Raw genomic sequence first — 72,089 nt, forward strand, 5'->3', positions numbered from 1 at the left:
CCTTCATCCCCATCCACGAAAAAACTGTCTTCCATGAAACTGGTCCCTGGTGCCAAAAAGTTTGGGGAGTGCTCCTCTAGGGGTTCACCTTAAGAGAGCTGCGTTGATCCTTACCTTGGGGCAGGCTGACTCTCTGCATGGTCTGGTAGGCTTGGGTGGCCCCTGGCCCAGTAGGTTGCCAGTTGCTACCTTGTGGGGGTTGCTGCTGGCTGTATGTGGTTAGTAGGGCCTGGTCATGAGGTGCCTGACTGCCAAATGTCAGGAGTGCCTGGGCTAATGCTGGCTCACTGGTAAGTGGAGTCAGGGTCCGGAAGACTCTGAGGCTGCTGCCTGATCACTGGTGGGCGGAGCTGGAACTTGGCCCTCTGATAGGCTGGGCTGTGTCTAGGGGCATGTCCTGAGGTGGCTGGTTGTGAGTTTCTGAAGTCTTTAAACAGTACCTTTACTGACAGCTGGTAATGTGTTCCAGCAGAGTTAGCTGTTTGGCCTAAGCTGTCCCACCACTGGTAACCAGGCTGTTGCGTGGGGCAGGTCCTGGTTCTACTATGCTGGAAAGAGGAGCCCACCAAAGCACAGCCAACACGTTTTCATGTGGTAGACTGTTTCCAAATCTGGCTGCCGTCAATGCCTGTGTCGCCACCAGGAGCCCCCCTTCTTCTGGAAGTCATCCCCGAAAGCAGCAGGTAGGTCCGCTCCAGGTTCCTATCAAATTACCTCTTTTGCCTTGGATCCCAGTGCATATGAGCTTTGGTGTATGCCCTTTAAGAGTGAAGTGTCTTTTTTTCTATCTTTTGAAACTTCTGAAATTAAGCCCTTCTGGCCCTTAAAGCCAAATGCCCTGGGGGTTTTTCGTCCTGGTGCTGGACCCTGGGCTGGGGAGCCCGACTCGGGGCTCAGAATGACTCACTCCTGTGGGAGAACCTCTACTGTACGATTAGTCTCCAGTTTGCGAGTTGCCCACCCAGGGGTTTGTACCCAGTCGCTCAGTCATGTCTGACTCTTTGCAACCGCATGGACTGTAGCCTGCCAAGCTCCTCTGCCCATGGAATTTTCCAGGCAAGAATACTGGAGTAGGTTGCCATTTGCTACTTCAGGGGATCTTCCCCATCCAGGGATCTGACTCGGGTCAAATCCGTGTCTCTTGCTTCTATTATAAGGCAATTGTTTACCACGAGCGCCACCTGGGAAGCCCCACTCTGGGATATGAGACTCGATTATATCTGGAGTATATTATATGTGGATTTTATCTGGCACCCCTCTTGCTAGTCTCCTTGTGGGTCTTTTGTGTCTTTAGTTATAGAAGATCTTTTCAGGTAGATTCTGGTCTGTTTCATCGATAACTGTTTTGCAGATAGTTGTGGTTATGTTGGGGCCTCCCAGGTGGCACAGTTGTAAAGAATCTGCCTGCCAATGCAAGAGACACAGGAGTTTTCAAGTTAGATCCCTGGGTTGGGAAGATCACCTGGAGTAGGAAATGGCAACCCAATTCAGTATGTTTGCCTTGAAAATTCCATGGACAGAGGAGCCTAGCGGGCTACAGTCCATGGGATCACAAAGAGTCGGACACAACTAAGTGGCTGAGCAGGCCCACAGGCACACATGCGGTCATGTTACAGGGCCCTTTACAGATTCTTGGAAGGCAATAGCATAGAAATAATACCGCTTCTATAAGATTCGTGAACAAGCAAAGCTTTGTACTAAAAGAGATTGCTTGTGCACAAGGGAGAAGGCAGAACAAAGCGGCAGCTCCCTGCATAGAAGGGATACGTTGCTTTTGTAACTAGAGCGAGGGTTTGTATCATGATCACTGATAATCTGCCGAAATCCTCAAACTTCTTTGATCAGCAGCAGGTGGCTCCATGGTGGCTATCAGGAATTGGGAGCACTCCTGTGAGGGGAAAGAAATGCGCGAGAATTTCCTGTAAGAAAGCCCAGGAACAAAGTTAAAATTTATAGCTGAGCTTCCTGGCTTGTGGCAACTAGGAATACTTGTTAGTGTAACGTAATAAAGTTAGTCTTTTATTCCTGCAAGCCTGGTTTTTGTCTCTGGGACTTTGGCTCTCAAGGCCTTTGTTCTTTAGCTTGCAAGACATGTTTTGCTCAAAACTGGTCCCCGTTTCCAAAATGGTTGTGCTCTTGTCTTCCTGTCTCAATTTTGGTGTGTTCCTGAGAAAAGGTGAGCTAGGGTCTTTCTACCATCTCGACCAATCTCCTTCCTGAGTACTTTTGTCATGGGTATTGAATTTAATCAAATGTTTTTTCTGCATTGACTGATATGATTACTTTTTTTTCCCCTTTAATTTTTTAAGGTGATTGATTATATTGATTAATTTTCAAATATTGATCTTTCCTTACATTCCAGGAATAAACCTCACTTGGTAACAGTATAATTCTATTGAAAATTCTTGCTGAATTTTGTCTACTAAAATATTTTTAAGGATTTTACATCTATATTTAAAGGATAAATATGTCTAGGTTTTGGAGTTGTTTTTGGTTCTTTGTCTTGGTATCAGATGACAGTAGCTTCATAAAATTAATTATTATTGTTTTCTTGGAGTGATTTGTACAATGAGTATTAGTTCATCTTGAATGTTTGATAGAATTCATCAGTGAAATCTTCCTGGTCTGCATTTTGTTGGCGGGGTGGGGGGGGGGGGGGGGGGTGATAGTTAAATGAAAAATTCAGTTTCATTATTAGTCCATCTTGTATTGGATGAATTATAATAATTTTTTGCTTTTTGGGGAATTGGTTCTGTTTCACCAAGGTTGTCAAGTACTTTTTGTAGAGTTTATATTATTTTCTTTTTATCCTTTTGAAGTCTACAGAGTCTGTAGTGATATTTTTGGTTTTATTCCTGACATTGGTAATTTGTATCTTTTCATATTCATCAGTATTGCTAGAGGTTTGTCAGTTTTATTGATCCTCTTAAAGAAGCAGATCCTGGTTTCATTGATTATCTCTGTTTTTTCTGTATGCAATGTTATTTATTTCTATTCTTTTCTTTGTTGTTTTCTTCCTGTTGATTGTTGTTGATTTATTTTATTCCTCTAGGGTCTTGAGGTGAAAGCCTATATTATTGTTTTGAGACTTTTCCTTTTTCTAATGTATGTATTTGGTGTTAATTTTTTTTTCTTTTAGCACTGTTTTTTTCTGTGTCCCATAATTTTGATTTTTTAATTGAACAAATTTTTTTTATTCTGCTAGAGATTTTCTGTTTGATCTTTGGATTATTTAGAAGTATATTCTTTAGTTTTAAGTGTTTGGAGATTTTCTTGTTATATTTACATTATCAATTTCTAGTTCAACTCCTTTATCATCAAAGAACACATTCTGTACAATTTCAATTTTAAAATGTGTTGAAGACTATTTTATGGTGCAAGATATTTTCATGGTCATATCAATGTTGATATATGTTTTGCATGAACTTGAAAATAATATGCATTCTACTGTTGTTGGGGGAGGTGTTCTATACATGTCCATTAAATCTTGTTGATTAATGTTGTTAGGCTCTTGCATTTTTCGTCTATTTGTCATAGTGATTGTGGTGAGGGGCATAGTAGCTTCTACAACTGTAACTGTGGATTTGTCTATTTTCCTTTTCAATTCTATAGGTTTTTCTTCATAGTTGCAGTTCTATTGTTTTGTAAATACATGTATATATTTAGGATGTCTATGTGTTCCTGATCATTGATCCTTTCTAAATCAGATTATGTCCCTGTCTGTTTCTGTGATACGTTTCTTTGCTTTGAAGGCTATAATGCTTTATCTGATAGTAGCATATGTACTCCTACTTTCCTTTCTTTAATGTATACATAATATAACCTTTCCATTATTTTATCCTCAACTTGCCTGTATCATTATTTTTGTAGAGTAAAAAATAAACAGTATATAATGGGGTCACATTTTTAAATCCACTCTGCAAATATTTGTCCTTTATGATAATTATTGCTTTGATGGGGCTGAAGTCTCTCATTTCTTTTTCTTCTCAGTCCCTTTTCCATTTCTTCGTTTCCTTCTCCTTTTTCCTTTGGATTGTGTGAACCTTTTTTCAAATTACCTTTCCGTTTCTATAAAGCATTCTTTTTTTTTTTAATGTAAAGTAATGGGACTATTTTATTTATTTATTTAATTTTTTTTATGTTCATGTGTTTATTTTTTATTTTATTTTATTTTATTTATTTTTTATTTTACTTTACAATTCTGTATTGGTTTTGCCGTATATAAAGCATTCTTGAGTGTATCTCTTTGCATAGTTTTCTTAAGGGTTTCTGTAGATATTACACTGTTGCTGTTGTTTAGTCACTAAGTTTTGTCCAGCTCTTTTGCAACCCTTAGACTGTAGCACTCCAGGCTCCTCTGTCCATGGGACTTCCCAAGCAAGAAGGGGAAGGGGGAGTTGCCATTTTCTTCAGGGGCTCTCACTGACCCAGGCATGGAAACCACGTCTCCTGCATTGACAGGTGGGTTCTTTACCATTGAGCCATGAGGGAAGCTTACAGATGTAATATGTACATAGTATCACTGTCCCTGAGTTGCAAAGAATCAGACATGACTTAGCAACTAAACAACAACAATATCACTGTCTACTGATTTTGTCCTTTTATCCACTAGAATGATATGTTATAACCTTACATCTATTTTCATTCCTTTACTTTTCTTGTTTATACTATAATTACCTTAGATATTTTCTTTCCATACATTTAGAAGCACATCAGACCATTATAACTTTGCTTCCTCCATTAGTAAACTCAAGGAAGAAAGGAAGTCTATTGCCGGTATTTATGCTCACATGAGCTTCCTTCTTCCTCATGTCCCAGGAGTCCTCCTTTTATTATCTTCTTTCTGTTTTGAGAACTGCCTTATTCATTCTTTTAGGGTACATCTGTCAATGACAAATTCTCTTAGTGTTACTTTATCTGAAACTGTCTCAATTTTGTCTCCTTTCCTGAATGATATTTTTGCTGAATATAAGATGATGCTAGGTTGACTCTTCTTTCCTTTAAGCTCTTTAAAAATGTTGCATCCTTCCTTTTGGCCTCAGTGGTTTTTAAATAAGAACTTCACTGTCTTTCAAATTGGTTTTCCTTTCTAGGTGAGGTAATGTTGATCTCTTGCTAATTTCAGGATGTTTTCTTTGCCTTTAGTTTTCATACATATGACTGTGGTGTTTCTTTATGTGGATTTCTTTGATTTATCCTATTTGAAAGTCAGTCACCTTCTTGAATCGATAGGTTTATGTCTTTTGTAAAATTTGGAAAATTCTTAGCCAGTATGTCTTCAAGTACTTTTACAATCCTGTCCTCTCTTGTGGGACTCCAGTGAAATGAATGTCAGATGTTTTTATGACGCTCCACTGTTACTTAAGGTTCTATTCATTTTTATTGCTGTTTATTTTCTTTCTTTTGTTCAGATTGGGTAATTGTTTTATCTTTATGTCCACTGATTTCCTCTGATCTCTCTGTTCTGCTGTTTAGCTTACCATTTTTAGCTTTGTATTATATTTTTCAGCTCTAAAATTTTAAATTTTAAGTTACTTATTCTTCTTTGTTGAAACTTCCTATTTGTTGGCTGAGACATTCTTTCTTTTGGTCATTTTTAAAATTTTATTTTAAGCTCAGTTCTAACATCAATAGCTCATTGAACCTTTTTTTTAAATTATAGTAACTTTAAAATATTTGACAGCTAATTCTAACATCTCTGTCTTCTCAGTGTTGGCATCTGTTGATCATCTTATTTCCTAGTTTCATAACTTCCTGGTCTCAATGAATAAGGCCTCAATAATGAATGCTTTTCAATGGAAATCTGGACATTCGTGATATTATAAAGCTGTGGATTTTCTTTAAACCTTCTGCTTTAGCTTGCTTCCTTTTACTGACACTGCTCTGGTAAGAGTACAGTGCTCTGTAGCCCTGCCCGGTTACTTTCATAAGGGGTAGAAATTCAAGTTCAGCACTTGGCTTCCAATGGCATCCAACATTGGAGGACTGTTACTTTTAGATAGAGGTGGGAGTTTCGGCCTCACTGACACCATGGTCGGGGTTGCCTCGTTACTGCTGAGCAGCCAAGAAAGTCCTGGCTTTCTACCAGGTCTCCTTGAATACCTTGCAGTTATATAACACCCCGGTTGGAGGAAAGCGCTTTGTTACAGCCTGACCCAGGCAGAAGTCTAGATACCCCACTTTGTCTTTGTCGGCAGGGATAGAGGTGGGGCCGTGATTTCTTCTGTCATGTTTCAAGTAGTGGAGAAGTTATTGTCTGTAGCTTTCTGTCTTCATCAGCTATCCACTTCCTGGTCCTTTGTTAGAGAGAGTAGGGCCTTAGTGACGGGTTTATTTTTGGTTGTGCCTATTAGTGTTCCCTTGTGGCTCAGCTGGTAAAGAATCCAGCTGCAATGCAGGAGACCTGGGTTCGATACCTGGATTGGGAAGATCTCCTGGAGAAGGGAACAGCTGCCCACTCCAGTATTCTGGCCTGGAGTATTCCATGGACTGTATAGTCCCTGGGGTCACAAAGAGTCGGACACAACTGAGTGACTTTCACTTTCATTAGTGTTCCCAGACTTCCCAGGTGGCTCCAGTGGTAAAGAACCTGCCTGCCAATGCAAGAGACATAAGAGACACGGGTTTGATCCCTGGGCTGGGAAGATCCCCTGGAGCAGGGCATGGCAACCCACTCCAGTATTCTGGCCTGGAGAATCCCAGGGACAGAGGAGCCTGGAGGGCTGCAGTCCATGAGATCACAAAGAGCTGGACACGACTGAAGGAACTTAGCCTGCATGTATGCCTTAGTGTCCCTAGGTTGCTTGCTCCTTGAGCTCTGTGTCTGGGATATATGAGACAAAACAGAAAACCCAAGGAACCCACTGCCTCCAATCTTATCCCTCTGTTTTCTTGCTATAAAAGAGAAGCTTTCCCATCTGGGAGTTAAGGCCAAACCTCGTGTTAAACACTAGATCTCATCCACTCCTTCTTCCCCAGGACAGTTGAAACATAGATTCCCTTTTCCTTACACACAGATGCCTCCCACGACTAGATTTTTCTATTTGCTTTTAACTGTGTTCAAGCCCTTTCCATTAAATACAAGTCTGTCTTGGCCTTACACTCCCTCTGGCTCCTTTCTTTTATCTTTGAATTTCTTGAAAGGAAATGTCCTTATTTACTTAATATTTAATTTTTTCTACATTCGAATGGAATGTTCAACCATTCCAGTGCGATGCTGGTTTCCATAATTGCACCTCCAGGTGGCCCTGCTGCATTTCTGTATGTTATGTTTCTTGGACTCTTAGCCTCTTCTGGCTCTGAAGATCACTTCCTGATTCTTGAACCCCTCTGCTTTTAGTTTCAATGAAGCATCACTCCCCTGGTTTTTCTATTCTCTTGCCATTTGTCTGTTTTCTGAGCTCTTTCTCTTCTACTTTACTGCTAATTCTGTTCTCAGAGCTGACTCACATGCTCTCTTCTCATATCTTTCAAGTTTTCTCCCTGGATAGTCTACCAAGACAGAAAACTACCCTGGACATTTTAATTTATACCATGGCTTAAGTTATTATCTATATAGATGGCTCACACTTTTATATCCAATCTCATCTCTCCTCTGAGTTTTATACTTGTAATGTATAATCTCTCTTGGAAGGCTGAAAGTCTCTGCAAACCAATATGTCCTGAACTGAAATCAAGATTTCCTAACCAATTCCCTGTCTTCTTAATCCTCTTCCCCTGTTCTCTGCATCAGTGAGTGGCACCATGATCCATCCAGTTATAAAAGTCAGGAAGCCATATGGGCGTCTTCTTCTTTATCTTCTATATTTTGTACATCTCCGTGTTCTGTCAATTTTGCCTCCCAAGTAATTCACAGGGGTATCTTGTCTCCAGTCCCACTGCCCTCATGCTGATCTGTTGCCATAGCTGCCTTGGTATATCTACTCTTGCCACACTGTAGCCAGAGTAGTTTTTTTATTTCAAAATTCAAATTAGATTCCTTGACTCTCGGTCCCTCTGTTTCTCTCCAGGTGTCTCTGATTCTCTCCTGACATACCACACCATACCACACTATACACACACACACACACACACAGACACACAGACACACACACACTTGCTCAAAATCTGTAGATATCTCCATTGACTTGTCAATACTTTTAGAACAGAAACGTGACTTGATTATGTAGACTGAACTTCTATTTGATCAGCTTTTCCCCTAACCTTCAGTCTTATTTGGTACTATTTTCTCCCAGTTTCTGCTTCAGCCACCTTGGCCTTTCAGTAGCACGGATGCTCCCTGGTGCTTCCGCCTGAGGGGATTTGCCTGTGTGTCTCTACCTGAACCCACTTGTCCTCCTCTATTCAATTCATTATCTCTTCCTTCAATTCCTGGCTCTATTATCATTTCCTGAATGATCTAAGCACTGTTTTATTTATCTGATGCTTAAAGTATTTAGATTTTCAGATCCATGAAGACAGAGGGTGTCATTTACTGCTTGTTGTTGTATCCCCCTGTGTACCGCCCAGTACCTCACAGAGCCACTGTGTTGCATGGAATGCAGGATATCCCTGGATCATGCATTGCTATAGCTGGAATTATTTACATCACACCCAAAGGATTTATGATAAATACTGTAGGTGAATGAATGAATCAGAGGGACAATCTTGAATTGAGTGTATGCATAGGAATAGGAGTAATGCATTTTTCATGCAAAAATGGGCAAAATAAAGGACAGAGATGGCCGGGACCCAACAGAAGCAGAAGATGTTAAGAAGAGGTGGCAAGAACACACAGAAGAACTATACACAAAAGACCTTAATGACCCAGATAATCACGATGGTGTGTTCACTCACCTAGAGCCAGACATCCTGGAATGCGAGGTCAAGTGGGCCTTAGGAAGCATCACTATGAACAAAGCTAGTGGAGGTGATGGAATTCCAGTGGAGCTATTTCAAATCCTAAAGATGATGCTGTGAAAGTGCTGCACTCAATATGCCAACAAATTTGGAAAACTCAGCAATGGCCACAGGACTGGAAATGGTCAGTTTTCCTTCCAGTCCCAAAGAAGGGCAATGCCAAAGAATGCTCAAACTACCACGCAATTGCACTCATCTCATACGCTAGCAAAGTAATGCTCAAAATTCTCCAAGCCAGGCTTCAACAGTACATGAATAGCGAACTTCCAGATGTTCAAGCTGGATTTAGAAAAGGCACAGGAACCAGAGTTCAAATTGCCAACATCTGTTGGATCATCAAAAAAGCAAGAGAGTCCCAGAAAAACACCTATTTCTGCTTTATTGACTATGCCAAAGCCTTTGACTGTGTGGATCACAACAAACTGTGGAAAATTTTCAAAGAGATGAGAATACCAGACCACCTGACCTGCCTTCTGAGAAATCTGTTTGCAGGTCAAGAAGCAACAGTTAGAACTGGACATGGAACAACAGACTGGTTCCAAATCACAAAAGGAGTACATCAAGGCTGTATATTGTCACCCTGCTTATTTAACTTATATGCAGAGTATATCATGTGAAATGCCAGGCTGGATGAAGCACAAGCTGCAATCAAGATTGTGGGGATAAATATCAATCACCTCAGATATGCAGATGATACCACCCTTATGGCAGAAAGTGAAGAGGAACTAAAAAGCCTCTTGATGAAAGTGAAAGAGGAGAGTGAAAAAGTTGGCTTAAAACTCACCATTCAAAAAATGAAGATCATGGCATCCAGTCCCATCACTTCATTGCAGATAGATGGGGAAACAATGGAAACAGTGAAAGACTTTAGTTTTTTGGGCTCCAAAATCACTGCAGATGTTGACTGCAACCATGAAATTAAAAGATACTTGATCCTTGGAAGAAAAGCTATGACCAACCTAGACAGCATATTAAAAAGCAGAGACATTACTTTGCCAACAAGGGTCCATCTAGTCAAAGCTATGGTTTTTCCAGTAGTTATGTATGGATGTGAGAGTTGGGCAATAAAGAAAGCTGAGCACTGAAGAATTGATGTTTTTGAGCTGTGGTGTTGGAGAAGACTCTTGAGAGTCCCTTGGACTGCAAGGAGATCAAACCAGACAATCTTAAAGGAAATTAGTCCTGAATATTCATTGGAAGGACTGATGCTGAAACTGAAACTTCAGTACTTTGGCCACCTGATGTGAAGAACTGACTCACTGGAAAAGACCTTGATGCTGGGAAAGATTGAAGGCAGGAGGAGAAGGGGATGACAGAGGATGAGATGGTTGGATGGCATCACTGACATGATGGACATGAGTTTGAACAAACTCCAGGAGATGGCGATGGACAGGGAAGCCTGGCATGCTGCAGTCCATGGGGTTGCAAAGATTGGACACAACTGAGGGACTGAACTGAACAGGAGTAATTGATTTAAAAAAAACAAAGTATTGTTCTTAAGTTTTGACTCTGGGCAATATGATTGATGTTAATGCCAATTACAAAAACAGAAGTCACAAAAGCAATTTTAGGGGGAGGAGGTTGGGTTTACTCTTTGACATATGATTTTTTTCTATGTACGTACAGATCTCCAGCATTCGGTTCAGGTCTAGCCTTGGGAAATTGATTTTGGAATCATTAGCTCTTAGATGGTATTTGTAGTCAAGTGAAGGACAGGGTAGCCTGATGCACTGTACTCCATGGGGTCACAAAGAATCGAACATGACTTAGGGACTGAACTACGACAAATGTGCATAAAATCTATTTCGCGGAGGGGGGAACTGATCCGCCCTAAGATTATGAATGTGTTGTCACAGACGTCACAAAGGAAAGAGGTTTCAAAAGGAGGGTATGATAAACACTACTATAAGCTGCAAGTTTCCGTTAAGATGAAGAATGGCATGGAGACTGCAGTCTTTCTAGAGTGGCCATGGGAAGATGGCAGTGCACTGGAGAGTGAATGACTGATAATAAACATAAAGACACAGCAGACACGTAGGGTCAAGGTATGATCCTTGGAACTTTTTGACAAAGTGGGGTCCTGCTGAAAACCAGGATATTTGAAATCTAAGGGACAGGTGGGGGGCAGAAACAGGGTAGGTATGGGATTTCAGAAAAAAAAAAAAAGATGAACGAGTTTATGCTTAATGAGCTCAGTTTTCTCAGTGACACGGACCACTTACCCACAGGGGAGAGAAAGAGGGCAGGAGCCTGATGGGGTGCCTGACAATGAAGACAAGACTGAGAGTCATCTCTATGGGGAACAGGAGAGGGAGCCAGCTTGAGCAGGATAAAGAATTTGGAGTGAAACAGAAAGCTCAGAGACAGGTGAGTTCATACATGTGTAGTCCACTTAAGCCAGTGACACTCCACATCCCCAGGCCAGCCAAGGGAAAAATAGGTGGTTGTATTAATCCAGGTGTGGACATCATCAGAGTCAGTACTAACAAAGATTAAGGGATCAAAGGAGTGGAGGAAGTCGGTAAACATGTAGCTGAAATGACTGACAACAGCAAGGAGGTTGATAAGCAAGGAAGTGAAGCTGGGCTAAGGTTGATGGGTTGGAAAGATAAAGCAGGACTCTGAGACTGGAATTCTCCATGAAACTTAGCTTAGAGCAGTTCTATTGAGTCAGTGGAAGAGAGAAACTATAGTCAGGCACTGAAATGTTTAAACCAGAGGCTAGAAAAGAAGCAATGTGAAACCGATAAAAATACGTACTTGGACGTTAGACACACCTGTTATAAATCTTGTCTCTTAGATATTAACTGTGTGAACCTGGAACCCAATTGCTTAATCTGTAAAGTAGAGGTAATAGTAGTTCTATGTCAAAAGCTTCTAGTGGAAATTAAATGTGATAATGCATGTGAAGCACTCAGCACAGTGTAGACTATGGTAAGCCTGCTAGGAGTAGGTGGGTATTTATATTCTTAATTTTATGTGATCCTGATGTGACCTCAGGATGTACCTGTGACTATAAAAAGCTGAAGATGTGCAGAGAGGCAGAATTTCAGAGTGGAGAAGACTTGAGACCAGGGTATAGGAAGGGTGATTCAATGGCTGTTTGGGTGAATAATAGTATTTTTGCTTTGTTTCCATAACTGACATGGGCGCCACAGCTGTAGGCTGGAGATGGTGCTCTTGGCTTCCTTTGCTTTACACAAGGCATGTAACAAAGGCAGTCTGAGACTCAACCCAGTTGGGACCCTCTTGCAACAAGAGTACATGTGCAGCGAAGTTCAGCTTTGTTTGCTTGTAGTCATCCCATGTATACCACGGTGCTTCATCGGCATAAAAGGATGCCCAGGTTTTAACAATGAGATCTTTTTAATTGTTTGGTTTCTGCACGTGAAATTGGTTCTGAGTCCGCCAAATATGCTCATAATTAGGAGATAAACAGCAGAGGCCAGTCGGTAGCATTTTCTTTTGCTTATTTAAATAGCCTACTTGGAGTCAAGCCATATTGATTCTGAGAAAGCTTTATTCAATTAGTGCCCATGTGTGCATTCAACACTGTGTAGTCAATGAGGACTCAGGTGGGCTTGAGGGTGACCCTGGGTACTCTCCAGGGGTGTTTGGTGATTGTGTGCCCTGCATAGAAGATGGAGAGAATCTGGCTCCTGCAAGATGGCACTTACATGCTGCCTCTGCAGACACCAACCATGTTAGCACCTTCAGGGTCCTATAGTCCTGACCCATTAAAGCCCATAGTTGGTGACTCATTAAAGCCCATAAATCTGGATGTTCAACACAGGCTGAAAGACCCGAGGGAAGATCAGTTATGATTCCTAGCTTAAGAGAAGAAAGGAAGCCATCAGTTAATAACAGCCTTCTGTGTCCCAGGTATAGTTTTAAGTGCCATTAGTGATAGCAAATCAGTTAATTATTTTTAAACAACATGTATTTATTTGGCTGCATTGGGTCTTAGTTGCTGCATAAGGAATCTTTGCTGCATCATATGGGCTCTTTCAGAGATGTTAAATGTTGTGGCACATGAACTCTGTAGTTGTGGGGAGTGGGCTTACCTGCTCCACAGCATGTGGGATCTTAGCTCCCTGACCAGGGATCGAACCTTCGTTCCCTGTGTTGCATAGCAGATTCTTATCCACTGGACTACCAGGGAAGTCCCAATCGTATAATTATTACCCCATCTTACAGCCTCAGAGAACTAAACAGCTTGTCTAAGTTCACACAAAGTGGTGAAGCTGAGATATAAAGCCAGGTGTGAGGAAGTCTAGCATCCCTGGCAGCTCAGTTGGTAAAGAATCTGCCTGCAATGCAGGAGACCAAAGCTTGATCTCTGGGTGGGGAAGATCTCCTGGAGAAAGAAATGCAGCCCACTCCAGTATTCTTGCCTGGAAAATCCCATGAACAGAGGAGCCTGGAGGGCTATAGTCCATGGGGTCACAAAGAGTTGGACGTCACTGAGCAACTAACCATTCTTGAACAAATGAAACCTAAGGCTTTGAAGAAAAGCTATGACAAACATACACAGAGCATTAAAAAGCAGACATTGCTTTGCCAACAAAGGTCTGTCTAGTCAAGGCTATGGTTTTTCCAGTAGTCATGTATGGATGTGAGAGTTAGACTATAAAGCTGAGCACCAAAGAATTGATGCTTTTTGAACTGTTGTGTTGGAGAAGCTTCTTGAGAGTCCCTTGGACTGCAAGGAGATCAAACCAGTCAATCCTAAAGGAAATCATTCATTGCAAGAACTGATGCTGAAGCTGAAGCTCCAATACTTTGGCCACCCGATGCAAAAAGTCGACTCATTAGAAAAGACCCTGATGCTGGGAAAGATTGAAGGCAGGAGGAGAAGGGGATGACAGAGGATGAGATGGTTGGATGGCATCACTGACTCAATAGACATGAATTTGAGCAAGCTCCTGGAGTTGGTGATGGACAGGGCAGCCTGGCATTCTTCAGTCCGTGGGGTCGCAAAGAGTCAGACACGACTGAGCAACTGAACAACAAAGGTCCAGATGCTTAGAGAACTGTTAGTGGTTTTTTGTTGTTTGTTTGTTTGCTTGTTTTTTCCTCTGTGTGTATCTATGTGTATAGGTATTTCAGAAATTTTTTTCAGGTTTTGCTGGAAATGTAAGCAAATTATATGAAGGACTATGTACTTATAGCTTGCAAGACCACCTATGTGGGGAACATCCAGGACCAAGGTGAGATATTTTGGTAGGTTAGAGCACAGCACTGGGTGTCCAGGGCTCAAGGCTCATTAGGAAGGTGATACTGAGAATTACTGGGGCTGATGGGTTCCTATTATTAAGAAAACTCCAGGCAAAGATTCAAGAAGATCAGAGATTAAGGTCTGTTAGTCTTGAATCTAACTGGAGATTGCCACAATGCAGGAGTGACATCTATCTTTTTCTTTGGCTTAAACAACCTGAAATTAAGTAAGATATGAGGGCAAAGAAGACACAGGGGTGATTTCAGAATGTAGGGTAGAGGGTCACAGAAGTTCCAGCAAAGAATTTCATTAGGATAACTCGCAGAGTCAGCATGATAATCCCTCAGCAGGAAAAACCTAAATACAACAGAAATGGCAGTTAAGTCCAGGAGTGGGGATTTTGGGTGCTTAACCAACCAGCTTCCCTACTGTCTTGGCTTTTCACTGAAAGCCCTACTTCTAGAAAATCCCTGTGTCTGGAGTGCATGGAGAAAGAGTCATCAAGGCAGGTTCCAGGAGAGTCTCAGGAAAGGCATCAAGAGGGATGGTAGGGCGGCTAAGTTCTTGCCACTGAAATCAATTCTCTCTCAACCTCAGCGTCCTTACACATAAAGAAGGGAGGAGGGATTCCTCTTGTGTGTGGTCACTGTGAGGTCTGGGCTATAATTGCGCTGAGTTGCGCAGTTGTATCTTTCGACCCATGGACTCTTTCGACCCCATGGACTGTAGTTCGCCAGGCTATAATTAGTATTGGAGAAAAAGGGACAAAGAACTAAAATCACGGAGCGTTCTCTCTGAACCCATGCTGGGACTACATCTCCTGTAATGCTTGTTTGTAATATTATTATTGTTTTCCTTGTTTTTTAAGAAAAAAATGAGTTAATGAGGCACTGTCACTTGTCCCAAATTATATGACTAGAATGTAGTAGACTTACCTTTGAGAACCAGATGGTAGGGATAAGGGGTTTGATGCAGCTGAAAGAATTGCCTTGAAAAATATAGGCTTGGGAGCCCCGGTGCCCCAATGAGGCACTTCTGCTGAGAAGAATGGCTAGGGATAACATTAGTTTGAAGTGTCTGAGCTACAGGGTGGTGACTGTTTCTCAAAAGAGGTGACCTTTTCAACCTGAAGTTTTATTTTTTTTTTTAAGAAGAAAAAGAAGCACTCCTCTGAATTTCTGTTAAGGAGAGAGTTGGCCATTTCAAGCGAATAAGGCAGAGGTAAAATGAAATAGGATCTGCTGCAGTCTTTGCCCAAGAGTGCTTGTCAGGGATTGTTTCTTCTTGGCTTGAAAGAGGATAATCAGCTCAGAAAAGAGAGTATGCCTTTGGGTATGAAATCTTTTTTTATAGAAGTTGGCTGGTAGGCATTTAATCAGGTTGAGATACCCACACCTTAATCCCCTGCAACCCAGATGCCCACATGTCTCCACTGGGAAATTAATCATTTCTGACTACATTATTAAGGAAAGACCCTTTCCAGAATCAGCTCCATGGGAACTGTGTGCTCCATGGGGGACCCCTGGGTAATGGTTCCTGAAACTTCATGGAGTCCTGGAGCTGCCATCCTGCTCTGAAAAAGGAAAGTGCTCACACCCTGCACTCCAGAATTACAGAGGACATTTCCAAAGGGGAAGTGACCTGCAGATGTTGATCTTTGAAATGATAATTTTCTAATTCTTGTTCATTAGCTTTCCGTTTCTGTAGAGATGTTTCATAAAGGGAGAGGCAAAAATGAGAGTTAATCAATGTAGAATTTGAAAGTCACATATTTGCAACCTCTAATGTAAAATTTTATCCTAGCAAATATTACCAATTGATGCAAAAAAACTTTGGGTGAGTTTTCTTTTTTTTTGGATGAGGGGGAGAAATTCAGATAGTAACAAATATCACTGCCCAGTCACTTACCAATTATTAAAGGTGTAGGTGTATAAAGCAGGGCAAATGGCTGACAGTTTTTCCAAGAGAACCCAATGGTCATAGCAGACACCCTCTGCCAGAAAAGACTCTACACATGGACATCACCAGGTGGTCAATACTGAAATCAGATTGATTATATTCTTTGCAGTCGAAGATGGACAAGCTCTATACAGTCAGCAAAAACAAGACCAGGAGCTGACTGTGGCTCAGATCATGAACTCCTTATTGCCAAACTCAGACATAAATTGAAGAAAGCAGGGAAAACCACTAGACCGTTCAGGTATGGCCTAAATCAAATCCCTTACAATTATATGGTGGAAGTGACAAATAGATCCAAAGGATTAGATCTGATAGAGTGACTGAAGAACTATGGAGGAGGTTCCTGACATTGTACATGAGTCAGTGACCAAGACCATCCCTAAGAAAAAGAAATGCAAAAATGCAAAATGGTTGTCTGAGGAGGCCTTACAAATAGCCTAGAAAAGAAGACAAGCAAAAGGCATAGGAGAAAAGGAGGTTCAGTTCAGCTTAGTCACTCAGTCGTGTCCGACTCTTTGCAACCCCATGGACTGCAGCGCACCAGGCCTCCCTGTCCATCACCAACTCCTGGAAATTTACCCAAACTCATGTCCGTTGAGTCAGTGATGCCATCAAGCCATCTCATCCTCTGTCATCCCCTTCTCCTCCCACCCTCAATCTTTCCCAGCAGCAGGGTCTTTTCCAATGAGTCGGCTCTTTGCATCAGGTGGCCAAAGTACTGGAGTTTCAGCTTCAACATCAGTACTTCCAGTGAACACCCAGGACTAATCTTCTTTAGGATGGACTGGTTGGATCTCCTTGCAGTCCAAGGGACTCTCAAGAGTCTTCTCCAACACCACTGTTCAAAAGCATCAGTTCTTTGGTGCTCAGCTTTCTTTACAGTCCAAAAAGGAGAAAAGGAAAGATATACCTATTTGAATGCAGAGTTTCAAAGAATAGCAAGGAAAGATAAGAAAGCCTTCCTCAGTGCTTAATGCAAAGAAATAGAGGGGAAAAAAGAATGGGAAAGACTAGAGATCTCTTCAAAAGAATCAGAGATACCAAGGGAGCATTTCATGCAAAGTTGGGCAAAATAAAGGACAGAAATGTTATGGACCTAACAGAAGCAGAAGATATTAAGCAGAGATGACAAGAATACACAGAAGAACTATACACAAAAGATCTTAATGACCCAGATAACCATGATGGTGTGATCACTCACCTAGAGCCAGACATCCTGGAATGTGAAGTCAAGTGGGCCTTAGGAAGCATCACTATGAACAAACCTAGTGGAAGTGATGGAGTTCCAGCTGAGCTATTTCAGATCCTAAACAATGATGCTGTGAAAGTGCTGCACTCAATATGGCAGCAAATTTGGAAAACTCAGCAGTGGCCACAGAACTGGAAAAGGTCAGTTTTCTTTCCAATCCCAAAGAAGGGCAATGCCAAAGAATGCTCAAACTACCCACAGTTGTACTCATCTCACATGCTAGCAAAGTAATGCTCAAAATTCTCCAGGCCAGACTTCAACAGTACATGAATAGTGAACTTCCAGATGTTCAAGCTGGATTAGAAAAGGCAGAGGAACCAGAGGTCAAATTGCCAAGAGAGTTCCAGAAAAACATCTGCTTTATTGGTTACGCCAAAGCCTTTGATCACAACAAACTGTGGAAAATTCTTAAAGAGATGAGACTACCAAACCAACTTACCTGCCTCTTGAGAAATCTGTTTGCAGGTCAAGAAGCAACAGTTAGAACTGGAGACAGAACAACAGACTGGTTCCAAATCTGGAAATGAGTACATCAAGGCTGTATATTGTCACCCTGCTTATTTAACTTCTGTACAGAGTACATCATGCTAAATGCTGGGGTGGATGAAGCAGAAGCTAGAATCAAGATTTCCAGGAGAAATATGAATAACCACAGATATGCAGATGATATCACCCTTATGGCATAAAGTGAAGAGAAACTACAGAGCCTCTTGATAAAAGTGAAAGAAGAGAGTGAAAAAGCTGGCTTAAAGCTCGACATTCAGAAAACTAAGATCATGGTATCTGGTCCCATCACTTCATGCAAATAGATGGGGAGACAGTGGAAATAGTGAGACACTTTAGTTTCTTGGGTTTCAAAATCACTGCAGACAGTGACTGCAGCCATGAAATTAAAAGATGCTTACTCCTTGGAAGAAAAGCTATGACCAACCTAGACACCATATTAAAAAGCAGAGACATTAATTTGCCATCAAAGGTCCATCTAGTCAAAGCTATGGTTTTTCCAGTAGTCATGTATGGATGTGAGAATTGGGCAATGAAGAAAGCTGAGCACTGAAGAATTGATGCTTTTGAACTGTGGTTTTGGAGAAGACTCTTGAGAGTCCCTTGGACTGCAAGGAGATCCACCCAGTCCATCCGAAAGGAAATCAGTCCCGACTATTGATTGGAAGGACTGATGCTGAATTGAAACTTCAACACTTTGGCCACCTGATGCGAGGAGCTGACTCATTTGAAAAGACCCTGATTTTGGGAAAGATTGAAGGCAGGAGAAGGGGATAACAGAGAATGAGATGTTTGGATGACATTACTGACTCTATGGACATGAGTTTGAGCAAGCTCCAGGAGTTGGTGATGAACAGGGAAGCCTGGCATGCTGCAGTCCATGGTGTTGCAAAGAGTTGGACATGACTAAGGGATTGAACTGAACTGAATGAGGTCTATAAAGCAGTATTATGTTACATAGATACGAGCAAAAAAGTTGCAAATGATAAGGAAAAAAATGAAACTGCACTATGGGAAAATCCCTACATTTATGGTATAGGGATTTTTATACCATAAAAATCATATAAAAGATTCTTAATATAATTCCTAAAGCAACACTAAATGTAACACAAAGAACTATATCTAAAAAACTAATGGACACGTTGAATCAATTACTGAAAAAAATGTAAACAAAAAGAAAACAATACAAGAGTAATAGAAGATGAAAAACAGGATAAATGGAAACAAAGTAATACACTGTGTCCCTAAATATATTGAAAGAAGAGAATAAAACACTGCAGTTAAATGGGATAGCCTGTAAACTTAGATTATCTAAAAATGGCAGTACTTAGTTATATTCTATAAAGAGCTGAGCTTTATACTTAAATGGTTGAATAAAAATTGATAAAATAATACCATGAAACCCATAGCCAAATAAAACTGAGTGCAGTATTAATATACCAAGTTGCACTGCAACTCACGGAAACTACCAGGGAGAAAGAATATTTCATAAAGATAAATGTGTCAGTTTTTTAGGAACATATATCAGTAATAATATATGTAATTTACAAAGTTGCAGAATGAATATATGTAATTTACAAAGTTGCAGAATGAATCAAAAACTTACAGAAATAAAAAGCAAAACAGACAAATCGCAATCATAGTTGGAATTTTGACATTTATTTCTCAGTAATTGACAGAACAACTGGACACAAAACCAGAGAGGATATAGAATTTCTAAATATCTATAGGCTATTTAAACAACTTCAAATTAAACATTCCTTTCAACTATATATAAAAAGTTCATTAAGAGTAATAATGTAAATCTCAAGCCATTTAAAAATATTTAAAGCTAACAAATATTTGGCCATATAAAGTTAAATTATGAAAATAAATACCAAATACTAACTTATGGTTCAAAGAGTAAGTAATGAGAAGTTGGGAACTATTTGAAAGTACATATTAATAAAATATAATGTATCAAGATTTGTAGAATAAAACTAAACCAGTGGTTAGAGAGAATTTAGAGGTATCTGTTGTCATATGAGAAAAGATTTAGAATAACTTGTTTTACCTTAAAAATCTGGTAAAAGGGGACTTCCCTGTGGTTAAGACTGTGGTTAGTACGGTGGTTAAGACTCTACACCACAGCAGGGGCACAGGTTCCATCTTTTGTCTGGGAACTAAGATGCTACATGCTGCTTGGCACAGCCAAAAAATATCTAGAAACATGTAAGGAAGTTGAACACAAAGCACGTAAAGAGAAGGCCATGTTAAATATAGTAGCAGAAACCAATGATAGAAAGCAGACAAATCATAAAATCATACAGAAAATTAACAAATGCAAAAATTATCAGAAAAAATGAATAAAATATATAATCCCTGAACAAGACTTATCAAGAAAAGAGAAGACAGCTTATCTTTATTAAGACAGTAAAAGGGGACATTACTACAGGTTCTACAGTTATCAAAAGAATTTGGAACTATAATTGAATGCCAATATATAGCACCACTTAAGTGAAACAATTTCTTGAAAACTATGTTAATAGTTGTCTATTTAGGAAAATGATTTACATTAAAAAGATTTTATGTTATGTCCAAGTACTATTTACCTTCACTTATGAATTCTATCAAACACTTGGAAAAGAAATAATATCAAGCATTCATAAACTGTCAGAAAATTAAGGGGAGAGAAAGACTCTTAGCTTATTTCACAAAGCCTCCATAACTGACATTAAAATGTGACAAAGGTATTACCAAGAAAAGAAGAATTACAGGCAAATACCCTCATGAATATAGATACACATCTTAAACATAATAAATGCAAAGTCAATTCAGAGTATATAGAAAATAGATAATAATGAAATAAGATTTATTCAAGGAGTGCAAAGTTATTTTACTTTGAATATCAATGTAATTTACCAGATTTTCAGAACAAAAGTAGATAGCATATTATTGTAGTTATTGATGCCTAAAAATAATTTGATGATATTTAAAACCCATTCATGTTGAGAAATGTCAGAAGAACTAAAAATAGAAAAAAAAATTCCTCAAGATTAAAAAAGTCATACGAAAGACTACACCTAACAATACACTCAATGATAAAATATTAAACTTTGTCGTCCTGTGATTCAGATCAAGACAAAGATGCCTGATCTCATCAGTTCTATTTAGCATCATACTGGTGGTCCCAGCCAGCACAGTAAGGCAAGAATTAAAAATAAAAGAAGTAAAAAAAGTAATACTTGGTAAAATAAAAAAGTTGTGTTAATAGACATGATTTTTACATAAAAAATCTAGACAAATCTATAAAAAACTTGGATAGTAATTGAATTTAGTAAGATAGCAGGATATCTGAGTGATATACCAGATCAATCTGATTTCTACATCATGGTGGTGGGTTAGTCACTTCAGTCATGTCCAACTCTTGTGACCCCATGGACTGTTGCTGCCAGGCTCCTCTGCCCATGGGATTCTCCAGGCAAGAATACTGGGATGGAAGTATTGCCATTTCCTTCTCCAGGGGATCTTCCCAACCCAGGAATCAAACCCAGGTCTCCTGCATTGCAGGCAGATTCTTTACTGACTGAGCTATGAGGGAAGCACACTTCTATATCATAGCAGCAGATAATTAGAATATGGTTTATTGAATATAGATAAAAGATAGTTTATTTTTTGTTGAAGTTTGCCATTTAGAATACATTCTTAATAAGTGTGGTTATGTTATATATCATTTTAATGCACATTTCTCACTGTGCTGCTGTTAAGTCACTTCAGTCGTGTCTGACTCTGTGGGACCCCATAGATGGCAGCCCACCAGGGTCCCCCGTCCCTGGGATTCTCCAGGCAAGAACACTGGAGTGGGTTGCCATTTCCTTCTCCAATGCAGGCATGCATGCTAAGCTGCTTCAGTCATGTCTGACTCTGTGTGACCCTATGGACAGCAGCCCACCAGGCTCCCCTGTCCACGGGATTCTCCAGGCAAGAATACATAAGTGGGTTGCCATTTCCTTCTCCTATTATGTATTTTTAATATTTATTTTTAACTGATTGATGACTGGTTTACAATATTGGTTTGATTTCTGTCATACATCAACATGAATTTAACCATAGGTATACATATGTCTCCTCCCTCTTGTATCTCCCTCCCACCTCCTGCCCATTCCCACCCCCCTGGGTAATTACAGAGCCCCAGTTTAAGTTCCCTGAGTCATACAGCAAATTCCCATTGGCTATCTATTTACATATGTTCATGCATAGGCATCCATGCTGCTATTTCCAAAGTGATTAAAAATCAAAATGCTTAGGACTAGATATAATGAAAGCCATGAACTAAAAAATTAATACACAACTGGCTACACTGGTGGCTCAGAGTCTGCCTGCAATGTGTGAGACCCAGGTTCAATCCTTGGGTCAGGAAGATTCCCTGGAGAAGGAAATGGCAACCCACTGCAATATGCTTGCCTAGAAAATCCCATGGACAGAGGAGCCTGGAGGATTGTAGTCCATGGGCTTCCAAAGAGTCGAACACAACTGAGCAACTAACTCTCACTTTTTCACTTTAAAGAAATTAAAGAAGACCTAAATAAATGGCAAGATGTTTATGAACTAGATGTCTCCACATTTTGTGATGTCAATTTTTCCAAATTGTAAGCTTAAGGCAATTCTAATCATAATTTCATTTGGTGTTTTGTAGAAATTTAGAAGCTGATTCTACATCTACAAAAGTTTTGAAAACATGAGCAAATATAGAGGAATTAAATTTTATGCTTTCAAGACAGTAGAAAGCTATATTTATCAAGAGAGCAAGTCTTTAGTGTAAGGGTAAGCAAATGGATCAATGGAAGAGAATGGAGAGTCCAGAAATAGACCTACATTATTTCTTAGAGGTAGTGTTTTAACTTTTAACATAATTTTTATTGAAGTATAACTGACAAAATTGTAAGATATTTACAGTGTATATAATGTGATGTTTCAATATACCTACAAATTGTGAAAGGACTCCCCCTGTTGAATTCATTAATACTTCCATCACCCTCACATATTTACCTTTTGTTGTTAATATTTTTGAAATGTTGACCATTTCTAAAGTCTTTATTGAATTTGTTACAATAATACTTCTATTTTACATTTTGTTTTTTTTGGCCACGAGGCTTGTGAGATCCTAACTCCCAGACCAGAGATTGAAGCTGCAGCCCCTGCATTGCAAGGGGAGGTCCCTATTGTTAACATTTAAGTTCTGTTCACTTGGTAAATGTCAGTTATAGAGTGCAGATATCAATATAGTCACCATATTATACTTAAATCTTTCAGACTCTATTCATCTTTATAGTTGAAAGTTGTACCCTTTTACCAAGCTCTGCTTATTTCCCTCACCTCCAATCACTTTTCTACTTTCTGCTTCTATGAATTTGAATTTCTTTTAATACGTAAAGAGCTCCAATAATTTAATGAAAAACAAGTACAAAAACTGAACAGAAACGTAATAAGATGGTGTCAGATTGATTAGTCAGTGATGCAAAAGCATTAAATATTGTCAGTCTCTCCCTCTCTGTCTCCCCCTCCTTTACTCTGAGACGCTCACTTGCTCTGTTGAAGCAGGGCACAGTGCTATAGGCTCCCCTTTGGAGAGGCCAGTGTGGTCAGGAGTTGAAGCCCAATAGCTAATGCTAAAGAACTGAGGTCCTCAGTCCAGCAACCTGCTAAGAACTGAATCTTGGCCACAGTGGCGTGAGTGAGCAGCAAATCACATCCTTTCCTAGCAGTGCTTTGAGATGGTTAGGGCTCCAGCCACACTTTGATTGCAGTTCAACTAAGCTGTGCCTAGATTCCTAGCCTACAAACATTGTGATATAATAGCGGTTTGTTACTTTGAGCTGCTAAGTTTTGTGGCAATTTGTTACATGGTAGTAGATACCTAATATGGTGACTTCATCAAAAATCAAATAATTTATTGGCTCCATTTCTGGGTTTTCTAATCTATTGAGCTGTTTATCTGTCTTTGCCCTCAAAACATACTCATTTCTTCAGTTTTTCAAATTAGATATTGCAAATCCTTGAACTGTATTATTTTCTCAGATTGGTTTTAATTATTCTAGGTCCGTTGTTTTCTGCATTGATTTTAGAATAATATTGTCAATTACTAAAATAAGTAGATAAATAAAAAATGAAAATCTGATGTGATGTTGATTGGTATTGCACTGAATATAAATTGGAAAGAATCTTAACCAAGTTGCTGCTGCTGCTAAGTCGTGTCCAACTCTATGTGACCCCATAGACGGCAGCCCACTAGGCTCCTCTGTCTCTGGGATTCTCCAGGCAAGAACACTGGAGTGGGTTGCCATTTCCTTCTCCAGTGCATGAAAGTGAAAAGCGAAAGTGAAGTCGCTCAGTCGTGCCCGACTCTTAGCGACCCCATGGACTGCAGCCTTCCAGGCTCCTCCATCCATGGGATTTTCCAGGCAAGAGTGCTGGAGTGGGGTGCCATTGCCTTCTCCATAACCAAGTTGAGTTTTCTAATATAAGAATAAGATAGATACCTTTATTATCTATCTTTACATCTTTCTCTTTGTTGTCTTTAGTTTCTTTCTGGTGCATGTATTTTAGTTTTTAGTATAAAAGACCTGCAGATTATTTGTTAATTCCCTCCTAAATATGTTTATGATATTATTATTGGCAGTATTACATTATTGTTGTGTAACTTTTCTTTGTTGATTTTGATTTGCTAGTATTAGAATTTGATTTTGGTTAACATTACCTTCTATAACCATGCTAAATTTTATTTTTGCTTCTCGTAGACATTTTTTATTAGATTCCATAGGGGTTTCTATATACAAAATCCTTATATGAAAATGATAACAGGTAACAATTTTACCTCTTCTTTTCCAATTTTTATCTTCCTTTTCCCTTTTTTTTTTAAAAAAAAAATTAGTTTGAACTTCCAGTATAATGTTGAATACAAATTTGTTGTTGTTCAGTCATGTCCAGCTCTGATACCCTGTAGACTATATAGCATGCCAGGCTCCCCTGTCCAGCATCATCTGCCAGAGTTTGCTCAAATTCGTCTCCAGTGAGTCAGTGATGCTGTCTAACCATCTCATCCTCTGCAGCTCTCTTCTCTTTTGCCTTCAGTCTTTCCCAGCATCAGGGTCTTTTCCAATGAGTTGACTCTTTGAATCAGGTGGCCAAAGTACTGGAGCTTCAGCTTCAGCATCAGTCCTTCCAATGAATATTCAAAGTTGATTTCCTTTAGGATTGACTGGTTTGATCTAGTTGCAGCCCAAGGGACTTTCAATTTGAATACAAATTAAGAGCAGATATTTTTGCCTCCCCCCTCACCCATCTTGGTAGAAAGGGATTCAGTATTTCACAATTAAGTATGGTGTTAGCAATAGGGTTTGTTTTTTTTTTAGTTGTATAAATGTGCTTTATCAGAATGAAGAATTTCTCTTCTGTTCTTGGTTTCTTCAGAGTTATTATCATGACAAAGTGGCAAATTCAATCAAATGCTTTTCTGCAGTTACTGAGGTGATCATTTCTTTTTCTAGTCATTCTGTTGATGTGGTAAATTACATTGCTTGACTTTCACATGCTGAAACAACCTTGCATTCCTTAGATAAATTCCTTTTGGTGATTTATTATTCTTTTTTACCAACTGCTGGAAAAGATTTCCAAATACTTTATTAAGTATTTTGTGACTGTGTTTGTTTTCTTTCTAATGTTTTTAAAAAGTATTGGTATTAGTATTAATATCAGTTCCATGAAATGGGTAATAAATTGCCTTTTTCTCCTGTATATTCTAAAAAGTTTGTGTGGAATTTGCATTATTGCTCTTAATGTTTCCTTGAATTGTTCTGAAGTCACGTGGGCTTTGAATTTTCTTTGTGGAATGATTTTTTTATTGTGAATTTCATTTTTAAGGAGATATTGGGACTTCCTGCTTCTCTACTTTTATTAACCTTGATTAAGGATTTGTTCCTTTAAGCTATGTTAAAGAATTTATTTTTGAAATTCTTCACGCTGTTCCCTTATTAGCACTCTGATGTTAATAGATAATAATAGTCTCTCTTGCCTGATGTTGGCATTTTGTGTTTTCTCTTTTTAGCTTAACCAGTCATGCTAGATTTTGATTTATTTTATTAGTTTACAAAGTTTTAAGTTTTAAATATTTTTGTTTTTTGTCATTTATATATTTTACTGAACTACTAATAATTTTATTTATGCCTAACTTTGGTGTAATTTGATCTCTTTGCTTCTTAAGGTAGAAGCTAAGGTAATTGGTTTCACCCCTTCCTTCTTTTCTAATACAATCATTTAAAGCTATTTAATGCTGTCTAAGCACTTCTTTAGCCATAAACCACACATTTAGATATGCTATGTTTTCATTATCACTTACTTTAAAATGCTTTTTAATTTTCTTTCTGATTCTTTGACTCATGAATTATTTGGCATGGTATTACTAAATTGCCAAATATTGGGGGATTTTAATGATGTTTATTTATAATTTAAAATATTTTTGGCCAGATATATTCTGCATGATTCTAATCTTTCCTATTAATTAAAACTTCTTTTATGACCCAGAGTATTGGTCTCTCTTAGTGACTTTTTAATATGCCACTAAAAATAACAGGTCTACTGCAGTTTTGATATGGGGTGTTCTATAAAAGCCAGTTAGATCAAGTTGCATGACTGTATTTTTCAGAGCTTGTCTTTTACCAGTTTTTGTGTACTTGCATGCACGTGCGTGCTCAGTTGCTCATTTGTGTCCAGGGATGGAACCCTAGTCTCCTATTTCCCCTGCACTGGCAGGCAGATACTTTACCACTGAGCCACCTGGGAAGCCATTTGGTATACTTACTCTATCAGTTACATAGAGAGGAGTGTATACCCAACTGCAGTTTCTCTCACCTCTCCTGCTCTCCCCTTAGCTGTCCAGTTGTGGCAAGCCCTGCTTGCCTTGATAGATCAGTTTCTTTCAGTTCTCTTTCTGGCTCTGCTTTTGGAGGATATTTGCCTTGCACTTGAGGCAGGGTCCAGGCACCTCACTGGGATCTGTTTCAGCTCTTGCCCTACATTTAGCCTTTCACATGGTACCCCTGAGCATTCAGTGAAGATCCATGGGAAAGAGTTGGTGAGTAAGGAAGACTTACTCTGTGGATGAGGTAGCTAGAATTTCAGATTATTATACATGCCCACTCAGGACCATGGCAAGTGTGTTAAAAGTGTTTGTACATTCCCGTAAACCTCACCCATGATGGAGTTTTCCTCTTCAAACTTCTCCATGAGCCATCAGTTCAGTGCAGTTCAGTCGCTCAGTTGTGTCCGACTCTTTGCAACCCTATGGACTGCAGCACGCCAGGCCTGCCTGTCCATCACTAACTCTTGCAGTTTACTCAAACTCATGTCCATTGAGTCGGTGATGCCATCCTCTGGCATCCCCTTCCCCTCCTGCCTTCAGTCTTTCCCAGCATCAGGGTCTTTTCCAATAAGTCAGTTCTTCACAGCAGGTGGTTGAAGTATTGGAGTTTCACCTGCAGCATCAGTCCTTCCAATGGATATTCAGGACTGGTCTCCTTTAGGATGGACTGGTTGGATCTCTTTGCAGTCCAAGGGACTCTCAAGAGTCTTCTCCAACACCATGGTTCAAAAGCATGAGCCATCAGTTGCTTTCTTTTTTTTGGCAGCACCATATGACATGCCAGATCTTAGTTCTCCCACCAGGGATTGAACCCTTGCCTCTTGCAGTGGAAGCACAAGTCTTAACCACTGGACTTCCAGGGAAGTCCTGAATCATCTGTTTCTTTTATCCCATAATGTGTTTATCCTTTTCTGGAATTTAGTGCATTTGCATTCTCAAATTACTGATGAGTTTTTTTAAAGCTGTAATTTGATTGCATAACCAGCTTGTTTTGGTTGATAGAATAAGAACAATGATTTCTTGCTACTTTCTAAATACTAACAGGAGGAGAAAGTCTGTTTCAGTTGATTTTTCATTTTGGGGATTGCTTTTTAAAGTCTATTTTAAATATGTAAAACATTTACTTGGTTCAAAACCAAAAGCATATAAAATGTATTATGAGAACTTTAAAAAAAATTATTTTCTCTTTTTAAAAATAATAGTTGTGCTTTGCTTCTTGTTTATTTTTTCAGTGTTTCTTTTTTCAAATGTAAGCACGTGTGTGTGTGTATGAGTGTATGTATCTAGATAGATAGATAATATAGATATATAGATATTTATTTCCCATCCTTTCTTACACAAAAGCTTCCATTTTAAAGAGTTCTGTATCTTGATGGTAAACTTAAAAAATTAAACTTGACTGTAATACAGAAAAGGATAGAAATGCTAATTGATTATGAATGAAACTATATATGTAATCACTACATTTCCCAAGAAATAAAGTGTTAATAGAAACCCTTAAACTTCCCTCATGTCCCTTCTCAATTATTATGCTCTTTTCTCATCAAATATAACCAATATCCAGATTTTTACCATCACTGATTAGTTATGCAAGCTTTTGAAATTTTATAGATGAAATCAGACAAATATTCTATTGTGTCTGCTTATTTACCCATTGATACATATGTAAGACTCAACAACTTTTTTTTATGTAAAGCCTTAGTTCATTCACTTTTATGGCTGAATAATATTCCATTATATGAATAGTATGTACCTTATTTTGCTATTCTACTTTTCATTAAACTTGCTATTGGAAATTATACTTGTGATTTTGATATTATTAAAAATAAATATGGCTTTATTATGTCTTGATTCTTTCCTTTGTCCTGTGATATTGAAAAGGAGTAAGAAGGAACATATGTGTTGTTCAATATCATAAGGTTTTTATTTTTTGAAGATTAAGGCAAAGATTGATATTAAGAGTTTGCTAGTAGTTTTTAATTTTTGTCATCAATAGAGCTTGAATTTTATCAAAAGATACCTAGGCATCTATTGATGCAGACTTTGACAAACTCAGCACCCATTTATGATTAAAACTCTTCAAAGTACGGGCATAGAAGGAACCTACCTCAACATAGTAAAGGCCATATATGATAAGCCTACAGCAAACATTATCCTCAATGGTGAAAAGCTGAAAGCATTCCCCCTAAGACCAGGAACAAGACAATGGTGTCCACTTTTGCCACTATTATTCAACATAGTTCTAGAAGTCCTAGCTACAGCAATCAGAAAAGAAAAAGAAATAAAAGGAATCCAGATCGGAAAAGAAGTAAAGCTATCACTGTTTGCAGATGACAGGATACTGTACATAGAAAGCCCTAAAGATAGTATCAGAAAATTACTAGAGCTAATCAGTGAGTTTAGCAAAGTTGCAGGATACAAAATCTATACACAGAAATCACTTGCATTTCTATATACTAACAATGAGAAATCAGAAAGAGAAATTAAGGAATCCCATTCACCATTGAAACAAAAAGAATTAAATATCTAGGAATAAACTTGCCTAAGGAGACAAAAGAACTGTACACAGAAAATTATAAGACACTAATGAAAGAAATCAAAGATGACATAAACAGATGGAGAGATATTCCATGTTCCTGGGTAGAAAGAATCAATATTGTGAAAATGACTGTACTACCCAATGCAATCTACAAATTTAATGCAATCCCTATCAAATTACCAATGGCATTTTTCACAGAACTAGAACAAAAAATTTTGCAGTTCATATGGAAACACAAAAGACCCCAAATAGCCAAAGCAGTCTTGAGAAAGAAGAATGAAGCTGGAGGAATCAAAGCTTCCTCCTTCAGATTACACTACAAAGCTACCGTCATCAAGACAGTATGGTACTTGCACAAAAACAGAAATATAGACCAATGGAACAAGGTAGAAAGCCCAGAAATAAACCCATGCACCTATGGGTACCTTATTTTTGACAAAGGAGGCAAGAATATACAATGGGGCAAAGAGAGCCTCTTCAATAAATGGTGCTGGGAAAACTGAACAGCTACAAGTAAAAGAATGAAATTAGAACACTTCCTAATACCATACACAAAGATAAACTCAAAATGGATTAAAGATCTAAATGTAAGACCAGAAGTATAAAAATCTCTTAGAGGAAAACATAGGCAGAACACTCGATGACATAAATCAAAGCAAGACCCCTTATAACCCACCTCTTAGGGTCATGGAAATAAAACCGAAAGTAAACAATTGGGACTTGGTTAAACTTAAAGGCTTTTGCATGCAAAGGAACCTATTCAGTTCAGTTCAGTTGCTCAGTTGTGTCCGACTCTTTGAAACCGCATGAACCACACCATGCCAGGCCTCATTGTCCATCACCAACTGCTGGAGTCTATCCAAAGCCATGTCCATTGAGTCAGTGATGCCATCCAACCATCTCATCCTCTGTCATCCCCTTCTCCTCCTGCCCTCAATCTTTCCCAGGATCAGGGTCTTTTCAAATGAGTCAACTCTTCACATCAGGTAGCCAAAATATTGGAATTTCAGCTTTAACATCAGTCCTTCCAGTGAACAACCAGGACTGATCTGCTGTAGGATGGACTGGTTGGATCTCCTTGCAGTCCAAGGGACTCTCGAGTCTTCTCCAACACCACAGTTCAAAAGCATCAATTCTTCGGTGCTCAGCTTTCCTTATAGTCCAACTCTCACATCCATACATGACTACTGGAAAAACCATAGCCTTGACTAGATGGACCTTTGTGGACAAAGTAATGTCTCTGCTTTTTAATATGCTGTCTAGGTTGGTCATAACTTTCCTTCCAAGGAGTAAGCATCTTTTAATTTCATGGCTGCCATCACCATCTGCAGTGATTTTAGAGCCCCACAAAATAAAGTCAGCCACTGTCTCCACTGTTTCCCCATCTATTTGCCATGAAGTGATGAGACCGGATGCCATGATCTTAGTTTTCTGAATGTTGAGCTTTAAGCCAACTTTTTCACTCTCTTCTTTCACTTTCATCAAGAGGCTCTTTAGTTCCTCTTCACTTTCTGCCATAAGGGTGGTGTCATCTGCATATCTGAGGTTATTGATATTTCTCCCAGCAATCTTGATTCCAGCTTGTGCTGCTTCCAGCCCAGCATTTCTCATGATGTACTCTGCATATAAGTTAAATAAGCAGGGTGACAATATACAGCCTTGACGTACTCTTTTCCTATTTGGAACCAGTCTCTTGGACCATGTCCAGTTCTAAATGTTGCTTCCTGACCTGCATACAGGTTTCTCAAGAGGCAGGTCAGGTGGTCTGGTATTCCCATCTCCTTCAGATTTTTCCTCAGTTTATTGTGATCCACACATAAGCAAGGTGAAAAGACAACCCTCAGAATGGGAGAAGATAATAGCAAATGAAACAACTGACAAAGGATTAATTTCCAAAATATACAAGTAGCTCATATAACTCAATACCACAAAAACAAACAGCCCAACAAAAAGTGGGAAAAAGACCTAAACAGACATTTCTCCAAAGAAGATATACAGATGGCTAAGAAACACATGAAAAGATGCTCAACATTGCTCATTATTAGAGAAATGCAAATCAAAGCTGCAATGAGATATTGCCTCATGCGGGTCAGAATAGCCCTCCTCAAAAAGTCTATGAATAATAACTTCTGGAGAGGGTGTGGAGAAAAGCAAACACTCTTGCCCTGTTGGTGGGAATGTAAATTGATACATCCACTATGGAAGATGGCATGAAGATTCCTTAAAAAACTAAGAATAAAAGCACCATGTGACCCTGAAATCCCACTCCTAGGAATACACCCTGAGGAAAGCAAAACTGAAAGAGACACATGTGTCCCATTGTTCACGGCAGCAGTATTCACAACAGCTAGAACATGGAAGCCACCTAGATGTCCATCGACAGAAGAATGGATAAAGAAGCGGTGGTGCATATACACGATGGAATGTTACTCAGCCATAAAAAGGAATGCGTTCAAGTCAGTTCTGATGAGGTGGATGAACCTAGAACCTATTATCCAGTGTGAAGTGAGTCAGAAAGAGAAAGGTAAATACCATATTCTAACGCAAATATATGGAATCTAGAAAAACTGTTTCTGAAGAATTTACTTACAGGGCAACCGTGGAGAAACAGACATAGAGAATAGACTTATGGACATGGAGAGAAGGGAGGAGGGTGAGATGTATGTAAAGAGTAACATGGAAAGTTCCATGACCATATGTAAAATAGATAGCCAATGGGAATTTGCTGTATGGCTCAGGAAACTCAGACAGGGGCTCTGTATCAACCTAGAGGGGTGGGATGGGGAGGGAGTTGGGAGGGAGCTTCAAAAGGGAGGAGATATATGTATACCTATGGCTGATTCATGTTGAGGTTTGACAGAAAGCAGCAAAATTCTGTAAAGCAATTATCCTTCAATAAAAATAAACTAATTAACAAACAAAAAAAACCAAACCCCATAATGATCAGGATAATAGAATACAAATCATCAGCCTGCACCAGATGATATATGAAGCCTAACTGTTTTGAATTTTTAAGGCAAATTTTTTCAAAAATAATTTTAAATTGAGGCATAAAATATTCCATAATAAACTCATATAATATAATAAGATGATATGATTACAGATGTGTTATAAAAATTCACATGTGAAAAAATTGCAAATTTTCTTTACAGTTCAATCTGAATGCATAGAATCTGTTGTTCATAATTAATAAATATGTAAAAATAGTCTCCTTAACAGTTAGAAATATACAATTTTTCCTCCTTAAAGTTTAACTTTGTTTATATTCGGTCATATCCATGAAATTAGAATTTAATATATTTTGTTTCTGAAAGTCTATCATTGTTAATTCTATTATATTTCTCTCTAAAAAATGAATATATATTATAATTTTTATTGTGAAATCTGTTTAAATATAATGGTCTAAATATTTCAGAACATATTCAAATTTGAGTTGCTGTTGCAATATTTGGAACAAAATTGATTAGAACCACATGCATGTGTTATAAAATGTGAAAAATAATTATTAACCTGTATTACTATAAATACTTTCTTTTAGTAAATAAATTTAAAAAAAAGATACATAGGCATCTAGTGAAATAATGTTTTTCTCCTTTGTTCTGTTAATGAGTCATGTTACACTGAGTTTTGAATGATAAACCAACTTTGCAATCATGAGTGAAACCTAAATTGGAGATATATTTTATCATTTTTATATATGACTGCATGTTTTTGCAAATATTATCTTTTAAAAGTTTCATTTATGTTTGTATGTAGGATTGGCCAGTACTTTTCCTTTTGGTTTTCATTTTGTTTTAAAGCCAAGTTACTCTGTTTTTGTAAATTGAAATGGTGGATCATCTTGCATCTTCTATTCTCTGGAAAGATTTCTCTTATCTAGCCTAAAGGTTTACCAGACTTGCCCTGCTAAGTAATAGTGGACTGCCATCATTTGTGAGTTTTTCTTTTCTTTCTTTTTTTAAAGGATATTATTTCCTTGATAGAGAAAAGACCATTTATATTTTCTCTTTGTTCTTATGTCAATTTTAGTGAACTGTGATTTTCTAAGAATCTGTTAATTTCATTTAAATTATGAAATTTATTATCAAAAAGTTGATCACAATACCTTTAATTTTAAATGTGACTTTCTCCTCTTCTTTCCTGATTTTGGAAATGTTTCCTTTCTATTTTATCTTCATTAGATTAATTTTTAAAAACCAATTGTTTTACTCTTTGAAGAACCAATCTGTGTTTTATCAATCCATTTGGACTTCCCTGATAGCTCAGTTTGTAAAGAATCTTCCTGCAGTGCAGGAGACCCCAGTTCAATTCCTGGGTCAGGAAGATCCTGCTGGCGAAGGGATAGGCTATCCACTCCAGTACTCTTGGGCTTCCCTTGTGGCTCAGCTGGTGAAGAATCTGCCTGAAATGCAAGAGACCTGGGCTCAATCCCTGGGTTGGGAATATCCTCTGGAGCAGGGAAAGGCTACCCACTCCAGGATTCTAGCCTAGAGAATTCCATGAACTGTATAGTCTGTGGGGTCTCAAAGTGTCGGACATGACTGACTGACTTTCACTGTTATTTTTTTGTTTTATTTCCTTCTTCTCTTATCATATTGGTTTTCTTCATATATCTCTTTTGTGGTTCCTTTTTGGACTTAATTTACTTTTTGCTATCTTCTGACTTTCCTACATGGTGAATCATTCCCCCCCTTTTTTTAAGCCCATCTTCAGCAGAGACTACTTGTCTAAGGACACCCTAATTGTATAATAATTAATCTGGATTGCTTTACATATAGTTTTGTCAGGCACCCTAAAGGGTTTTCAACAGCTGGAAACAACATTTTACTTTTGTTTTTCTCACTTGTGTATTGAGTGCGTAGTGAGAATTTTGACTTTATTTCCACACATGAATTAAGTTTATGAATAAAATTTCCATAGAGACCTGGAAGATATTTTTACCCACGCAAAGCCCGAGGCAAAAGCTGTTTGCTTTTCATTTGCCACTGTTCCAGGGGTGAGGGAGTGCAGGCATTCTCTTCATCCTGTCAATCAACTCATTTGTTGCTGTTGTTATTTAGTTGCTAAGTCATGTCTGACTCTTTGCAACTCTGTGGACTGTAAGCCCATAAGCCTCCCTCTTTCTGTCCATGGGATTTCCCAGGCAAGAATACTGAAGTGGGTAGCTATTCTCTTCTCTAGGGGATCTTTCTGACCCAGGGTTCTATCCTGGCCGGCGAGTTCTTTCCTACTGACCACCAGGGAAGTCTCAGTCAGTTATTATCCTCCCGTGATTCTGATTCTGAACCAGGCCACACTGGCCTCATTTGTGCTTGACGCCAAGTGTTCTGTCTTTGAGACAGTACTGGGATGCCAGATCTTCCCTCTGAAGCCTCCATTTGCCTTGCTATGGCTTCTGCAATAACATCTATAGGTCTTATTATTCTGCTTAACTTTATTCAATGCTTCTGAGTTTTCTTTACTTTAAAATTTTTGACTAGATGGGTGGTACTGCTTTGGGATTGAGAACTCTGCTAATGCTTTCATCATCTTGCCCAACATTCAATTCTAGGCTATCTTTATAAAAGTTAGACTGGAATTTGATTAATTCCTCATTTGTATGTTTCAAATGAGGTGGTGGGGATGGCAGGACAAATGGGGATAAAATGGAAATGTAAGAATGCATTTGGGTGATCAGGAAAAAAGACAAAATAGATGAACTGTGTAACATATATTTTATTCTGCTTGCAAGATAGCTACGATAGACAAATATCACTTCTGAGACATCTTAGATATCAAACAAGTCTTGGTAAAAAGTTTCCTGTGGAATTAAGCATAAATAAATCAGAACACAAGACTTGTGCTTCTTCATAATGTAAATATATGTGAGATTTGAGGTTTAAAATAAATCTACACTGGGAAATAAAATTAAGGCCATCAGTATGTATTGGGTTTTAGTGAATTTGACTGCACTCAGCCCTAATTTAGAGTGTACCAAAGTTTGCAATTAAAAGCTACAATTGACGAGTGCCTGAACATAGGCTTATTAGTAGAGAGTTACAAAAGCTCAACAAAAACCACCTAAATTATAGATCTTCACTGTTCACAGGGCTTCTTCTGTTTTAGCGAATCAATGTTTTTAAAGGGCGTGTTGGTTATGGAAGAGATGGTGCTTTTATTACTCACTTTATTTATTTATGTCAGTCTTTTACTGTATCTCAGATTCAGAGATGTACATGATTTGAACTTCACTATTTAATTAGCCAGTAAAAAACCTTTTCAGATTTTGTTTTTCTTTTGCTGTATTTTTTAAAAAACAGTTTTAGATTCAGAGCAAAATTGAGAGGAGTTTACAGAGATTTCCCAGAGCTCTCTTGCCCCTACACCTTCATGGTGTTCCCCATTATCAGCATCCCTCACCAGGAGTGGTACCTTTGTTATAACTGATGAACCTTCATTGACGCATCATAGTCACTCAAAGTCCATAGCTGATATTAGAATTCACTCTTGGTGTTGTACATTCTGTGGGTTTGGACAAAATCATGTATGTCATATTTATATATTATGTGCATAGGCAGAGATATTATGTACATATACATGAGATATAGATTTATGTTTATAAATTTACAAAATTATATATAATTTGAATATGTTTTAAATATATTTAATATTAATGTAAATTAATATTGTCATGTATGTAAATATTGGTAAATATGTATATAAGTGTATGTAAATGTTTACAAATTAATATTGACATGTATGTAAATAGCGGCATGTATCATGCAGAATATTTTCACTGCCCTAAGAATCCTCTGCCTGTTTATCCCTCCCTTTCCCCTCTTCCCAGCAACCTCTGATCTTATTATTATCTCCAGAGTTTTGCCTTTTTCCAGATATCATGTAGTTGAAATTACACAGTATATAGCCTTTCTGATGACTCTCTTCATTTAGTAATATGCATTTAAGTTTTTAGTTTACCCATCCCTAACTTCATTTGTTTTTCTCAACAGTTGTCATAATGTGTAAAATCTATATGTTGAGGGGTATACATTCATTCTGAAAAATGGGAAGATTGTAATAGATAACGTCGGCAGCCTGATGCCTGCTTAAACTGTCATGAATGTTGACTGAGTACATCCCCAGTTGCCCTTCTCTAGAGAATCACCCTTAGCTGCATGGGAGGCCTCCCTCTTGCCCTATATAACTTCACTCATTCTCCTCTCAAGAGAAGCAAGTACAGCCTCTCCCTCAGGCTCTGCCTTTAGAAGATCTAACCTAGGACCCAGGTTTGTCATACAAGTTAATGATTTACATATACATGAGACATATATACATTATATAAAATTTTTATGAATTTACAAAATTATTATAAATTGAATATTTTTAAAAATATATTTAATAGTAATGTAAAATTAATAACTTGAAAACTATATAGCACTGAGAATAGAATATTTTCAAAAAGAAGAATAAGAGCGGGGCATTTCTTTGGTAGATATTATGACTATGACAACATTATAATCATTTAAAGAATGAGCTTTTGGAGCACAGAGATAACAATTTCAATAAAGGAATAGAATAGAAATCCAGTACGGGGAGGGAGGAAGGAGGGGGGTTCAGGATGGAGAACACGTGTATACCTGTGGCGGATTCATTTTGATGTATGCCAAAACCGGTACAATATTATAAAGTAATTAACCTCCAATTAAAATAAATAAATTTATATTAAAGAAAAAGAAATCCAGAATAAGACTCAGGAACAAATATTGCGTCATTAATATATAACTAGTTCTTAAGACAGATTTGAATACTTGGTAAACAATAGAAATATGCTGAATGAAAGGCAAAGTGACATGTGACAGAGTTAACACTGCAGATCAGCTGGGAGAGAAGGGAGATTTCAATAAATGTTCCTGGAGCAATAACTTACCCTTATGAAAAAAAAAATGTGTCTCATCTTCACACTATGCAAACATAACAGTTCTAGTCAATTAAAGACCTAAATGTGAAATATAAAACTCAAAAATATTTATCAGAAAATATAGGAAAATATCTTTATGACCTTGGCATAAGAGTATAGCTTTTCTTTTTTAATACATCAAAAAAATATGAACAATAAAGGAAATATATGGATTCACTTGAAAAATTTAAAAAGTTGTATGTCAGAAACAAACAAATTGAAAAGATAAGTCACAATCAGGAGGAATATTTGCAATATATAAAACTGACAAATGATTAGCCTTTGGCATATATAAATATTACTGTAAATCAGTAAGAAGACAGTTGAAAATAGAAAATAAACAAAATATATAAACAGGCAAATCCAAAGACTAGATAAAAGCATAAGATTTTCAACCTCAGGAGATTTTTTCATATTCACAGGTAAATATAACAATAATAATAAACTACTGGCAATCCCTGAATATGCCACATTTTGGTCAGGATATAGAGGGCCAGATGCAATCATGTGACGTTGATGAGCATGTAAACTGGTATTACTACTTTGGAGAATCACTGCTAATATCTAGGGAAATACAAGTCCAAATGCCATGGAAATTTCAGTTCTAGTTTTATTCCATAGGTGAACTCATGCACACATGAACGAGAAGATGTGTACAAAATTGCTCAACTTTACTTGCAATGTCAAAAATATTGAAACAATTTCATCAACAAGACAAAGAAAAATAATATATGGTATATCCATGCAATGAAATGCTCTACAGTCAAAATTAATATACTAGATGTACAAGTAACAATAGGAAAAAAAATGTAAGTATAATGTTGAGTAAATCAAGTTTTAAAAGGATATATACAATACAATTCTGTTTTCTAAAGCTTTAAGCATATAGAATAATATTATATATTGCTTCTGCATGAATACACATGTAGGGAAAATATGAAAACATGAGTGGAAATGATCAGCAAGGTCAAATTAGTTCAAACTCTGGTCAGAGGAGAGAGGAATATGTTCTTGGAGATTTCTCAGTTACACATGGAGTTGGATTTTACATGTAATGTTTTGTTTCTTAAGCTGAGTAGCAAGAATATTTGGTTTTTTGTTATAATGTGCATACATCTGTATGCCCAACGACTTTCTTGATAAAAAATAAAAATGTATTTCATGCTGTTTTCTATGTATTTAAGTTTACATATTACACACACAGAAACATTGTTGTATTTTATGCTCTATTCCCTCAGGATTTGTTTTGTTCTTAATATGAGCTGTATTGTTCTCTACTGATCTTCCTCAGTGCTCCTGAGTGCTGCGTGCATTCCAGCATTCACTTCTCACATTTACTTCCATTCTTCTAGTGATGGATCCCTTCTACCATTTTACCTGTCCTCTTTGACCTGTGCAGGAGTTTTCTTCATGTATTGCTGGATCACAGAATGTACATGTATGTAATTCTACTATGTATACCCAGATAGCTCTTAATCAGCTCCAAATAACATCTCATTTTTCACACTTCTACCAGAAGTGGACGAGGGATTCTGTTTTTCCATGATCTTCTCTGAGTCTGTTATCAGCAAACAAAATTGACAGCATCCTGTATTAAGTGGGAATTCTTAAATGTGATGTGGCAAGGAAGTACAGTTCCTTGGATTCTCTTGGTCAGAGAACTCTTCTTTATCTGTGAAGGTCACCCTTCTCAACCACAGAGGCAATTTCAGGAGGAATTCCCATGGGGGTGTAAGGGAGAAGACTGCATTTAGATACCCCAAGCACAGGCATCATCCTGTACAATCAGTGGAGACCAAGCTGTTCCAAACAGGACGTTCTCTTATGTGGGTTAGGAGACTTGAAATCAAGACAACTCAACCACACCAGGCACAGCCATTTGCTTTATATATCTCAGTACTGTCTTTGTGTAACATGGAGAGGATGGCCAATAACATCTCTGCTATCTGCTTCAACTCAAACAGTACATGTAGAATATATATATTTACCAATTTATAAGTTGAATCATTCTGGAGTTATAGGAGTCAAGTTTGGTGAATTTCTTATGTGCCCTAAATCAAGGTTTATGGGTGGGACCATATTAAACTGTTTACTAAGTTTATATGATGCTGAAACTCCAAACTTTGTTCACCTGATGTGAAGAGCTGACTCACTGAAAAAAATCCTGATGCTGGGGAAGACAGAGGCCAGGAGGAGAAGGCGGTGACAGAGGATGAGATGGTTGGATGTCATCACTGACTCAATGGACATGAGTTTGAGCAAACTCAGGGAGAGAGTGAAGGAGGACAGGGAAGCCTGGTGTGCTGCAATTCATGGGGTCACAAAGAGTCGGACACTACTGAGCAACTAAACAACTGTGTGTGTGTTTTTGTGTGTGTGTGTGTGTGTGTATGTGTGTGTATTAATTGCTCAATCGTGTCCGAATCTTTGTGACCCCATGAACTGTAGCCCATCAGGCTCCTCTGTCAATGGAATTCTCCAGGCAAGAATACTAGAGTGGACTGGCGTTCCTAATTGTTGTTGTTCAATAGCCAAGTCATGTCCGAATCCTTGTGACCCCATGGACTGTAGCTCACCAGACTCCTCTCTCCATGGGATTTTCCAGGCAAGAATACTAGAGCGGCTTGCCATTTCCTCCTCTAGAGTATCTTCCCTACCCAGGAATTGAACCTGTGTCTCCTGAATTGCAGGAAGATTCTTTATCACCAACTACAGGGGAAGCCTGCCTATCTATCTATTTTCACATCTCAGTGATTTATGAAAATATAAACAAATTTCTCACTCATGTAAAGTCCAGTTGAGGGGTTTTTGGTTGGGTGGCTTTCCAGGACATCACTTAAGAGCCCAGAATTCTTCCATCCTGTGGTTCTTCCCTTTTTGAGGTTCTTGAAATTCTCTCTGGTCACCTTCCAGACAAGAAGAAAGAACAGAGCTCACCATGGGAGGATATTTTGAGACTAAGCCTTGAAGTGGCACACAGCACTGCTTTGTCTTTGCTGAAACTTGATCCCATGGTTACAGTAACAGAGAGACTAAGAAGTCCCGTTTGTGTGCCATGAAGAAGACATAACTTCTGGAGAACACAGGACAGTCCCTGCCACGGCAGGAGTCCCTGTCAGGCATCTGCGGAGCACAGATTCATTTTGTTTCAATTATAGAAGCAATGTAACAACATTAAAAATAGTGCTTCAAAACTAGAGGAATCACCTACAATCTTTTGCCAGGAACAAAGTATCTGTTAGTGTTTGTGCAACTTTACATGGCCAGGAACTTAGAGGGCATGGGCTTGAGTCGTCCTCACTCCCTTACTCCCCTCCTTTTTGACTCTGCAATTTCTTTCCTTAAACATTTCTTGTTTTGTTTTGTTTGAACACTTCTTGGTTGCCAATGGTTACAGATCCATAACACACAAAATTTGGGGAATTCCCTGGCAGTTTGGTGGTGAGGACTCTGCACTTCCCTTGCAGCAGGCGTGGTTTCCACCCCTGGTCCGGGAAGTAAGATCCCACAAGCCAAGTGGTGCCACCAAAAAAATTAGACCCAGAACTTTAAATCTGCCCTCAAGTTCTACCAACGTGAGATCAGGCAAGTAACCACCTGTTATATCATGACAAAGTATGTGATAGACATAAATACATGGTATTGGGCAGCACTTATCCCAGAAACAGATGTCTATAGAAGGTGGTATCTTGACTAGTAATAAAGGATAAATAGAAGCTAGTGTGGTTAAAAAAAAAAAAAAAAGAGTTCAAGAGCATTCCACAGAGTGGGGAGAGTAGGGGTCCCATTCTCCAAGGCCTGGGGACGTGGAATAGAGCAGCGAGCTCTGGGAAGTACACATCGTCCAGGTTGATTGGGAAGCAGAGTGTGAATGGGAAGTGGTGAAAGTTAAATCAGGCAGGATGGGGTCAAATTGTGGAAGATTGTCAGCTCTGCTAAGGAGACACAAGTTTAGTCTAAATGCAGGAGGAATCATTGAAGTATTTTAAACAGAGGCATGATTTAATCAGAAATTTGCTTGAGAAAGGTAACCTTAGTTGCTCTGTGAAAAAAAGACATGAAAAGTGGACAGAATTGAAGGAAAAGACAAGTTAAAGGACTAGCTGCATTATTCATATGAGATATGACAGTGGGTTTACTTGGGTTATGATTGACATTGGAGAGAAATATGTAACATTCAAGAGATATTTAGGTGGTAGAACCAACAGGGCTTAGGACTTGATTGGATATGAGTAGCTAAAGAGAATAATATGTTAGGGATGACCCAGAATTTAGACTTGGTTGATTGGATAGAAAATTAAGACAGGGACTATTGGAAAAGAGAGGACAATGAATTCCATTTTTATTTTAATTTTGAGGTACCGTTGGAATTATAACTAGAGGCAACTGTTAGGAAGTTGGCTGTAAAATTGAAATTCAGGAGATAACTACACTAAAGTTAAGATTCCTAATTAAATGTAGAGGAGTAAAGAAGGTTGTTCAGAGATCACATACAGAGTATGAAGACCATCATTTAGGTGAATGATAAAAGAATAAAAGCTGACAAGAGAGGTTATAAAGGAAAAAATAAATAGAAATGAGCAATAGAGTAAGTGTATTAAATCAGAGAGGGAGGAAATTTTAAGTGCTAAGTGCTAAGAAGAGATCAAGGAAAATAAAGATAAATAGTGCCCATTAGATTTGGCACCAAACAGTTCATTAGTACCTTTCTGAGTGCATTTTTTTTTTAATGGAAAAGGATCAGATGAATTGAGAAGTGAATTGAGAAGTGAGTGAAAAGTGAGGATTTATCTCTTAATGACAATTGATGGTTATCAATAAGAAGAGAGAATAAGATGGTTGCTCTAATGTTTATCTGAACATGATTTTTTTTTTCAAAACTGGAAAAGATTTGATGAACTGTAAATGCTTTGGGGAGAAATTTTGTCGAAAAAGATACTTTGAAAATAGTAGAATGATAACACAGAGAGAAGTAATTAATAGGATGAGGTTTCCAGAAGCAAGAGCAGACCTGGAGGATAAGGTTTCTATTTTAATTAGTAGTGGGAATTTCTGGTAGATCTCATGTGCTGATTCCTATTGTGTTTTCAATGAAATGCCAACTGCTGAGGGAAAGCAGGGTGGTATGGCCAGATATTTTTAAGAAATATGGAGAAAGTTTCAAATTACTGTTATGGAATAAGATATCACACACACAAATATAACATGAATATTGAGTGGTGCTGGGAGCTTTCTTGAAATCAGGTATGCTACAATGAGCAGCATCCCAATGGTAACCTACAGGAGTTTTCTCCAGCAGTGGCAGTGTCCTATGGCTGGAGGTGAAGAAGGGAAGCAGCTGAATAGTCATATAATTGCCAGGTAGGTTTGACAAAAGGACAAGAGAGGCAAAGATAATGGCAAGAAAGAGGAGAAAATGATCAGCCAGAAAAGTCTAAGCTGACTACGAAAAGTGGTAAAAAGCTTCACAGGACTGGAGAGTCTCACAAGATGGAGATTAACTGACACTAATTAAGTGAAAGAAAATGAAGAATAAATGCCAGTACTCTGAGTAGAGGTTTAACTTTAATTTCAAAGTCCATGGGGCTCTAAACAAATATTTGTTGAATGATGACTGAGTGGATTTGCCTATAGGCACATGTAAACATTACCCTGGTATTGTAATCCTAGGTTGCTTTTTTTTTTTTTTTAACCTAGGTTGCTTTTATTTTCCATTTTAAATGATCAATACAGTAAAATAGATGTTTTTCTTTTAGTATACAGTTCTTTAGCTAATGGCATTTATTTTTTGAGCAGTTTTAACTTTTCAGGAAGTTGAGCTGATATTACAGAATTGCTATACACTACCTTTCTACCCCAGATTCTGTAGGTGGTTACTAAATCTTATTAATGTGATATATTTGCTATAATTGGTGAACTCATGTTGATACATTATTATTAACTAAATCCCATAGTTTACATTATGACTCCCTCTGTGTTGTACAGGTCTATAGGTTTTGACCAATGTCAATCTCATGTTTTCACTATCCATATTAAGCACCAAATGAATATAGGCTATTATTGCATTATTAGTATGGGACACAAATCATTGTTCTTTGTAAAATAGACCTTTGTGGGGTTTCTTGTTTCTTTTTTACAGGAGAAAAACACTCAGTTTAATAACATGTACAACACCTGTATACACAGGAGAGACCCAGGAAAATTGACTCCTAAACTTTAGTTTTAGGGTAGTTTTAAGTTCACAGCAAAACGGAGGGGAAGCTACAGAGAGTTCCCGTATACTTCCTGTCCCTGTACATGAACACCCTTCCCTTTTATCAACGTCCTGCACCAGGGTGGTATGTTTGTTACAACTGATTAACCTCCATTGATATATCATAACCCAGATTTCATTCAGTTCAGTTTAGTTGATCAGTCGTCTCCAGCTGTTTGTGATCCCGTGGACTGCAGCACGCCAGGCTTCCCTGTCCGTCACCAACTCCCGAAGCTTGCTCAAACTCATGTCCATTGAGTCAGGGATGCCATCCAACCATTTCATCCTCTGTCATCCCCTTCTCCTCCTGCATTTAATCTTTCCCAGCATCAGGGTCTTTTCAAATGAGTCAGTTCTTCACATCAGGTGGCCAAAGTATTGGAGTTTCAGCTTCAGCCTCAGTCCTTCCAATGAATATCCAGGACTGATTTCCTTTAGGATTGACTGGTTGGATTGCCTTGCTCTTCAAAGGACTCCCGAGAGTCTTCTCCAACACCACAGTTCAAAAGCATCAATTCTTTGGCTCTCAGCTTTCTTTATGGTCCAACTTTCACATCCATACATGATACTGGAAAAACCTTAGCTTTGACTAGACAGACCTTTGTTGGCAAAGTAATGTCTCTGATTTTTAATATGCTGCCTAGGTCGGTCATAGTGTTTCTTCCAAGGAGCAAGCATCGTTTAATTTCATCTGCAGTGATTTTGGAGCCTAAAAAAATAAAGCCTGTCACTGTCTCCACTGTTTCCCCATCTATTTGGAAGTGGTCAAACAGGAAAAGGCAAGAATGAACATCAACATTTTAAGAATCAGTGAACTAAAATGGACTGCAATGGGTGAATTTAATCCAGATCTATTTCTAAGTGATGGAACCAGGTGCCATGATCTTCATTTTTTGAATGTTGAGTTTTAAGCCAACTTTTTTCACTCTCCTCTTTGACTTTCATCAAGAAGCTCTTTAGTTCCTCTTCACTTTCTGCCATAAGGGTGGTGTCTTCTGCATATCTGAGGTTATTGATATTTCTCCCTGCAATCTTGAATTCAGCTTCACATGATGAACTCTGGCATTTCACATGATGAACTCTGCATATAAGTTAAATAACCAAAATGATAATATACAGCCTTGATGTACTCCTTTCCCAATTTGAACCAGTCTGTTGTTCCATGTCTGGTTCTAACTGTTGCTTCTTGACCTGCATACAGATTTCTCAGGAGGCAGGTAAGGTAGTCTGGTATTCCCATCTCTTTAAGAAGTTTCTAGAGTTTGTTGTGATCTACACAGTCAAAGGCTATAGAGTAGTCAGTGAAGCAGAAGTAGATGTTTTTCTGGAACTCTCTTGCTTTTTCAGTGATCCAGTGGATGTTGGCAATTTGATCTCCGGTTCTTCTGCTTTTTCTAAATCCAGCTTGAACATCTGGAATTTCTTGGTTCACTTACTATTGAAGCCTAGACTGGAGAATTTTCAGCATTACTTGGCTAATGTGTCAGAAGAGTGCAATTGTGCGGTAGTTTGAACATTCTTCGGGATTGTGTTTCTTTGGGATTGGAATGAAACCTGCCATTTTCCAGTTCTGTGGTCACTGCTGAGTTTTCCAAATTTGTTTGCATATTGAATGCAGCACTTTCACAGCATCATCTTTTATTTATTTATTTTATTTATTTAAAAAATGTATTTATTTTAATTGGAGGCTAATTACTTTATAATATTGTAGTGGTGCCATACATTGACATGAATCAGCCATGGGTATACATGTGTTCCCCATCCTGAGCCCCTCTGCCACCTCCCTCCCCATCCCATCCCTCAGGGTCATCCCAGTGCACCAGCCCCGAGCGCCCTGTCTCATGCTTCGAACCTGGACTGGCGATCTGTTTCACATATGCTAATATACATGTTTCTTTGAAATAGCTCAACTGAAATTCCATCACCTCCACTAGCTTTGTTCATAGTGATGCTTCCTAAGGCCCACTGACTTCACACTCCAAGACCTCCAGCTCTAGGTGAGTGATCACACCATCCTAGTTATCTGGGTCATGAAGATCTTTTTTGTATAGTTCTTCTGTGTATTCTTGTCACCTCTTCTTAATATCTTCTGCTTCTATTAGATCCATACCATTTCTGTCCTTTAATGTGCCCATCTTTGTATGAAATGTTCCCTTGGTGTTTCTAGTTTTCTAGAAGAGATCTCTAGTCTTTCCCATTCTGTTGTTTTCCTCTGTTTCTTTGCATTGATCACTCAAGAAGGCTTTCTTATCTCTCCTTGCTATTCTTTGGGACTCTACATTCAGATGGATATATCTTTCTCCTTTGCCTTTAGCTTCTCTTCTTTTCTCAGCTATTTGCAAGGCCTCCTCATTTTGTCTTTTTGCATTTCTTCTTCTTGAGGATGGGTTGATCACCATCTCCTGTACCATGTTACAAACCTCCATCCATAGTTCTTCAGGCACTCTGTCTATCAGATCTATTCCTTTGAATCTATTTGTCACTTCCACTGTGTAATAGTAAGGGATTTGATTTAGGTCATATCTGAATGGTCTAGTGGTTTTCCCTACTTTGTTCAATTTAAGTCTGAATTTGGCAATAAGGAGTTCATGATCTGAGCCACAATCAGCTCCCAGTCTTGATTTTGCTGACTGTATAGAGCTTCTCCATCTTCGACTGCAAAGTATATAATCAATCTGACTTCGGTATTGACCATCGGATGATGCCCATGTGTAGAGTTGTCTCTGTTGGAAGAGGGTGTTTACTATGACCAATGCATTCTCTTGGCAAAACTGTTAGCCTTTGCCCTGATTCATTTTGTACTCCAAGGCCAAACTTGCCTGCTACTCCAGGTATTTCTTGACTTCCTCCTTTTGCATTCCAGTCCCCTATGAGGAAAAGGGCATCTTTTTTTGTGTGTTAGTTCTAGGAGGTCTCTAGGTCTTCATAGAACTGTTCAACTTCAGCTTCTTTGGCATTAGTGGTTGCGGAATTGACTTGGATTACTGTGATATTGAATGGTTTCCCTTGGAAACAAAAAGAGATCATTCTGTCCTTTTTGAGGTTGTACCCAAGTACTGCATTTTGGACTCTTGTTGACTGTGAGGGCTACTCTGTTTCTTCTAAGGGATTCTTGCCCACATTAGTAGATATAATGGGCATCTGGATTAAATTCACCCATTGCAGTCCATTTTAGTTCACTGATTCTTAAAATGTTGATGTTCATTCTTGCCTTTTCCTGTTTGACCACTTCCAATTTGCCTTGATTCATGGATCTAACACCCCAGGTTCCTATGCAGTATTGCTCTTTACAGCATTGGCTTTACTTCCATCACCGGTCACATCCACAACTGGGTTTTGTCTTCACTTTGGCTCCGTCTCTTCATTCTTTCTGGACCTGTTTCTCTACTCTTCTCCAGTAGCATATTGCACACCTACAGACCTGGGGAGTTCATCTTTCAGGGCCATATCTTTTTGCCTTTTCATTCTATTCACAGGGTTCTCAAGGCAAGAATGCTGAAGTGGTTTGCCATTCCCTTCTCCAGTGGACCACGTTTTGTCAGAACTCTCCACCATGATCCGTCCGTCTTGGGTGGCCCTGCATGGCATGGCTCGGTTTCATTGAGTTAGAAGGGCTGTGATCAAGTGATCAGTTTGAATAGTCTTTTGTAATTTCATAGTTTATAGTTCACGTTTGGTTTTGGATTTTGACTAATATATAATAACATATAGCCACCATTGTAGCATCATATAGAATATCTTCACTGTCCTAAAAATCCTCTTCTCTCTACCAGTTTATCCCTATTTATTTCCCCTTAATCCCTGTAAATCATTAATCTTATTAGTGTTTATAAGTGAAAGTGAAGTCACTCAGTCGTATCTGACTCTTTGTGACCCCATGGACTGTAGCCAATTAGGCTCCTCTGTCCACGGAATGTTCCAGGCAAGAGTACTGGAGTGGATTGCCATATCCTTCTCCAGGGGATCTTCCTGACCCAGGGATCGAACCCAGGTCCCCCACATTGCAGGCAGACGCTTTACCATCTGAGCCACCAGGGAAGCCTTATGTCTATAGTTTTGCCCGTTCCCTTTCAGACTGATTTCTTTTACTTAATAATATGCATTAAGGTAGCTTCATGTCTTTTTGTGAATTGATTGCCCATTTCTTTTAAGTGCTAAATAATACTCCATTATCTGGATGTACCAATTTATCCATACACCTACCGAAGGAGGATATCTTGGTTTTTTCCTAGTTTTGACAGTTATGAAATTAATATGTAGGTTTTTGTGTGGAACTGCAAGGAGAGATATTGTATGGTCATATTGGATTGTAAGGGAAGATTGTGTTTAACTTTGGAAGATACTGCTAGACTGTTATCCCTAAGGAATGATTGAGAGTTCCTGTTGCTCTAACTCTTCACTAGCATATGATGTTGTCAGTGTTCTGAATGTTAGCTATTCTAATTGGTGTGTAGTGGTTGATTTTTATTTTAATTTGCCATTACCTAATGGTATCACCGACTCAATTTACATAAGTTTGAGTGAACTCCGGGAGTTGGTGATGGACAGGGAGGCCTGGCGTGCTGTGATTCATGGGGTTGCAACGGGGTTGGTCATGACTGAGTGACTGGATTGAAGTGAACGATATATAATGTTTTACAACTATTCATATGATTATTTGCCCTCTGTTTATCTTTTTGTCTGTTTGGATCCTTTACCCATTTTTTAATTAAGCTGTATGTTTTCTTATTTTTTCTCAAGAGCTCTTTGTATATTTTGGGTACTAATGCTTTATCAGATATGCATTTGGCAATCATTTTGTCTCAGTTTGTGGCTTGTTTGTTCATTCTCTTAAAAGTGTATTTCTTAGAGTCAATGTTTTTCATTTTAATGAAGTCCAGCTTATCAATTTTTTCTTCTACGAGTATGCTTTCCTGTCATATTAACACCAATACAGTATACTAACACATATATGGAATTTAGAAAGATGGTAATGATAACCCTGTATGCAAGACAGCAAAAGAGACACAGATGTATAGAACAGACTTTTGGACTCTGTGGGAGAGGGAGAGGGTGGGATGATTTGGGAGAATGGCATTGAAACATGTATACTATCATGTAAGAAACGAATTGCCAGTCTATGCTCGATACAGGATACAGGATGCTTGGGGCTGGTGCACGGGGATGATCCAGAGAGATGATATGGGGTGGGCGGTGCAAGGGGGGGTTCAGGATTGGGAACTCATGTACACCCGTGGCTGATTCATGTCAATGTATGGCAAAACCAATACAGTATTGTAAAGCAAAATAAAGTAAAAATAAAAATTAAAAAAATAAAATAAAATAAAAATAAAAAGTCAGACAACCTCAAGACACCTAGATTTTCTCTTCTGTTAACTTCGAGAAGTTTTATAATTTTTCATTTACATTAAAAAATAATGTTATTTATTTATGTATTTTTGGCTGTGCTGGGTCTTCACTGCTGCGTGGGTTTTTCTCTAGTTGCAGAGCAGGAGCCAGTTTCCAGCTGTGGTGCTCTGCCTTCTCATTGAGGTGGCTTCTCTTAATGCCACACGTGGGCTCCATGACATGTGGGCTTTGGTAGTTGTGGCGGATGAGCCCAGTAGTTGTGGATCTTGGGCTGTAGAGCACAGGCTCGACAGTTGTGGCATACGGGCTGTTGCTTTGTGGCCTGTGGAATCTTCCTGGATCAGGGATCGAATGAATCCGTGTGTCCTGCATGGACAGGCAGACCCTTCACCACTGAGCCACCAGGGAAGCCCTTTGCATTCACATGTAAATCTATTGTCCATCTTCAATTAAATTTGGTTAAAGGTGTAAGGCCTGTGTCTACATTAATATTTTTGTGTATGGATGTCCAGTGGTTCCATCAACATTCGTTGAAAAGACTCTCTTTTCTCTATTAAATTTCCTTTGTTCTTTTTTCAAAGTTTGATAGATTCTATTTGCGTAGGTCAATTTCTGGGCTCTCCATTCTGCTCCATGGATTTATTTGTCTATTCTTTTGCCAATACCATACCATTCCTGATTAATGTCATTTCTATGAATTTTAATACACATGTAGATTTATGTAATCAACACAATAATTAGCATATGGAACAATTCCATCACTCAAAAAAAAAAGAAAAACTTCCTTATGTTTTCTCCTTATACTCACATTTCTTACTCACTTATGTCTGGCAACCGCCAGTCTATGTTCCAGCACAGTGATTTTTCCTTTTTGTGAATATCAGATGAATGCAATCGTGATATATAGCCTTTTGAGATTGGCTTCTATCTGTCAGCATAATGGCTTTGGAGGATCATCCTTTCTTTAAATGAGAATTAGTAGTTGTTCCTTACTATGGCTGAGGAATATTCCATGGTATGGATATAGCATCATTTGTTTATTCATTCTTTCTTTGAGAGACATTTGGTTTATTTTCAGTGTTTGGTGATTAAGAGTAAAGCTGCTGTAAATACCCACGTACAGGTTTTATGTGAACATAAATTTGCATTTCTCTAGGTTCAGTACCCAGAAGTGAAATTCTTGGGCCATAATAAGTACATGATAAACTCTTGAAGAAACTACTGATCAGTTTTCTATAGTGGCTGAATAATTTTATATCCCCACCAGCAATGTATGTGAGACGCAGCTGTTCCACTTCTTCTCCAGTGCTTGGCATAGTCAATACTTTTTAGTTTGGACGTTCAGTGGATGGCAATTTTGTTTCATCATGATTTTTGAATATCTTTTCATATGGTTATTTATCATCTATATGTCTTTGGTGAAGTGTCTGTCAACATATTTTGCCCATTTCAAAAAAAAAATTTTGTTTTTTTCACTGTGAGTATTGATAGTTCTTTATTATTATGAATAGAAGTCTTTTGTCAGATATATGATTTATAAACATCCCCAATTGGTAGTTTGCTTTTTTCATTCTTCTGATAGTGCCTTGTGCAGAGCAAAAGTTGTTAAGTTTGATGGTTTAATTTATAAAAAAAAATTTTTTTATGTCTCAGGTTTTTGGTGTCATGTCTGAGAATTCTAATTCTTTGTATAGCCCCAGGTTATGAAGATTTTCTCCTAAAACATTTATAGTTTTGCATCATATCTTTAGATGTATACGCAATTCTGAATTAATTTTTGCATAGGATGTGAGATGTAGGTTAAGGTTTATTTTTTTGTCTACATATATCAGATTGTTCTAACACTATTTGTTGAAAAAGAATGTCTTTTTCCCTTCAGTTACTTTTTGCAGGTTTGTCAAATATCAATTGGCCATATATGTGAGGGTCTATTTCTAGACACTATCCTGTTTCATTGATATATGTGTTTGGTCCTTCAATACCACAATTTCTTGGTTACTATACATTTATAGCAAGTCTTAAATTTAGATGGTGTGATTTCTCCAAATGCTTGATACTTGATCAAAAGTGTTATGCTATTCAAGTTTTTCTTTTAACATTTTCATGTAAATTTTAGAATCAGCTTGTCTAAATCTACATTATTTTTTGCTGAAATTTTTGTTAGTATTATATTAACTTACAGATCAAGTTGGGAAGAATTAATGTCTTTTGTATATTGAATTGTATTCACATACAGAATCAATATTTGGTTACACTGATTTTTATTTTTTAGCTTTTAATTTTATTGAAACTCATTCTCTTTCATCGTCTTCTTTATGCTGCTTTAGGCTTATATCATTTTTCTTTTTCTCAGTTCTTAACTTAGAAGCATGAATTATTGACTTGAGACCTTTCTTATTTTCTAATAAAAGCTATTGCTATGAATTTCATTGCAAGCATTGCTTAAACTGCACCCAAACTTAATATCTGAATTTTTATTTTCTCTAAGTTCAGTTTTTTGTTTTTGTTTTTCTTTTTTATAATTTACTTCAGTGCTCCTTCTTTGACCCATGGATTATTTAGAAGTGTATTGTTTGATATTTAGGTGTCTGAAGATTTTCCAGTTAGCCATTATTGATTTCTAATTTAATTCCTTTAAGACCTGAAGACATAATTTGTAGGATTTAATTATTTGGACTTTGTTAAAGTTTATTTTATGACCAGAATATTGACAATCTTGGTGAACTATCCGTGTGGACTTTAAAAGAATGGACATTCTGCTGCTGTTGGGTGGAGTGTCCCATAAACACATTTGGATCAGTTGGTTGATGGCATTGTTCCTTTCTTCAGTATCCTTGCTAATAGTCTGTCTACTAGTTCTGTCTATTGCTGAATGGTATATGTTAAATTTTCTAAATATAATTGTGAATGTTTTTATTCTTTCATTTCTGCATTTTTTTTTTGCATATTGAAGCTCTGTTCCTAGGTACATATGCATGTAGAATTGTTATTTCTTTTTTGTGAATTGAATAGTTGATTAACATGCAATAGTTCTCTTAATCCCTGGTAATTTTCTCTGTTCCAAAGTCTTTGTCTGATAATATCAGACAAAATATAGACACTTTAGCTCTCTTCATGTTAACCTTTGCATAGAAGTAATTTCCCATCCATTTTATTTTTAATTTTCCTATATTGTTATATTTGAAGTGAGTTTGTTATAGGCAGCATGTATTTAATAGTTTTTTTTTGATTTAAGCATAGTTGATGTACAATACTATATGTTACAAGTGTTCAATATAGTGATTCAAAAATTTTAAAGGTTATAATCCATTTATGCTGCTGCTGCTAAGTCGCTTCAGTTGTGTCTGACTCTGTGTGACCCCGTAGACAGCAGCCCACTAGGCTCCCCTGTCCCTGGGATTCTCCAGGCAAGAACACTGGAGTGGGTTGCCATTTCCTTCTCCAATGCATGAAAGTGAAAAGTGAAAGTCAAGTCGCTCAGTCGTGTCTGACTCTTCGCGACTCTATGCCACGGACTGCAGCCTACCAGGCTCCTCCATCCATGGTATTTTCCAGGCAAGAGTGCTGGAGTGGGGTGCCATTGCCTTCTCCAATAATCCATTTATAGTTATTATTAATTATTGACTATATTCCCTGTGTTGTACTATATATCCTTGTAGCTTATTTTATACAGTATCATTTGTACCTGTTTATTCCTTACACCTTAGTTGCCCCTCCCTCTTTCTTTTCCCTACCGGTAACCACTACCACTAGTTTGTTACCTATATCTGAGTCTGCTTCCTTCTTGTTATATGCATGTTTGTTGTATTTTTTAGATTCCACATATAATGATATCATACAGTATATGTCTCTCCCTCTCTGACTTATTTCCCCTAGCATAATGCATTCCAAGTCTGCTCATAATGCTGCAAATGGCAAAACAAACAAACAAAACCCATATTTTCATGTAGCTGCTGTGTTTAGACCAGTTGCATGCAACATAATTATTGATAGGTTTTGATTTAGATCTAATATTTTTTCTATTTTCTGAATGCTTCTTCTATATTTTCATTTCCATTTGTCCCTCCTTGCCTTCATTGGGTAAATTTTATATTTTTATTATATTTTAGCTTACCTATTCTCATAATCACAGTACACTTTTTGTCTTTCATTGACTCCTAATAATTTTACCTCATCAAGTAGAATTTTAAGTTTCCCTCTTTTATGTTGTAGTTGTCTTATGTATTACAGTTACATTTTAAAAAAACCTCATCATACAATGATTATATTTTTATTTTCAGCAACTGAATATATCAATATTTTTAAAAGTGAGAAGAAAATAATAGTTTATCATTAATAGTTATTTACCACTTCTGTGGCTCTTCCTTCATTCCTAATGTTCCAAGTTTCTTTTTGATATCAGTTCCCTTCTGTATGAAAAACTTGTCTGCAATTCTTTGTGTGCAGATCTGCTAACAACAAATTGCTTTCATTTTCTTTCATGTTGGAATATATTTATGTCATTTTGTATCCAGAGGATATTTTTACTGTGTACAGGATTTTTGGTCCATAGATCTTTTCTTCATCAGTTTAAAAATGTTGTGGCATTTTCTGGCTTTCATGCGTTCTGATGAGTGATCTGCAGTCATTTGAAATAAATTTCTTGAAAGGTAACGTGTTGGTTTCCTCTGATTATTTTGTGATTTTTTTTCTTCGTCTCTTCATTTTTAGCAGTTTGATTATAATGTGTTTGAGTAGGGAGTTCTTTGGGTTTATCCTGGTTAAGTTTCACTGACTTTGGCTCTATAGGTTTACGTCTTTTGATGAAATGGGAAAGTCTTCAGCCATTTCTTCTTCAAATACTTATTTCAAGCTGTACTTTTTCTCCTCCAGGTCTAGAATTCCCATAACATAAATGTTAAGTCTTATGTTATTGTCACACAGTTCCTTGGGTTTCTATTTACTTTTGTTATCTTTTTTCTCTTTGTTGTTACTGTTGAACCCATCCAGTGAGTTTTAAAATTTGGTTAGTATATTTTTCAGCTCTAGCATTTCTATGTTTCTGCTTCACGTTTTCTCGTTCTTTGCTGGCTTTCTGCTTTTCCACTTTGGGGTACTTGTTCTTGCTTGTTACACTGCTTCCATAATAGCTGCATCAATGCCATATTGGCATTTGTACCTGTTAATTATCTTTTCTGTGCAAATTGAGAGTTTTCCTGGTTTTTTGGAAGAGCAGTAATTTTGGATTGTTTCCTGGTATTCTGAATATCATATGTGTACTTCTGGGTCTTATTTAAATTCTATGGAAAATGTTGGCACTGTTCTTTTAGCAGTCACTCGACCTGGTTAGCTTCAGACTACAAGGTTCGTCTTGCCTTTGGTTGCCTGTGGATTCAGGCTCAGTTCCCTGTTCAGTGTCTTGCCGTGCCGTTCAGTTTTGCCCCAGATAGGTGCCACCCTGAGGTTAGTCTGGGCCTAGACAACCATCCGTGTGTTAGTTCAGTTCTTAATTTTTTTTTTTCTTGCTCAGTAGAATCAGATCCACGTGTTGTGTGTGGCTTGAAGACTAGTTCTTAAACAACCTTACAGGGTTGTTTTCTCAATATACACTTCCTCTTCACAGTTGTTTTTAACAGATTCCAAAGGGCTCGTGGCACTCTTGTTTTTGTCCTCCAGACATAAGTGCTGTGGCTTAATTTTCCCTGCTCTCCCCTGTGCTTCCAAGACTGCAGCTATGTTTGGGGTCAGGTGGAAGGAGAACATGAAATGGTGATTCACTCTACATTCTTGGGATCCCAACCCAACTTACCAGAGAGGTCTTTGCAGCCATCACGGTGTTAATGCTTAGAGGCTGGGCATAAGTTGCCAGAGATGGGAAAATAAACACACAAATAAAACAAAACCTGGGATTTCCACGTTCTCTTTGAGATTTTAGAATTCCCCCACAGCTCCCAGAGCCAGAAAGCAGGGGGTCTCTCTTAGAGCTGATTGCCACCTTTTGGTTTTGATTTGAATTGAGTTTAGGCCAATGGATCCTGGAGGAAAAAAGCATGCAGACTCACCACTGTTTTGATGTTATTTGGAATTCTGCTTTTCTTTCCTGATCTACTTGCTACCACTTACTTTCCAGACCCTAAAGTAGTTCCTCCAGGTATGGTAGTCATAGCAGTGGGAAGTATAGTTATTCCACTTAACAGAACTGGAATCTCTCCCATGAGGTTTTGTAAAAAAAATTTATATATATATATATATATATATTTGCAGATATTTTGGCTTTTTTTTGGAAACTAACTTTAGGCTCACAGAAGTTGCAAAAATAATACAGGGAATTTCTGTGCATGCTTCATCCAGATTTCCCCGGTGATATAACATTTTACATATCACAGTGCATTCCAAAACCAGGACATTGGCAGTGGCATGATACTCTCAGTTAAACAACAGACCCTGCTTGGTTTTCATCAGATCTTTGTTGCTGGTGGTGGTGTATAGTACTATGAAATTTCACACTTGTGTTACTACCACAAGGAAGATACAGAACTCTTCTATCACTACAAAAAGAAAAAAAAATCACCTCCAGGCTACACCCCAAATCTAACCCTGGGTAGTCACTGATTTATTCTCCATCACTACAATTTTTGGTCATTTCAAGGTTATTCTACAATAACCTTGGAAATCATAGGTATATCCAGGAATCATATAGTATATCCATCAGTTTTTAACAGAGTTCAGTCTTTGGCACTGTGTGTTTGCTGCTATCAGGCATTCAGACATCAAGCAATACTCTTTTACTGGGACAAAAGCTGTGACATACTGGTCCCTCCTCTCCTCTCAAGTCCCTCTAACAAGTATGGGAATTTAAAAAGAAGGAATTAGAGACCAGGGTGAATATATATATATATATATATATATGGTCTGTTAAAGGAGCAAGCATCCCATTATTCTGAGCACTCAACTCCTGGCCTTCAGGAATCAGAATGAAACCAGATTCCCTGGACATAAAACATCTGAGTTGTTGCCTCAGATCACAAAGGATGACAAGGGGTCAATGTATGTCTAACCCCAAGTGGCCCACTTTGCCTTCATGTGGCTGTGAGAGCCGGAGGAAGGTGGGCTAGTATGTCCCAGGGACGCTGTGCACAGAAGGGCACATTTAAATACACCTATTATCCCTGTGGCTTTGTCAACAAAATATTTCAGCTCCTGATGAATCTCTCTGTGTTCCTAGATTTATTTTTAGGTGCAGCACAACAGATTGTTTCTTTGTTTGCTTTTCTATTTGCTCATGGTTATTACTTCCTCCTGAACGGTTCATCATAGCGGCAATCATACAGTAGTCATCTAGCAGTATATTATTATTTATTATGTATCAAGTACCATAAAGGCTCATAAAGCTTACCAGGTGCCTAAGACGATACCAGCCATTGACTGAAGAGCTTAATGCTGCATTCGGGCACTTACTGGGGAGCTGGAGCTGGAGGCTCAGTGATGAGGCCGACTGTCCTGGGACCAATCTGTTACTCCTACTTCCTCCTGGCAGTGTTAAGGGATGCAGAGTTCTAGAAGCTCCATGCAGTCAGGACACAGAGAAGGGCACGGACAGGGCAGAAATCTTGATATGGATGGAAGAGGAGAAGGAGGTGGTGCTTGTAATAGCATGGATTCTCATGCTTCTGAGAATGAGAAACCTGATTCTCAAGTCTTCTGAAAGGGATTCTAAGGCTGGGAGGGAGATTGCTGCTGTTTTTCAGCCGCTCAGTCGTGTCCGACTCTGCAGCCCCAGGGACTGTAGCCCGCCAGGCTCCCCTGTCATGGGGTTTCCCAGGCAAGAATTACGGGGTGGGTTGCATTCCCTTCTCCAGGGATCTTTCCAACCCAGGGATCGAACCCTCATCTTTCCTGCCTCCTGCACCAGAGCTCCTTGTGCTGTGTTGCTCTTCACTCTATCAGGGAAGAGCCCAGGTTGGCGGCACTGGCCACTTTCTCCAAGCTCACAAGCCTGAGGTCACACATTCAATTATTTTCAAATATTGCTTGTTCAGATAAAAAAGGAATGGAGGAGGACAACTAGCTGAGGCTGAGGCCAGTTGCAGACTTGCTCCTGGACCTCATGGTGGCTGGCAAGCGGAGCTCTGTCCGGGATCTCTCGCCTCCCTTGTCAGACAGACTTCAGTCTCAGGAGGATGGCTGTGCTTCCATTGTGAGTGTGCTCACTCTTTTCCCTCCAGTGCTAGATTCAAGATAGGATTCCACAACCAATCCCCCATCATTCACTCGGCATCTGCAAATCCCAATCAGACAAGAAGATTTTGTCAGATTTAATTTTTGAAGTGTGTTTATGGACCAGTTCTCTCATTGACTCTGCCTTATCAGCCTATTTGATGCCTCTCTAGAGTTTCAGGCCACCCCACTCCAGTACTCTTGCCTGGAAAATCCCACAGACAGAGGAGCCTGGTAGGCTGCAGTCCATGGGGTCTCGAAGAGTCAGACACGACTGAGTGTCTTCACTTTCACTTTTCACTTTCCTGCATTGGAGAAGGAAATGGCAACCCACTCCAGTGTTCTTGCCTGGAGAATCTCAGGGATGGGGGAGCCTGGTGGGCTGCCGTCTCTGGGGTCGCACAGAGTTGGACACGACTGAAGCGACTTAGCAGCAGCAGCAGCAGCAGAGTTTCAGGCATGCTTCTTTATTTTCCTGTGGTTGAAAATAAGGTTTCATTTAGAAATCCCTCAAGTTTACTTTTCATCTTTGATTGTAACCCAAGCCTGATTAAAAAAATTTTTTCTCCCTTTGCATTATCTATCAATCTTTCTGATGAAATCCATGGAGATAGAGGCAAGATACCTTTGCTCAAATCACTATCTTACCCAATTCCTATGCAAGACCAAATTTCATATATTTTGAATAATATGGAGCTTATATATCCCTCAGGTAAACCTGCTTGCTGTCAATAGGTGAAGTCTTCCTGTTTGATTCCATCATCTTTCCAGTGTAGACACAGGTGAAGACTAGAGTTTCCAGAAGACAAGAAAAGACTTCTCATGCAAAACAGGGACAGGGAGTGCCTCAGCTCTAACTGTTACTCCGACCAAACTCTGCAACATGATTGCATGATCTTCAGCACTTGACACGTGTCTATCAGAAATAGAACTTTTAAAAAGAACCCCATTTACAATTGCATCAGAAAGAATAAAATACTGAAGAATACATTTCACCAAGGAGGTAGAAAACCTATAATCTGAAAACTATAAAACACTGTTGAAAGAAATGGAAGATAACACGAATAAATGGAAAGTATTTCATGCTAGCAGATTGGAAAAATTAATATTGCTAAAATGTCCATTTAGTAACCAAAGCAATTTACAGATTCAATGCAGTCCCTATCAAAATACCAATGGGATCTTTCACAGTACTGAAAAAATATAATTATAAAATTGGTATGGAGTCAGAGAAGATCCCAAATAACAAAAGCAATCTTAACAAAGAAGAGCAGAGCTAGAGATATCATGTCCCAGATTTCAAACCATACCACAAAGCTATAGTGATCACAACTGTATGGCACTGGGATGAAATATCTAGTTTTAATCAAGAACTTTCTTATTTATCAGTCTTTTCCATATCTGTTTAGTCTTGTTTTTTTTTAATATAATATTTAATGGAGAAACATTGAGTACCTACTATAATCACAGAGTATTTCCAGGCATTAAATATATAATATATAATCTAGCACCTCAGAGAATCTAGCTCAACAGTATTGCTCTTTCTAACACAAGGAAACTTTGAGTTTGTATATATTCCTCTTCAGAACTTGGATTTGGCTCCCTCTGAGAAGCTTCAATTTTTCAATAATGATTTCAATGATTTTGAATAATGATTCCTCCTCAGAACTTGGGTTTGGCTCCATCTGAGAAGCTGCAATTCTTCAGTAATGATAACTTAAGAAAATTGTTGAGCAATCTGTTGTATTTGACTTCTCACTCTGCCACTGTTACTGTGCTGACTTCTGTTCAGCCTCCCAACTTTGAAGAGATATCCTCTTCAAGAACATTATGAGAAGACAAAAGAGGAAGCAGAGTAGCAAACACTTTTTTTCTGTAGAGGTGTCCCTGCGGTGGGCAGACGTTCTAAGCAAACACTCGAGATTCTACATCCTAGTGCCTGGAACCCGCGAACATGAAGAGAGGTTATTCCTGTGGCTGTATGAAGTTACCTAGCACACTTGACCAAGAAAGGGGCGATTATTCAGGCGGAGCTAATCTGATCACAGGCTCAGCCTCTCAGTTTTTTTCCTCTCTTTGCAACCCTGGGTACTGGAGCCCGCCAAGCTCCAGTGTCCGTGAGTTGTTCTGAGCAAGAATACTGGAGTGGGTTGCCCATTCCTCCTCCAGGGGAATCTTCCGGATCTTCTGCGTCTCCTACATGGCAGGCAGATTTTGTGAATCAAATCACAGGAGCCCCTGAAGCACAGAAGAAAACACAGAAGGAAAATACAGAGACGTGAAGAATAAGGACTGATGTGCCCTAGCCAGTATGAAGATACAGAGGACCCTGTCAAATGCAGGGGAAGCTAGGGTGTCTTCCGGGAGCAGACAACGCCTCTTACTGATGGTCGAGATGGAATCTGGCCAACAACCTAAATGAATTTGGGAGTGGAGTCTTTCCAGAGCCTCCACAAAAGGCCCTAGCTGGGTCACACCTCGCTTTTGCTTTGTGAGAACCAGAAGTTAGAACCTAAAAGAGGCCTCCCTGATTGCTGACCTCTAGAAGTGTGAGCTAACAAAAAAAACATTTGTTTTATGTTGCTAGTCTGTGGTAATTTATTACAGCAGCAAGGGAAGGCTAATACCTACTCCTTCATGTGTAATTAAGTTCTAAACAGAAGAGGTAAATGGAGTTACTGAAAAGCAAACTCTCAAAAACAAAATTAGAAGGTAAGCTCGTTTGCACAATAAAAGAATTCTTTATGTTGCAGAAGGATTTAGAGGTTCCTTTAAGTAGCACTTATTTAAGTATTTGTTTACAGATCATTACTTGCTTAACAGAGGGAGAAACTAAAAGCTGAAGTGTTCCAAGCTTTTGCTGATTAAATAGCAATCAAAAATGAAGATAAAGTATGAGATTATAATAATAACAAATATGCATTTATGCAGGCATTTCAAATGTTTTCATTTTACATAATCAGAAGCAAAAGTTCCACGATCTGCACTTCTCTCCAGGACACTTGTCCTTCTTATTCAAGTCGTATTTAGTGCAAGCAAGAAACTGCAGCACTGGAGACCTTAGGAGTACAAAGAGGAGGCAAGGAATTCTCGTCCTCGGCTCCTTTGCTCCAATGATGCTTTCTAACTGTGGTGCTAGAGAAGACTCTTGAGAGTTCCTTGAACAGCAAGGAGATCCAACCAGTCGATCCTAAAGGAAATCAGTCCTGAATATTCATTGGAAGGACTGATGCTTAAGCTGAAGCTCCAATACTTTGGCCACCCAATGCAAAGAGCTGATTCATTGGAAAAGACCCTGATGCTGGGAAAGATTGAAGGCAGGAGGAGAAGCAGATGACAAAGGATGAGGTGGTTGGATGGCATCACTGACTCAATGGACATGAGTTTGAACATACTCTGGGAGATAGTGAAGAACAGGGAAGCCTGGCATGCTGCGGTCCATGGGGTTGCAGAGTCAGACACAACTTAGGAACTGGACAGCTAACAGGAGCAACAGTTTTGCCACATAATTGCTTCTAACCCTGAAATTTAGAGCAGAGGAGGAGCCAGGAGGAGGGGGGGATGGGGGGGGGGGGGGTCAGGGAGGGGGAAATATCAAAGATCTGGAAGGTTGAGCAGAAGCATCCCAATAGTAGGGTTCTTGATTGTGGGGCAAGGAAAAAGGGAAACTTTGTCAGGTCCCCCACTCCAGGGACTGATGGTAAGAGGAAAAAAAAATTCAATGCCACTTGTTAAAGGTGGTGAGGCAGAATTTACTTAGGACTATTATCACAGGACCACTGGAGTTTCACAGGAGAGAGATTAGGCTCAACTCTGAATAAAGATGGACACATGGCAATTTCTAGCCAAGGAACAGGATGGGGTTACTGGATGGAAAATTACTAAGAAGAAACATTAGGGGTAAAGAAGGCTTTGGTTAAACTGATCTAACAGGATTCTGGCAGACAGCAGGCCAGAGTAATCAGACATTGCCCAGGGGATAGACGGCACAGGATGAAGAACTTGGTCCATTATCAAGGATGAGGGTGATCAGATATTGAGAGTGGAGGAATTCTTTGCTAAACTTACTTAGCAGGGTTCTTGTTAAAACTAGATTTTATGAGGAAGTACATTCATGGACCCAAAAGAAGGTTTAGGAGCCTGAGTATAGTTTGGTCAACAAAAGAATCTTTGTCACTGGGTCAGGCCCACTTAACTTATATTATCTCATTCAATTCTGTAGGGTGTACAATTTTACCCCATGCTTCAGGTAAATAAACCAAGGTTCCAAGAGGAAAACCAATTCGGGCAACTTTACGAACATTTAAATAAAGGGCAGACTCAGTTTGGTTCCCAAGACCCTGCCGTTTTTGTTTTAACAAGCTACCTCTCCAGACATATGCCCAGGTGGGCAGGTGATTAAGAGAAGTTACAACATCAACACTAGGGCAGCATCAATTCTGTCTCCGTAACAGCAGCCTTAGACTCTGACCAGGTAGCAACAGGTTCAACATCTTGACTGAAAGTTTCCTAAGTGCTTAGATACTACCTCCTCCAATAAATACATCAGCACAATTGTGGTTGGTCCTAATAATTTTTGCAACTATCTTTAAAAGTTAGACTCAAGATTTAGTTGAAGTAGAGAAACATCAGGTACACATAGCCTGCTGTCAATCAAAAGCTACAGTGAAGGGGATTTACCTGGTGGTCCAATGGTTAAGGCTCTGCCTGCCAATACAGGGAACGTGGGCTCAATCCTAAGTCGGGGAACTAGGATCCTACATGCTGTGGAGCAACGAAAGCCCACACACCACAACTAGAGAGTCTTGCATGCTTCACTGAAGAGCCTGCACGCTGCAGCTAAGATCCTATGCAGCCGAAGAAATAAAATTAAAGAATCAGAAAGAAAAACCCTACAGTGGAACTAAGGACCATTCATGGCCAGGATATCCTACTGCCCTGAACTCAAATTTCAGCTTCAGGATACTAAAGATTTTAGAATTTATCCACACCAAGTAAACATCCCTTTACCTTCACCATAATTACAGCTTTGCCAATGCTGCAGTAGTTCATCGTATAAGCTCAGATTTACTAAATACTTCACCTGGCATAAAGGAGGCGTCCCATAAGCATTTCTTAAATTAATAAGATTGGTCTCTCGCTAACCCTGGCATTTTCTTATAACCCCATGGCTTCTGTGAAGCAGTCAGTCACAGTCTTACCCACTCTCTGACTCATTAAGTCATTAAAACTCTTATGATCAGCTTTGTCACATTTATATTCATTTTCCTCATTCTCTTGAGTGATTTTTTTAGTTCCGTTAAGAGTTGAGCATTTACTGAATGATTTCTATGTAGCAAATAAGTTCCCCCCCAAACTATTTATTAATTTTGATTTGTGTCTTATGCGTAATGATCTATGTGGTGGTAGTAGGAGCCTGAGCATACATGGAAACCACTAATGCATTCATTCAACAAATGTTTGCCGAGTGCCAGCTGTTTGTCACATGCTGGAATGCAGATACAGAGGTGATTCACAGGGCTTCTGTCCTTGACAGAGCTCCCAGTATATGTGAGAGATAAAGAAGAAAGTATTAATTATAAGAAAAAGTAGTAAGTTCTTCTTTGTTGACAAGATTAGAGAAGAGACCTAACACAGATGGAAGAAGCAGGTAAAGGATGATGAAAGCTTTTCTAGAGGAGTGAGAACATGAGGGGGATTGAGAAAAATGAATGGGACTCGGCCTGGTGGATAAGGAAAGAGGTGAAGGACAAAGCATATCCTTTTGAGAGTGATATTCTAAGGGGTGTATTGAGAAGCTCAGACATGGCTGACTGATGTGTAGAAACAACGCGCAAGAAGGGGATGGAAAGGTCAGCCTAATTCCGCTGTACTTCTGGCTGTACTTACACGTGGGCTGAGCAGATAACCGTGGTGTCCGACAAGGTCCTGGCTGAGAAGCAAAGCTGACAGATGCCTGGCTTCTGCTCACACTAGAACACTGTCCCTGTAAGGTGAGCCTGGGCTTGTATGAAACCATCCACTCAAAGGAGAGGCCAGAAGTATGCGATGGAGAGCACTAGAGCATCTTCTGCAAACATGACCTTGTGAGTAGGTGTTCTTGGATCAACTGCTATTTCCAGGAAGCTCAAGAGGCCCTGATGAGATAAAAATGAAAGCAGAATGGAACCTGAAATAGTCAAGCCAGAGGTCCAGAGAGAGTGGAGAAGTATCGGACAAACGCCTGCCCCCTGGCTCCTGGTGCACTGTTTGGCTCCTCTGGGGCTCACTGATCTCAGTAGACATCCAACAGTTTTCCTTTCCTTTTTGAGACACAATGTGACCCTGATTCAAGTGCTAGGGATAGACATTTGGGAGAGACAGTAGCCCAACACTGGGGATGGATAAACCTGGCCTGCACATGGTTTCAGAAAAAGATACCTAAATCCTTTTTAGCAGAACATTTAATTTGCAGTTTTCCAAGCTCCACACCACTCTCTATTGCATCTGATTCATTTCCGTGTTCATTCTCCTTCCCTGACCCTCTAGGTATTTGAGTTCAAGACCTGTGAGAAAACAAATAATGGAACTCTAGGAGAGACCAGGCCAGCTTGGGGATGACCAAGTAACAGCGATCAGAGGGAGAGCAGTAAGAGGGGCGTGATGGAGGCCTGGAGAAAGCATGACTGTTAGCAGAGAGAGGAAGATGTGAAGCCGAGTGTGATGTCAGAGGAAGGCCGGGGAAAATGCATATTTGTAACATCCCTTGGGTGTAGCACCGAGCAACATGAAACTGTGTCCTGTTTGGTTGCTGTGGCCTTGTCCAGATTTTTGAATTTTAAGAAGCAAGCTTATTAGGGTCAATTCGCTTCATCATTGTCTTCTCTGCCAGGATTCTGATGACTACAATTCAAGTTGTATTCAGATTGTCACGTGTATGCTAGATGCTAAGTCCTTCAGTCGTGTCTGACCCTTTAAAGCCCTATGGACTGCAGCCCACCAGGTCCCTGTGCAGTCTAAAAGAACGCTGGTTACCCCTTTCCCCAGCTTTTCATCCCTACTTCCGGAAACCCATTCTCACATCCACCCTGTGTGTATGTCTGGCTCAGCTGTGTCTAACACTTTATGATCCCATGGACCGTAGCCTGCCAGCCTCCTCTGTCCATGGAATTTTCCAGGTGAGAATACTAGAGTGGGTTGCCATTTCCTATTATACCAGGGGATCTTCCTGACCCAGGGATCGAACCCACGTCTCTTGTGTCTCCTGCACTGGCCCACGGATTCTTTACCACTAGCATGGGACGCCCATCCATCTCCACAGCTATCTCTATCCACTTTTCCCCATTTGAGTCCATTCTGTTCTTTAAATTTCAAGCTCAAATTCTTAGGACATGTTCTTACCGCTTTTCTTCAAAGCTGAGTAGGTTTGAACCATTACTGAAAGCTTTTCCCTTGTCAATTTCCCTGTCCATGGCAGCTGACCACTTTGCTTGACAAGCTGATGAGGCCTGTGTAATATGTAGACATTTTCCTCTTCCTCTTTCAAGGGCATCAAGGCAGAACCTCCCAACATTTGAAAATGGGGGAAAATTTTTGCAAAGATTACTCACCAGAAGCCAGAAGAGGATGAGTGGATTGTCAGGTAATGGAGCCAGGGAAGTGAGAGGGTGGATTGACTGAAACTTCCCTTTACTTTCCTAACAAGAGAATCCTTTCTTCTCCTCCCTGAGTGGGAAGGAACTGAGAACAGTGAGAGAAGTTGTGAGTCTGTGGAACCTTGATTCCACTCTGCTGGCTCCTGCCCCTGCTGACTCTGTGAGCCCAGGCCCCAGGAATCCAAACGCTCCAATAACCCTGCATTTTCACTGCCTTTTTCCGAGTCATCATTTCACAGTTGGCCCTCTGGATCAGAATGCTTCCTAACGTCTATAAAGATAACTTCTCTTCACATCTGCATAAGAATCTCATACATCTTTAGCAGCCTTGAGTATTTATTATCTCATTTGATCCTTATCCCTGTCGTGTGCAATCACTATGATGATAAAAATTATTTAGTGCTTAATCAGTTCTGGGCAGTGTCCTCGAAGGTTCGTACTGCCCAATTCAGTTCTCCCAAACCTTATCATGGAGAGATTTTATTTTATTTTTAAACTTTTTACTTTGTATTGGGGTATAGCTGATTCACAATGTTGTGATAGACTCAGATGAACAGTGAGGGGTGCTCAGCCGTACATCCACGTATTCACTCTCCTCTGAACTCCTCTCCTCTCCAGGCTGCTACGCTGAGTACAGCTGCATGCGGCATCCAGAGGTTCCTTGATGGTTATTCATTTTAAATAGAACAGTGTGTACATGTTCATCTTACTCCCATTTTTTCAGAGATAAAAACTGAAATTTAAATATCCCTTAGTCAGAAGCATCAAGCTTTTCAAGGTTGTGCTACTTTTGGCTATAGAACTGTGAAGGGTGGCAGAATATACCATACCAAAATAGGTCACTTTGGTATTCTGAACTGAAGGCAATTGAGAAGAAGCTGACACAAGAAAAGCTCCCTGTCTTTCCCCTACTTGTCTAAAAGTAGGTCATACATTTGTAAAGGTGTTTTCACTCCACCACAAAGCACAGAGGTTAATCAACAAGGATAATTCTAGACCCTCGTCAGCCCAGAGACAGCACCAGAGGAATACAGACCATAAACTTTGCTAAAACTAGCCTTTATCTACCATTAGTTTCCCCATATGTTTGCTTTCCCACCATTTGCCACCTCTAGAAGCTCAAAATCCTTTTTCTTTTATGATGTCACTTCTCTTAAAATCTATTGTTTTTTTGCTAAGGTGCTATGTAAGCACAAGTTCTAACTAGCCCCTCTGAGTTACTCATCTCTAGGTATTCTCACATGAATGGGTGATGCACATGTTGATAAACTTCTGCTTGTTTTTCTCTTGTTAATCTGGCTTTTGTCAGTCTAGCTTATAGGGTCCCAGCGATGAAACTAAGATGGGTAGAGGGAAACGTTTTTTTTTCCTCTCCAACAGCTGGTACCAAAGATCAGGTACCCCAACTCCTGATCTTATATTTTATTATACCAGGTTGCTACAAATATATTATAACACAGCACTTCTCTTCTCAAAACTTATCGTGCACAGAATCACTTGGCTATCCTGCTAAAATGCAGATACCAATGCAGTAGGTCTGGGGTGAGACACAGAAATTTGCTTTTCTAAGAAGCTCCTGGGTGATGCTGATACTGCACATCCAGGGACTATATTTTGAGTAGCAAGGTATTTGGAGACTGGATATATGGCTCCAGCCTTCAGTCCCCCTTTTGAGATAAAACTTTCAAAAGAGGATTTTTGTTACCTGAACCTCATCTAGCTTGGTCTGACAGCCAGGGAAACAATGGCTTTGGATGAGCAGATGAGATGGCTGTGTGAAAGGAAAAGAGCAATTACTGAAGAATCTAAGAGAATCTGTATTATGGGGCATCATATCCTCTACTCGGGAGCTGGGGAAGGTATTGGTAATAGAGAAAAGAGCCAGGGCCCTTTGTCTCAAAAACAAAACCAAGAAATGTCTTACTTGATATGAAAGAAGAATGAGGCAGGGGAGATGCACTTTTTATTCCACAGGATGCATCCCCCCTCCTCTGATTATCAAAACATTGTGTATTTTTTATAAATCATTTGCAAGATACTTAAAATAATGGCATAACTGTTTCACTCACTCAGAAGCTCAAAATCTAGCAGTAACCACTATTTACAATTTTTATGTATTTACAATGTGTTTTTAAGCTAGATGAAGATGTCAGTTGGTAGATAAAACAGTTGAGCTCACACTACATTTTTAGATTTATGTGCTGCAATTGGCTCACAATTTTGTTAGCAGCATCTCCCTGCTTCTTTGTAAACATCATGCTTGATGGTTGCATGATTTTCCATTGTTTGTTCTCATCGTAATTTCCTTAACTATTCTCATACTTCTGTTCTTTCAAAGTTATTTTCAAGTTTTCACCATTAGGATCAGTGTTGAAATAAATCTTAGTCTACCTTTTCTACGGTTTCCTTATAATCAATTCCTGGCAGTGAAATTACTAGAGCAATGGTTTCAGACATTTTTAAGACTTTGGTTGCATATTGCCAAATTGCCTAACAGAAATGCAGTCTTCTCTGCAAAGGAAGTTTTACAGGTGTCTTTTTTAAGACATGACCCTGAGTCAGGATGTTGAGCCCATCCTCAGAGCCTCTGTCTTCTCGGAAGTCCACACTGGGTCCCCACCATTTGCTTGCCAATTGCGTTCCCAGGCTTTCCTCCCCCTCATTATCACAAAAGTGGCAGTGGAGGACCAATTTGGTTCCTAATGCACTTTCACTAATTGCGCCGTATGTTACACATTTGGGTCACAGTAACTTTGGATTCTGTTTGTGTGTCTTCAGGGAAGGAAATGGAAAGAAGCCAACAGAGGAAGAAACCTGTGATGAGGGAAGCCCAGTGCTTGGTGCCCGCAGCTGCAGTCTCCATCCCAGTAGGTCACAAGATATGCAGAGGGGACAGGGTACCAAGACCCACCCGTTTACCTTTTTGGTCCATTCAATTATCCGGTTAAATGGTTAAATTGTGGTTTAGATGAACTGGTATTAAATTGTCTGTGACTTGATTGTGGGTTCTCCTGCACCCCTAAGGTTATGTTTTGTTGTTGTTCAAAGTCATGTGTCTTAGGACACATTTCCTTGTGGAAGATAAGAGAATAGCATGCGCTGTATGGGAGGCATAATTCTATATCACCCGGTCGTATCCCGTATCACTCTGGCATTGCCATTTTGGAGCAGAGCCTTGTCTGTACTGGGCGTGAGACAGGGCGTAATACTAAGGACCCCAGACAGCCCGTGGTCTGCAAGGAAGAAGGACACACGTGGGAGCGGTCGTGGGCACAGTGACATTGACTGTCAACTCAGAGGTGAGTGAGGGAGAGGCATGGGGAGAGAAATGAGCTCCAGGTCTGCAGAGTAGGCTCCAAGTGGTGGAAGGAAGATACTGAAGCACAGATCTGATACGTGCACAGTTTGATCTGAGCCTGTCCTCAGATGTAGCCCAGTCCCGTGACTGAGCATTAGTTACAAAGGGCACCTGTCCTCAGGCTCACTAAACCCTGACCAATTCTCCATGTTAATCCAGACTCAGGCACAAGGTTAAGCTGTAACCTGGCAAGTTTCTGAGCCTTAGCCCCAGCCTAGAACAATCCTGTTTATCCATTCAAATAACATGTTTTTAGTGCTTGCAGATTTCTCTGACCTTGAAGCCACTTCACCTTTTCTCATTATTCGTGTGAAGGTAAATAAGATAATACACGTTCCAGGTTAGTGCAGTTCCTGCTCACAGCTATTACCATTTCCTACCCTCACCACCTCCTGAATACCTACCATTTCCCTCACTATTGGGAAGACAGTAGTCTTCTTCGGATGCAAAGAGGGGTTTTACAAGGTTTCCAGTAGTTCTCATAAAGGCTTGCCTCCACTGGTCTTACATGCAGTTTTCTGGGTCTAATAGCTGAATATCCTGTGTGTGGGGCCTTGCTCCCTCTGGTCCCCAGCCCACCTGCCTGCATCTTCACAGCCTCACTCTTCCTACACTCCTGTCATGGAAATACTCCAGGAGAAGACTCTTGGATGAATTCTTTCCTTCTTTAACTCCTCTTCACACACGGAGCTGTTTCCTTTCAGCTTCAATGTTCTGACTGCAGAAATGACAGCTGGAGTTTAGAAATGGATGTTCTTTTGTCTCGTCCAAATGCAATGATGTACCCTATCTTAACTTGGTCTTCTCGAATGACTGCAGATGCGCAACTCATAATCAATGGAAATTTATTCTTCACAGTTCTGGAGACTGAAGAGTCCAAGAGCAAGGTACCTGCAGATTTTGCCAAATGCATTTACAGTATCTGGCGAGGACCCACTTCCTGGTTCATAAACAGCCATCTTCTCACTATATCTTCACACCACAGAAGGAGCAAGGGAGATCTTTGGGGTTTCTTTTGTAAGAGCATGGATTCCATTTATGAGGGTCCCACCCTTATGACTTAATTACCTCCAAAAGGCTCCAACTCCTAATACCAACACATTGGGGATTCGGAGTTTAACACATTAATTCCGGGGACAGAAACATTCAGTCCATAACATTCTCCATTGATGCTGGACAGAGTTCTGTATCTCCAGTCTGGGACAGAATATAGGTAGAGGTTGCCACCTGCTAATGACTCCAAATGATCATTTTGGATTCATTTATGATTGAGCTATTGCTAAGCCTCTAGCGGTATATGAGGGCCTGTGGCATCATCTACCTGGTTTCTTCCTCCACCTGGGTTTTCTGAACATTTTTGCTTGGAATGATGTCTGCCATTCTGACACATTCCTACTGTGGACCACCCCCAAGAGTATAGAAGCATTGTCCAATAACGCAAAGGTGACCTTGAATTCTGAATACACTCTCAGTCATCCTGTCTCATGGAACTGGGTCTGAAACAACTGTTCAACTCTCTCAGGGACTCAAGGGACAGATGTTTGTGTATTCTTTCCTTTGTGGAGAATTGGTCCAGGAGAAGCCACCAGCATGGGGCTGCTTTTGTTTTTTAGCAATAGGCCAGATTCCCACCCAGATTCCTGGAGATCAGTCACTGGGAGGCAAGGGTTGTTGCCTTTCTTATACAAAGGAATGGAACGGTCATTTCACTTAATCATGAATGCAGGTTTTTAACAGTGTAATTATCCCTATTTGCCTCGTGTAGAAATTGAAACTTGGCAATATTAAGGAAACTGCAGGCTCATACAGTTAGTGACCCAAGTGGGACTAAAAGGGACCATTTCAGCATTCAAACGGTCATGCTCCAGCATCAAGAAAACCACAAAGAAGTTTTGTGGCGCATAAGAGTGAGCTTCAGTTTGTTTGTTTTGTGTGATACGTTTTATTTTAATTTTTTCGTGCGATACATTTTAACTGGATCTTCTTCCCTTGTTCCTGCTGGTAAGGCTAGAACTTGAGAGTAAGAGGGAATCTCACAGAACCCTAGGCCAACATCTGTGCTTCATAGCGTGGGTCAGGTTGCTCAAGTGACAAGCAGATTACCAGCGGGAGGGATTTTCCAGGCCAGAGGTGATGTGGTAGAAGAAAGATAGAAAAAAGCACAAGTTTTATGATAGAACATAGATATATTTTTAAACATCTTTCAAACTTCTTTGTTTCCTTACTTGTAAAATGGGAATACATTAATACCTGCAATCCAGGGCCATGGAAAGAATGAAATGAAAGTGCATTTCTCAAACATCTGTCATTGTGCCATACAAGTTTAAAGAAGAAAAAAAAAAACGTTCCAACTTGTGACTCTAAACTCTAAAGAGTGTGGCACCCAGGTCAATCCTTCTTGATTTCGCCTCCCTGTCTCCACCAGCCCTTCTGTGCCTGCCTCCTTCCTGCGGCCCCTTCCTTCAAGCTCTGCTGTAGCCCACCTGCTCTCCACTCCCAGCTACCTCCCCACTCACAAGTGCACTTTGTTCAAGTTCAGCGTCTAGGCTCTCCCTCCTTCCCCTACTTTCTGCTTGTCCAAATCCTTTCCAGCTCCAGTGAACACCCATTTAATTGGATTTTGGCCTTCTTCCTGGCTCCCAAATCGTTCTAAACAGGGCTTGATCTATTCCAGCAGTTTTGGAGTGGTTTTATTCAAGGGGCTGTAAGACCATCAGGGGGAGAGTTTTCATCGCATTACAGCTGAGTGCAGGGCTCAGTTCATGAGAAAAACACCAGGCATGTAGTGACTGTGATGGTGTAGAACCGTGCGTAATGTGGAATATGGAGGAGAGGGAGGCAGGGGCTTAGCATCTTCTGGTGTTATACTCCTCGTCTTTCTCCTCTTTTTCTTTCTTTTCTTCCTGTTGCTCTTCCCAACCCCTGATATACACACTAACTCAGTCTCAAACACACACACACACACACTCACATTTAGACCTTAGCAAAACAGAGTGCAGGGCTGAATCCATTTTAACACTGTAAAGCCTTGTGACTGGTTTCTTTTAAGTACCTTCTTGAGACTCTCAACTGCCATGAACTCTGGTTTTGCCCATGAATATTTCAGGATGACTGTTTCTGTGTGGCAACTCAAAGATCATGTGTAATTGCCTAGCTCCCTGACTCCTAATGGAAAGGTCCTTCCTCAGCCCTGCGAGGTCTGCATGTGAAGGAGGAGGGGACAAAGAAACAGGCTCACTGAGGTATGGTTCCCCTGAAACTGGAGGACTGAGAAAAATTTGAGCCTCAATGCTTTCCAGAAATTTCTGTAAGTCTTACTTTAAACCCACGCCTAGCCCCAAACTACATCTATAAAATCTGACAGAGCACATTTAATCCCCCCTCCACACAACAGTCTCTAGTTGCTCCCATCCACCTAGAGACAGTAGAAAAGGGACTCAGAGCCAAATCAGATCACCGCTGATTTGACTTCTTTCTCAGTTTCATGGATCATAGGTTTAGGTTATTTTAAGAACTGCTGCAGAAGAAGAAAAGCAAAGAATTCAATATAATAACACTAGTAATGTGACTTAATAGGTCTATGGAAACTTCTACTTACTCCTCCTCCTCCCCTTCGTCTCATGCATCGTCTTCTCCTTGCTCTCCCGAACTAAATTTATTGACCCCCTCAAGCTATAGACTAGGTGCTGAGGACAAGGAGGTGTGAGGGACAATACCCTCCCCTTGTTCATAGGCCAGTTGGTAGAGGGGCAACATAGGAGGGACCCAGTTTCTGATCAGGACTCCACGCATGACTTCATCTCCTTCTCCAGACCATGCCTCAGTTTTTCCTCTGTCATTACTGCCATCTCTTGGATTCAGTGGCATCAAAAGGGTGAAACTGCGATGAAAAGAGGATCAAGCAAGAAGGAAGAGGTTGCCGCAGATGGGATTATAGCCGATTCCGAATGTTAAGATTCTTCAGGCTTCATTCCTTTTTTGGCAATGTTTTTCATAGACTTCTTAAAGACAAAATAGCATCTCATTGAAGAAACATTATTCAGAAAGAGATAATAGGCCACATTTGTTAAGCTCCTACTTGGTCACTTGGCCCTGAGCAA

This window comes from Oryx dammah, unplaced genomic scaffold, assembly GCF_014754425.2.
Source record: "Oryx dammah isolate SB20612 unplaced genomic scaffold, SCBI_Odam_1.1 HiC_scaffold_6, whole genome shotgun sequence".
Taxonomy (NCBI): Eukaryota; Metazoa; Chordata; class Mammalia; order Artiodactyla; family Bovidae; genus Oryx; species Oryx dammah.